Here is a 72,089-nt window from a genome sequence, read left to right on the forward strand (position 1 = left end):
CCAGTTTTAACAGATGCTTCTTCATGAAGATAAATTCATTTTAAATGGTTCCAAACTGAGTAGTCTTTCATAATTCAATCTTTCCTTTCAATTTATCTTTCAACGTGCAACAATGTTATTCTTTTGGCTAGTGTTTTGTCTCTTCAAACAGTACACTGAACTAGTGTAAAGAATCTTAGCAAGCCAGATATACTTTTTCTACATAATTTCTTATGATTCATATTTCTACTTCACTGTGCTAACTGATGTAGGCTTCAGGCTATGAATCAAAGGAGGTGTTGCCATGTTACATTCAGCATTTGCAATGAAAACTGGAAGTGATGCTCTAATATGAATAAGAGCTGTCTACAGTTCTGTAGAATGTCATGTTAGCCCCTACCTGTATAGATATAGATAAACAAGCAAGGTATGGGTAAAAAAACATTTTCACCCAGTTTGGGTCTTCTGAATTTTAGTAGGACGTGGGTTTTTGAGTGTTTTTGTTTGTTTGCTTGTTGTTTTCCATTTATGTTTTGGTTTTTATTTTCATTGGGAAGTTACAAAATTCAATGGAAGCTTAACATTTCCATTTTGTTTAAGGAAAATGAAAAGCTTTCTTATGTACTTCGTCCATAGATTTAGAATTGTACCTTGAATAGACTAGGGTCCACAGGGCATGGGAAATCATTTTGACATCACAAACTGAATGTCTAAGAATGTCTAAGCAAAACTGAGAAATAGGAAGCAACAAAGCAATTGACTTTCTACCAATACTTTTGGCGAAAAGTGTAGGCCTTTGTTGTGTGTTTTTCATTTGTTTGTTTGGCTGATTTAAGTTTGACAAGATTATCACCCCAGAAAAAGTAGCAAATTCTCAATTTTCACTTAAACTTAGTTACTGGGAATATAGGAGAAATTCCTACAAAAGTTAATAGATGAAGTGAAAGAATTCAGTTTGTTGTTGTTGTTGTTTGTTTGTTTGTTTTCTTTATGGTACCTGAACTTAGATTTTTACAGTGTATAGCTGTATTTTCCAGTAGCATTCCCCACTGATGTAAAGGAAAATTGATTCATGGGGTGCACCATGTTTTCAGACTTACAGAGTAGATGTAACAACACATCGTGAAACTCAACAGGTAACTGTTTCCAGTCCCTTGCTGCCCTGAGCAGTTCTGTTGCATGATTTTCTATTTATACATTCACACAACACAAGCTACATGTAAGAAGAGTTGATTGTTCTTTGGAGGAGCAAAGATTCCAAGGGTTTAAAAAGCACAAAGATGGAGGAGGTGTGGGGAGATCAGGGGTGAGAGAGAAGGGAAGAATTCAGTCCACAAGAGCCGTCTGTGTCTGTCAGGGCAAACATCCATCCCCAGCACAGGGTCGAAATTTGAGAACTGCCTTCACTGTGTTGCCATCACCCAAAAGTCACAAATCTCTGTCCTACTACTTTTTAACATTAACAAGGGGGAGAAAACCTACAAAAGTCACAGTTTGCTTTTCCCATTCCACTGCTCTAGAAAGAGCCCAGTCAGACCACCAAGAAAATGAAATGACACAGAATGAATGGGCACAGGTCCATTCAGTTATGCCAACACACTTCACTGGCTTCACTTGGATAGGCTTAGGGGGCAAAAAAGCCTCTGCTAAAATCTTGTGCTTTTGTTTCCTTTGAGTTTCGAATCTTCATCAGTACCCATGGAAATGGGAAGCTCTCACTGATATTTCACTCAAGTCTGCCTCTCTGTCTCACAGAGGATCTTTTCACACCCAGCCTACCATTTTTGTTCAAGGGCTGTCACTGTTTTTCAGTGCCACAGCTGGAAGACTAACACAGCTGAAAATTCACCAGGTAGAGTGAAACTAAAGTCCAAAGTTAATTGCTTATTAGCAAAGATGCTTTTAGTGAAAACTTTGGAGACTATATTATCCAACCATGTGTAAGAGCCTCCCAGATCACATTTCTCAATTAAAGTTATGCTAAAACTAGCTTTGCTGATTGCAGGTTGCTTAAAGGACAGTTAAAGGTTGCTGGGAGGGTGCCAACATGTCTATTGCTGGAATGTATGCATTAAAACACCCATCCAATGGCAGGTAGAAACATCTGAAAGACACCAAATGTGGTAAGTTTTCACCATAAATCCCTGTTGGAAGCCATAGAGAGAACAGGGTTTCAATTTGCCCTCTTACAGCAAGGCACTTGTTACACAGAATGATCCCTGCAAAGTCAGATTTTTCCTTGAGATTTATCAACAGTGTTAACAGAAACCTTGCCAAGGTTGTCTGTTGCTCAGACAGCAATGTCCTCATGAGCAAAAGAAGCAACTTGGTTCTGCTGAACACAAGTGTGTTCCTCATGTGGAGCATGGGTCTTCTTCACATGTTTCACGTTTGTCTTTTAGCAAGAAAAATGGGAAGAGGCTCTGATGAAACTGATGAAACCTCTATGCCTCTGTCTTAAATTCAGAGCAGTCAAGGATTACCCTGGCATTGACCTGTCAAGCACAACTTGGCTTCAGGCTCTATCAGATCCCCAGTACTGAAACTCATGGGGAAAAAATGAAAACAACTTTCTGAAGGGCAAGTAGCAGGGTTTTCATTTTTACTCTTATGCACATGGGCTGATAACTTATCTTCCCAATAAGGAAGCCAATAACTAAACAGCAAAATGTCTTCAACTTTCAAAGGAACAGAAGGGACTCTGAGCTCACCCCATAAAGATTTTCCAGAAAAGGCATGATAGTTCTAAGTCCATGTTATTAGTCTTTTCCTACTGTAAAGAATTAAATCACACATAACTGCATTTAAACAATTAGTTCTGACTAACCAAAATGGCCCATTCATGCACTTGTTCAAATCAAGTGCAGAATTGTCTCTGACTCTGAGATGGGAATTCTCTAACTTAGCAAGCTTAAATATCAGTTTATATATGCAGCTGTAGCATATTGACAATGTCTAGCCTATCTTCTGATACAGAGCAGCCAGATGAGCAATAGGCAGTCCACTGGTATGCTCTGGTTTCAGCTCTTTTTCTGCCTTTAATTCCTTGCCCACCTCAAGGTTCATCTTAGAACGCAAAAGCATCTTGTTTCATAGAATCACAGAATCACAGAATGGTTTGGGTAGGAGGGGACCTTAAAGACCATCCAGTTCCAACCCTCTGCCGTGGGTATGGACACCTCCTACCAGACCACGTTGCTCAAAGCCCCATCCAGCCTGGCCTTGAACACTCCCAGTGATGGGGCATCCACAACTTCTCTGGGCAACCTGTTCCAGTGCCTCGCCACCTTCTGAGTGATGAATTTCCTCCTAATATCTACTCTAAATCTACCCTGTTTTAGTTTAAAGCCATTACACCTTGTCCTATCACTCCACTCCATGCAGAGTCCCTCCCCAGCTTTTCTGTAGGCCCCCTTTAGGTACTAGAAGGTTGCTGTAAGGTCTCCCCCGAGCCTTCTCTTCTCCAGGCTGAACAACCCCAACTCCTTCAGCCAGTCTTCATAGGAGAGGTGCTACAGACCTTTGGTCATCCTTGTGGCCCTCTTCTTTCATTTCTCTGCAAGACTTCATATATGCAATGTAAAGCTTTTCAGGACTAGGACTGTGTCCTTTTCACTGACACATGTACAACTTATTAAGGGAGTCACTGCTGCAATACTAAGCCAGGGTGTTGTGCCTGGACTAGGGATTTGGGGCATGCTGACTAGTCACGTCCTTTGGATTAGACCAAGAACTTTCTCTTGAGTCACAGCACTCCACGGTCATGTGCTTTACAAACACATGAGATGACTGCTCCATACCCTGAAGATCTGACAATTACAGCAGGCTTTACACAGCAAGGATCACAACAGACACTGGCAGAGTTGAAAAGGGTGTAAGAGGACAGAAGTTACAAGCATAGAAGATAATGAGATGCGCTTAATGTTGTGTGTCCACTAGTGTAAGTAAGAGTTTGGGAGAACTTGCAGGCATACTTGTATGAGATTTTTTATTTATTTTTTTTATCATTTTCCAACATGTAAGGGCTGATAGGCTGATTTTGCTGTGTTCTTTATTCAAGGGCAAATTAACATTTTCTTGGTGAAAACTGTAGAGGATTCACACTTAGAAACTTAATTCATTCACTTAAAAGGGTAATTAATTCACAGATACCACCATTTCCTTCAGGCTGCGCTTTAGCATGAAACTACCATTACTGATGCAGTCCAATAAGCAAAGGCATTTCTCTGAACTGTTTTACTTTCAAGGTGGTGATGGGGAAATCAACAAAGACCTGAGTCAGCCCCACACATTCCTTCTGGCTGTTTGGTCAGCCTCCTTTCCTTATTTTGTGTTTGTTCCTGGTTGCTGCAGGATGTAACACCTTGCTTTGTCTAGCAAGTGAGCAACCATTCAGAACAAATTACTCACAGGCTGCAGCTCCTGGCAAAGTCACCTTCATGCCACATAACTACAGGTAGGGAATGCTGCACAGTGGCTGCAGCTTAAGAGGGAACTTTCCAAAACCTCTTGTCCCAACTCCTGCAGTCTCATGTAGATATGCATAGGGTGAGTTTCTACTGGGGCATAAACTGCATAGTGGCTCATGAACTATGCTCTATTCTGTTTAAGAATGAGAAGGACCACTATGGACTTGTGATTTGATTTTGTACATATCACTGAACAGGACAAAAAGCAAGCTTTTCCCTATGGTCTTTCTACAGTAAAGGTAGAGGAAGGCTCCTGTAGATGGCTATAAGTGCAGACTCCTTCTATACCTGATTCATTCAGTCTCCTCTGATTATAATGAAGGTCTAGTGAGATTAGCCCCACAAAGCTAATAGCCTTTGCAAAGATTTCTTACACAAGCTTTGATGCCTATTACTGAGCTCAAGAACTCACTGAACTGAACATTCATTTTAGAAAGGCATCTGTTCTTGGATTAAAGGCACTACAGATAGGATCATCTGATGTCTCTGTCTCATCCTAGTGTCTCTAGGTGAATGAGATATGTGAAACATTTTGGAAAAAAATTTACCCTGAAGTGCTCATATCTCTGCCCAGGCAACAAGAGAAACTTAGGGGACCTTATTCAGAGGTTTGCATGGGATGAGTCCACCTCAAACAATGTTGAATATACCACTGCTTCTCTCCTTTCGCTATAACTTTTTTTTTTTTTTCCCCAGTAGGATTTTTCCTGATTGCCAGAGAATTACAAGAAAGTAAAATCACAGCTTTCAATAAAGCAGACAGACAGAGAGGCTTCTAGACTGTATATGTGTGCAGAGAAGCTCACAAACATAAACAGCATATCCTGTTTCACAGGACGCAGGATATTTCACATTTCATATACGTGAAAGCAAGTTTTAACTGCCTAATTTACTTTTAAAATAAATCTCATGATTTGCAGACCTTTCTAATCTTTGTGCAATTGAGGTTGACAACACTGTAAAGAACAAATTCTGGCCAAAAATGGAAGGCAATTTTTATAATTTTAATGTGGAATTATACAAAAGATAAATAATGATCTGAAAGCTTTATCAAAAAGTTCATAAACAAGATAAGCCAATCAGGAGAAATATAACACATTTGAAATGTCTGTTTACACCACTGAATGATCTTTCAGATCAAGCCTCCAAGGCAAATTAGAAGAGTAGCAAGACATTTCCACCATCTGTCCTGCTGGAAGGAAATGAGAAATACAAGACCGTCAACATTTCCAGAAGCAACTCCAACCTCGCAGTCTTCACATCAGCTGGAAGACAAGAAATTAAGTTTGGGCCGAGCCTTAGACAAAGTCATCAACATCAAGCCATTGTTTAGGTTTAAAAAAAATAATAAATAAATAAATAAATAAATAATCATTTCAGTCAAGCTCTCTCTGTAGCCCAACCTTTCATTGGGCAGCCCCTTTCAAGCCCTGCTCTACCTGGAGCTCTATGCTTTCTGTTTCTCTCAGCACTAATCCTAATGCTGAAATAGGCCTAACTGCAGGCTAAACTTCAGGCAAAGTCACAAAGCCTCTCCCTAGACCAAAAAGGTCTTCCAGACAAAGTGGGGTTTTTTTCAGCCTACTTTTTCTCTTGGCTGCCACTTTGTAGCTTCTCTCTAGCAGGGAGCTGTAGGCTTTTTCTTTTTCTGAATCTGAGCACAACAGCCCTACCTGAAGGCTTAGCTTCACTGGGTTGTGACGCAGATCAAAAAAACTCTCACAGGCAGGTTCATTTTGTAGCCAGTCATTCCCACTGGCAACCTCTTTCCAGACCCACTCTGCCTGGAGCTCTAGGCTTTCTTTCTCTTAACCCAAACACTTGCCCTAACCCAAACCCTAAGACAACCAGGTAGACTGGCCTCCCTCAAACCCACACTTCCACTCCCTATCTCATTTTCACTCTGCCATCTCTGTGCAGACAGGATGAATTACTTCCATGAAGAAGCTGGGAAAGTAAACCAAACCATGTTCAGGTTCAGCTCCATATTTCAACTGCCCCATGATAGTCAACTGTCTTATATTTCTTATTGGACTCCTTGCTGGCACATATATTCAAAAGGAAATACCCAGCTTCAGTAGATCTCCTTGTGTGTCTCCTTCATGGCTTCTTGTGTGAGCTCACCCTGCAAGGTTCAAGCTCCAGGTGTTTAGGGCCAGTTCCAGAAGGTCTCTGCTGTGCGTCCAGGTGATCAGAGTATTCAGAGTGCCTCAGTCCAGGCTTTAAGGCAACTGGACTACTACTCTGTTTCCCACCCTGCCCCACCAAGCAATTTGGATGAACAGCTCATCCAGATTGACCAAAGGGATATTCAATGGCATGTAATGTCATGATCAGATATAAAAACTAATGGGTGGGTAGTTTGAGGAAGGTAGTCATTGGTTTGATGTTGGCTGGAAACTGATCTGCCTGTGGGAGGTTGTGAGCGTCTGCCCTTGCATCCCTCATTTGTTTGATTTTTCTTCTTCTCTCCTTCACTTATTAAACTGTTTTTATCTCAACCCATGAGTTTTCTCCCTTTTGCTCTTCATACTCCCTCCTCTGTCCCACTGTGAGAACAAATGAGTAATGAGCTATGTGGTGCCTAGTAGGGTTAAAGCACCACTAACTGAGATCCCTTTGAGTCACAGAAAAACTCAGTTCCTGCACAATCCACACCTCCAATGACTTTTTATATTTCTTTCTAAATGCCTTCAGAAATTGTCCAAAAGTCAAAAAGTTCTGTTTTGTATCTGTTCACATGTTGCTGTTGAATGCAGGAATATGATCTCCCCCAGCTACAAAACGTGGATGTGTCCACAACATGAATACAGAGCTGTGTAAACAGTGTGCACTGTCTGCTGTTCACAGGCAAATGTTGGTATAGAAAGTTGAAGAAATACTTGCAAAATATGCCAGTTATATCACACGGGCCACTGTCTACACTACATGAATTAATGTTGCAGTAGCAGAACTCTGACATGACTGGATCCAAAGAACATTTGTACTCTAGTTCAGGAGTTAAGTATGACAAAAACTAGACCATGACAATGGCATAGTACTAGTGGAGGCTGCCAGGAAAGTTAATAATATAGGTAGGTAGATGGATGGATAGATGTATAGAAGGATTAAAAGAATGCCATTAGTTCAGGTGCAGAATAGAAACATCAGGCAGGTAAGCCACAAGTCCAAGGAAAGTGCTGCTCTCTGAGACAGGAGGACTGGGCTGCCTGGCCCTACTGAACACTCAGGAACTTGGTGAAAGGAAGATAATCAGTGCATCACTCGGTCCTATACCATTTTGAGAGCAATTTCTCGGCACTCAGGAGTCCATCCTCCAGACAAAGAGAGGAACATTAAGAAGGCCACACGGAGCTGGCAAAGAGTTGTCCTAGTTTATACAAAGTGTGCAGTCCTGGTGTGCTCCTAGCCCCCTAGGGACAAGAAATAAAGACACATACATCTCATTCCGCTGTGCTTTGAGTCTCCCTAGTGACTAGCGTGCGCATGGTCTTGGTGAGGGTGTGTCCTGCTCTTGGCTTCACCCTGGAAGTCACGCAAACCACTTTGCCCATCTTTCCTGCTTACAGCTACAAATGGTGGTCAGTAGTCATACCCTGCTCTGCACCCTGCTTTGAGCCCTTTGCTGAAATGGACACATCCAGGAACAACTTTCGTGCATTTATGGCAGATGACGGGCCCTGGCTAGGGATATTTCTGGCTGAGCAGACCCTGAGGAACATCCAGACATGACAGCAGCCTGAGATGAGGCCATGGTCATGGACAGCATGCAAGGGACTGGACCCCGCCGGAGACATGGGGCAGCAGGCAGCTTGGGAAGCTTGGGCGCTGTATCTGAGGTGCCAGCTCCTGCAGGGAGGCAGCGGAGGCTGTCCTTCATGGGGGATGATGGGGGCATAAAAGGAACAACAGATTCAAGGCATAAAACTCATGGAACATTAAAGACAAGGGTGTGCTCCCTCCTCCTCTACTTCCAGATTTGAGTGCTGCATGATAAAAAAGGTTTCCATTTACTGAGAGCTGAACACAGAGATGCTTCAATCAATTTTATCGTGACGTCCAGCATCTAAACTGTGTAATTTACATGGCATTTTAGCTGTTACCACAAATGACCATACACAATTTTCCACTTTTTTTTTTTTTTTCCCCTTAATAATGGCTGATGCTAACGTAGCAGACAGACACAGCAATATTACCATCTAGTGGCGACTGAGAGAGCGGCACCCACACCGGAGAAGGATCCAACTCCGTTTAATAGCGTATAAACCAGAGACGGATGTACCAACGTAGAAAGCAGTGACTTTTTTTTTTTCCTATAACATTTTGCATTTAAAAAAAAATCTAATGTTTACAAGCATCTAATGTATATGTATCAAATATAAACTACTAATCTTTTCCTTTGCTTTATGACTAATAGCATCATTATTTCAAACACCAGTTGATTTGATGACAATATGTTTCTATCCTATTTCACACTCTTAGATTTTGAATATGCAGAATCATAACTGAGGACCAGAATTTCAAGGGAAATTATACATGCGGTTACGGTTTTCTTTACCACTCAGGTGGTAAACTGTACAATGCTTTAAACATGAAAGAAACAGTAGATGTGGAATAAAATTTTCAGGATCCCTGCTAAGGCAGAAGCGTATGTTGGCTTCTCTAAGAAAGTTTCAAAACAATTCTCTTTTTCCCTTTTGGCACTAGTCGTGTGTTTAGAGTGCCAGACAGACATTTTTCAGGATAGATGACTTTGTAGTTAAAGCATATATCTATCTTACAATTTTTTACTACAGCTCCTCTTTATCATTTTACTGGGTCTGTCTGAGATAGATTTAGCTCTCTTCATTGAAAAGAGTGATATATTTGTCTCCTGGAGCCCTAATCCTTCCAGCTTTCCCCGTGCAGGCACAAGTGTTCACAGCCATAAGTAATAGGTAGAGCTGAGCACTGGCAGAGAACAGCTTTCTTCAAATGCTATGCTAACCTTAGAAAAAAAACACCTAGATAAACAAGTCCCTAGCTAAAGGGAAAACCTGATGGATGTTAACATTGCAGTTTCAAATATTCAGAAGTCTGGAATGTCAAAATTAAGGTAGTTTCTGCTTCGGAGTTTTGGAGACCAGGCCTTAAAATGGAAAAAAAAAATCCTTTCTTCTTATACTAGTTGTACACTGCTTATACTTTGTTACGAAACTACACAACCTGCTGCAACCTCAACTAGTATTCAAGCCACGTGACCAGATACTCATTTCCCACCACTTCTTCCAAATGCTTCCTACACAAGTCATCTGGGTAATCATGGGCTGTACTTCACCAAGTGATTTAAACAAATAGTGGGCAGCAAGTAGCAGAGATCCCTGATGGATAACTAAATCTTCTTCTTGCAGATAACTAGTGATAGAACCAGAGGGAATGGCCTCAAGTTCCAAGCAGGGGAGGTTCAGGTTGGAAATTAGGAGATCTTTCTTCTCAGAAAGAGCAGTCAGTCATTGGGACGGGTTGCCCAGGGAGGTGGTGGAGTCACTGTCCCTGGGGGACAGTTCAAGGAGAGGTTGGACGTGGTGCTTAGGGACATGGTTTAGTGGGTGACGTTGGTAGTAGGGGATGGTTGGACCAGATGATCTTGGAGGTCTTTTCCAACCTTAAGGATTCTATGATCCTCCACCACTACATACTGCCTCACAACTGCTGTTCTCTGGGGTCTCAAAAGTTCAGAAGCATCATTGTTCTCCTGACAGTCATCAGGCTAGGTTGTGAACGTCTCTTCTTCCAAAGTTAATCTGTTTTCTAAGGGAAATCCAACATCAATTTTCATATCAGCTTCCTCTGGACTTTCCTGGTGTCTTGGCTTCTCCATGGACCTACCCACGGAGACTACCTTGCCTTGAGCTTCTCACTTACCACCAGAACTGCCATTCCCCAAAACTGTCACAACAAAAGCCAGGTTGGTCTTGTGGTCTTCAAAGTCTATTTCCTCATCCAAAAGGCTCTTTTATTCATGAAGCACATTTGCCACAGATGAAAAGACCCATAGCCAAGGGTCACAGTGCACTTCTGTGCAACTCCTGGTTAGAAAGAAACTGTTTTTGGAAACAAGCTTTCCACTGAAATATGATATTTGTAGGATAGCCACATACAGAAATTCTGTGCTTAAATCCTAAGGAGGATTTAGAATGAGTGCATTCATTCCTCTAATAACAAACCCTACTTTTGCCCCTGCAAGTATGCAGGCCTTTTGTGATTGCTGCACTATACCCTGAACCAAATGTGTCTCACAGACTGTAACAAAGAAATGAGAAATATTTCATTTGCTAGTATTTTTCACTTCCCACATCAATGGTCACTACCTATCCCTCTTAGGACAAAATTAGAGGTCCAGAAAGAACAAGGAATTAGAATCTACTACATCACTCCACTGGAAACACGAGTACGGAACAGAGCTCAGTGCAGTGATCAGTTTTATTCTGCATGAAGGAAGCAGAGAACAAATTAAAATTTGTGTTTGTCAGGCACTGTGTTACACTTGGAAAAAATAAAAAAAAAAAAAAAAAAAAGTTCACTGCCTTAACTAAAAGAAAGTTAAGTTGGTGGCTTATCACATTTTCCAATTTATGCACATAAGAGGACAGAAGACAGAATATTATTTCCTTCCTAAAACTGCATCATAGAGTTTTCCAGTTCTCTTCACTTGAACCTCTCTGAAGCCAGCTGCTGCAAGAAGCTTGCTGTACTCTGCAGGTATTCGCTCTTTTCCTTCTGTCTGTACCAACATATTCAGTGAATACAGCTGGGTTTCTACAGGTCCACTTCTATCTTCCTTCAGAAGGGACTCAACCAGCAGCACCCCACCACCTGGTTGAATAAAGAAAATTCAGAAAAAAAAAACATGCTGAGCTCTGAGAAGACGCGATATTTCTCAGCTGAGTTGTTAGACCTGATCCCAACATGCAGTTTCGGGAAGCTGCAGCCTCTCAGGTAGTGAGACCTCAGACCTGACAGGCTCAGCTGCTCACCACTGACTCAGGAAAGTGAACGGCTCAACCCAGAAACCTCTGCACTCAAACTCTGCCACCCAAATTGCTCACTGAGAAAAGGGAACATTAGGAAGCTCCATAATGTGGCATGATAGTTGTTAAAAAGCTGTGGCAGCACAACTCCAACCCAACTGCTTCTGGGAGTGCCCAGACATCCTCAAGCTTCTCTGCACACCCATGCTGGCTGTCAATGCTCCTGCATCGCCCAGACAAGCAAATAACTCTCAATCAAAAGGCTGGGAAAGCTGCTCTCCTTCCTCACTGTGGCCTTTTCAAGTGGATGTTTTCCAAGGCAATGCTGTACAAGGGCACTTTCAGTCACTAATCTCCAAGGCGAGTAACCAGGTGGAGGAGGCCTTTGTCTCCTGTGACCCCGCAGGTGTACACCCTACCACTGCCCACCTGCAGCCACCCGTGGAGATGTCCACATTTACCTTTGTGGAAAGCAATCTGGCTGTAATGGGTCTGGCTGGAATGGAGTTAACTTTCCCTGCAGCAGCAGTGCTGTGCTCTGCGCGTGTAGCTAGAACAGTACTGGTATCACTGCTGAGCAGTGCTGGCACAGCATCAGGACTTTCTCCAAACCCCCCAGAGCCGGCAGGCTGGGGGTGGGCAAGAGGTGGGGAGGGGACATCACCAGGGCAGCTGACCTAAACCAGCCAAAGGGATATTTTCCCAGACAATTTAGCAGAAAAAGAAATTTCTAAAACTTCTCACAAAATTCCTGTCTTTTACCTGTTCTGCGTACCCAGTTCTAAGTGCAACTAGTTTGGGTTCACTGCTGCTTCTGATTCTTTATGCAGACTTCTCTGCAATGTGATCAGTCGTGGGCAGCTGTGGTAGTCTGTTACACAAGTATACACGTTCAAATTCTGCTCCAGAATTGTTTCTAACCATCTGTTGAGGCTGCATTTATCAGCAACAGATCATTTGTGATTTCAGTTTATACACCCTGGGCCTCTGGTATAATGCTGTGCTTGTACTGTAGGGGCCTTTGAAAAAATTGGAGGGGCAGAGCTCTGCAACACTCGAGATGTGACTTCCTGATAACTTATGTTTCATTAGCAAAATGCAGTCAAGCATTTACCTCTGGTCTACTGTAGTTGAATAGTTCACTTGAGAAAAATTTTGGTCCATTAACAGACGGATGGACGGAAGCAAAGTTAATATTTTGGTAATCACTTTTAACCAACATTGGTATTGCCCATAATTATTGGGGCATAATGACTTGTGTAGAATCAAAATTGCTTTACTGCAATGGTATGCAGATCAAAGACATCCACAGACCTCGTATTTGAGGGCTTGGCATTGCTATCAGGATAAAAGATGTTTTCTAAGTTAGCTGAATTCAGTATGAATTCGGACTTATGGGACAAGCTTAGTACTTCTGAAGGAATTACTTGCACCGAGGATCTCCTGCATCTTCAAGTTGTTCTTTCTCCATCTTTATCCTGTACGCCTGGGACTGTCATGCCTTCAGTCAGGACAAATGGCAACTCCAGCTTTTCAAATGCCAGATTACCCGAGGGGAGCAAAATGTAGAAGTATGCAGAACACCAAACCTCTTCTGGTAAAGTGTGCTTTTCAACTTAATGTGGCCTTATCATGAAATCACAAGATGCAGTATGCCAGATACATTTTATTTTTCCACAAAGATAAAGGTAATTTTTGCATCAGAGTAATTCGTCAGAGACATGGATAGCTGCAGAACGTTTTCTAGAACAGAAACACGTTTCTGAAACTAATCAGTTTGCTCCATAAAAACAAATTAATTTTTCTATCAAACTGTTTTATGCTTATACACCCACACAGTGTTTTGCTTACTAATATATGCCCACAGCTGAGGAACCTCTGGTTTCCACCAGCTGATATTTCCTGCCTTTCTCAGGATCATTAATTTATAAATGGTTATTTTAAAACACTCACTGCAGAACATTGCAAAGAGTACATTTTTCCCAATCACAATGCTGTTAAGATATGCTTAATTGTATGTGATCTTCTCATTTACAGGTTATCACAGAGGACATTTCCTATACTTAGTTGATTAGCCTTTCCTTCTCGGAAATAATAAAGTCTGCATACAAGCACACTACAAGAAGGAGATAATATTCCAGTCAGGATTTTCCCCTGTTTGCATAAAGTTTGACATTCATGAGGACACAGCTTTTTACAAGCAGCAATAATCCACCACAGTGCTGTACTAAAGCTCGTACAATTTCATATTACTGTATGGAAGCTTTTACCACATCACTGATCACCACTGAGAATTTGTTCCAAACGGGTTCAAGGTCTGCGCTATTCACAGTAAGTCTCACCATCTCGAAATTTCCATGAAAAAAAAAAAAGCCATTTGCTCTCCCTTTATTTCCTCTAAATGTGAAAGACTTTTCATCTCTGTATGGTGGTTTTAAATAGTGGGGAATCTCCCTGCAGAATAAGGCTTCCATCTACAATTGTGATTGATCATTTTATTCCCTGAATTTCACTGAATCTATTAAAAGGTTATGGCTATCATGTGGTTCACATCAAAATTGGCATCCTTGCTGTAACACAGCAAATAAAGAAAATGTATCCAGGGAATGGCTAACTGTGAGTACTCCACTGTCATGAAATTTAGACTGGTAACACCAAAATCGTTCCAATTTATTTTTTATTATATACTGACCACAGTAAAAACTGTCTTCCTTGTAGTTCATTTTACATTTCAGTGGAATTGTTGTTTTGTTGTTTCTTTTTGTTGTTGTTGTTGTTGTTGTTGTTGTTGTTTTATAGTATGTTTGCTACTTTTTACACTCCAGTTAGGACACAGATCTTTACTGTAAAACAATTCAGGACTTTTCCACCCATACAGAGTTTGGGAATCACTTATACGAAGATACTGGTGCGTTTATAATTCCAACACTGTACCTAAACCCCCCAATACTGTCTCTTGTCATTCTTCAATTGCAACCTCTTTAGCTGTAAATACCCACCTTAGATGAAAAGGGTTTTTTGTGGATCTGGTTTTCAGATGGTGTCTGTGCTATAATATGATTATTCCATTGAGCTTCTGTATTTCTTTTCTATCACGCTCTTCTATGCATGAGCAACCCAAATGGGAGAATTCCAGGGCACAACTAGTCCAGAGTTGCTCTCTGATGAAAAGGATTTACAGGTTTTCTCATCCAGACCCTCACTAGTCTGCCATAAGTGTAGAATAAATATATATGAGTTTAATTTCCTGATTGAAAGAGACCTAAACACCATCAGACAAGTAAAATAAATTCAATACAGTAAAAATAATCTATGAACTAGCAAAAGTGGATACTAACTGTGAGGTTATTACTGCATCTAATTACTGAGAATTATGTAGCACAGGTTAAATAGGTAGACACCTGTGCAGATAGTCTAATATTTGGATTCTGACAGCTTGAAAGGCTTGAAATAGAAGTTTGAATAGTAGTATTAGATTTTTTGGTTTCCAACTAAAAATTCAATCTTACCAGCATTTCAGTGTTTCCAAATTCAATGTTTTAAAATGCATTTGTTGTTTGTTTGATTTGGGAGGAAATATGTTTTAATAAGCATTAAGAGGTAAACAGATTTGTCACACTTCAGCATCCATATCACAACCCTAAACTGCAGTCTTCCTTTTGCACACCAAATGCTGAAAGAAGAAATCAGCATCATGGTCTACTGGCACTGCTCCATTTTCCAGGCAAAGGTTTATTGACCAAAAATTGAATTCCATTTCAAAAACCATTGCATCTTTTAAAGCCACAAGATATGATAAAGGATAAAGATTAAATATGTATTTTTTCTAACTATATGACTTTTAATTCATTTTCCAAACCCACTGTGAGATGTTGGAGAGAAATGCTGAGTTTTATGTGCATTTAGTCAGTTCCTGAAAGTCTAATTGCTCTAATGTGTAACAAACAGGAATAGCCAGATAGCCAGATATCTGATTACTTTCAAATTGCCTTTGGTGATTTGAACACAGATTCTACATCCTTTCAGAGGATGCAAAGTGTTAGGACACCCAATTCTCCAGAAACATGCTGGCTTTCTGGAAGCCACTCTACTGACAGCCTTGCAGATGATGTTGTACTCGAGGAGTCAGTGGTTTTGAGCAGGCTGTGCCTGCCGTTCCAGGCCTCGATTTACTATTTACTTGCTGTGTTCTTATTCTGTCTTATTTAAATGACTATTTTATTAACCCATTTGTTGTCAGGCCTTCCTTATTAGATACAGAAAACACCCTGCACCATCTCTCACTCACCTTACCCCCCCACTCCAGTGCAGAATATTATTCTCCATCATCCTGCTGGTGTTTCATTCAAAATGTTCCTTTTCCCCCAGCTAAGATTATTTTAAATAAGGCTTTTTTTTTTTTTTTTTTTTTTTTTTTAAAGGGCAACAGCATTAGTGAGAATAAATGTATAGAATCTGGGGAGAAAAATACATGCATGCTTCTAGCAGCATGGGCAATCCAGGACAAATGTCAGGCAGCTTCAGCTGTGCTTCATCAATGACCAATGGCTATGAGAAAATCCTTTACAATCCAGGGGAATCTGTCTTCAACCTGCTTGAATGCATTTAAGGTCTCTGTTGTGATGTGGAATTTAAATGTGATGATAGACAGCAAGAGAAATCTATCAAGCTCTGATTAACACTGCCATGTCTGAAATATACTGATAACAAGCCCTGCAGCCTTATGAAGTTAACAGGAGGCAAAGTTAGCATAAGACACATGGCCCCTCACCAGCAAAGGCTTTTAGTACTGAGCGTGGTGGTTTAACATTGGCAGGCAGCTAAACTCCACTATGCTGCTTTGTCACTCCCCATCCTCAAAAGAACAGGGGGAGAAAATCTGATGAAAAATACTTGTGGGTTGAGATCACTCACCAATTACCTTCACAGGCATAAGAGACTCAGCATAGAGAGATTAATGCAATTTATTGTCTATTGCTATCAGACTAGAGCAGTCAGAACTGAAAGAAAAAAAAAAAAACACCTTTCCCCCATCCACCCACTTCCACCTCCTCCCCCTGAGCAGTGCAGGGGAACAGGGAATAGGAGCTGTGGTCAGTCCCTGACGCTTCGTCTCCGCCGCTCCTTCACAGTCACTCTCTGCCCCTGCTCCCCGTGGGGTCCCTCCCACGGGATGCCGTCCTTCCCGAACTGAGCCTGCGGGGGCTGCCCACAGGCAGCAGCTCTTCCAGCACTGCTCCCACATGGCTCCGTACCACGGGGTCCATCCCCCAGGAGCAAACTGCTCCAGCACGGGTCCCCCACGGGTGGGCGGCAGCTCCCCCCAGACCCCCTGCTCCTGCGTGGGCTCCTCTCCACGGGCTGCAGCTCCGGCCCGGGGCCTGCTCCTGCGGGGGCTCTCCATGGGCCGCAGCCTCCTCCAGGCCACATCCACCTGCTCCACCTCCACGGGCTGCAGCGTGGAGATCTGCTCCTTGTGGGACCCATGGGCTGCAGGGGGACAGCCTGCTCTGCCAGGGGCCTCTCCACAGGCCGCAGGGGAACTGCTGCTGTGTGCCTGGAGCACCTCCTGCCCTCCTGCTGCACTGACCTTGGGGGCTTCAGGGCTGATTCACTCCAGTTTTGGCCAGGTTTGATTTGTTACTCCTAAGTCATATTGGGAGCTAGAAAATTCCTCTCAACCTATATGGCTAAAAACCTCATGAGAGGAGAAAAGAACACTGTTGGCAAGAGCCAGTCGCATCAGAAAACCTCCTGCCCTAGCACCATGAAGGTGCCTTGAAGGTGGAATTGCTTTTATTGTGTAGACATCAACCAAAGAACATAAGGCAGTTGCTTGGAAAACTTCACCTTATTGCTTTGTTCCTTTATGATCTTTTCCAACATAACAATATCCAACAACACAGAAAAAACACAGCTGAAACACCCCAAATATGACAAGGTGTCACCAGAAATGCCTGTTGGTGCATGGAAGCCATAGAGAACAAAGTTTTTATTTGCCTGCCTGCAATAAAGCAGTTGCTATACATACACACACACACAAAAAAAAAAAAAAAAAAAAAACACCTGCAAAGGTATGTTGTTCTTGATAACTTCCAGGGAGGTAAGCAAGAACTTTTACAACCCCCTCATGAGCAAAAGGAGTAACTTGGTCCTGCTAAGCACATGTGTGTTCCTCACATGAAGAGCAGGTCTTCTTCACAGTGTTTGTCATTTACCACCAGGAGAAACTTTTTACTTCTGGTATACTTCTTTTTTCCTTATCAATACACATTTCAATCTATATTCCAGGTAAGGACGGGTCAATCCTGTTCCTTCAAGATCCGGCATCTTTGCACCTTGATAGGGCTAAAAAGCACTTTAGAATAAGGCGTGCATCTTGCCTCCAAGCCAATAAGTAGTAAGTTCATGACATGCAGAGCATGCCATGAATCAACTCATTACAGAAATACTATGTTTAAATAATTTGTTTTGACAAACCAAAACAGCCTGCTCTTGCTTTTTTTTTCCCCTCAAGTAAAGGGCAGAATTAACACTGATGCCTGCTGACAGGTATTCTCTGAGTCATCAAGGTTGTATGATGCATCATTTTACATATAACAGCACACCAGCCATTACCAACCTGTCTACTGGCTCAACAAACAGCACAGTCACATAAGCAAAAAGCAATACATGGGCATGCAAGTTTTTTTTGGAGAAAAAAAAGTCCAGGAAGGATGTTTCCACCTCCACCTCAGCATACATCACTGGCCATTTTTGCCCTGTTCCACATTCAAGGGTAAATTAACATTTTCTTGGTGAAAACTGTAGAGGATTCACACTTAGACACTTAATTCATTCACTTAAAAGGGTAGTTAATTCACTGATACCACCATTTCCTTCAGGCTGCGCTTTAGCATGAAACTACCATTACTGATGCAGTCCAATAAGCAAAAGCATTTCTCTGAACTGTTTTACTTTCAAGGTGGTGATGGGGAAATCAACAAAGACCTGAGTCAGCCCCACACATTCCTTCTGGCTGTTTGGTCAGCCTCCTTTCCTTATTTTGTGTTTGTTCCTGGTTGCTGCAGGATGTAACACCTTGCTTTGTCTAGCAAGTGAGCAACCATTCAGAACAAATTACTCACAGGCTGCAGCTCCTGGCAAAGTCACCTTCATGCCACATAACTACAGGTAGGGAATGCTGCACAGTGGCTGCAGCTTAAGAGGGAACTTTCCAAAACCTCTTGTCCCAACTCCTGCAGTCTCGGGTAGATATGTATAGGGTGAGATCCCAGTGGGGACAAATGCACTATCTGCACAGCTGTGCCCTATTCTGTTTAAGGATGGGAAGGACCATTATGGCCTTATTTGATTTTGTATGTACCACTGAAGAGGACAAAAGGCCAGCTTTTCCCTACTGAGAGTAACCTCCCTATGCTCTTTCTAGTCAAGGAAGAGGGAGGCTCCTGTAAATGACTACTGAGAAGACTGTCTCAGGCTCCTCTAATCTCCGGCTTAATGTGCAAAAGTAATGAATGCTCATGTCACATCAGCAAAGTGATTTTCTGATACCTTCTCTAAATCCTTCTCACCCCAATAATCTGCATTTCTGCTTTAAAAAATAAAAATAAATAAATAAAAAAGTGGGTTATTGCAGATTGTGCTTGACCAAATGTTTTAAAGAAATAGCAGGGGGCATGCAGTAAAGACTTGTGCTCAGCGCCTAGGCTGCATCATTATCCCTCTCCACTGCCATCTCAGGACCTGTCCTATAAAAAATATCACTGAACTTCAGCTAATCATCAAGCTAGACTACAAAATTCTCTCAATTTAAAGTGAAATCTAAAGGAAATAAAAAAATAAAGTCAGTTTTCATGCCAAATTGCCTAAGGCTCAGACAGATTTTCTCTTGAAACTCAAAGATAAACCACAAGGAGACATATTTTAGTCTGTTTATACTACCTCAGTCCACAGGGAATAAAATAGCAGGTAACAGAGCTCAGTAGAGTGATCAGTTTTATTTTGCAGGAATCCAAGTAAAATTTCAGCTTTGCTTTTGTCAGGTGCTGTGTTAAACTTGAAGCATAAACTTTGGAAAAAAAAAAAGCCACCAGCCACACTGCAAATTTCTATCATGGGTTATTTCTTGTGGAACAGGTTTTGATTTCTTTCTCCCCTATTCAGAGCCGAAGGCAAGTCCTACTCAAACGGCCAGACACACAACCCATGCACACTCAAATTGTATCATTACTGATTCTCCTGACAATATATCAGCTTACAAAAGAGTTGAGGGCCTTCAGTAAAAGCTAAGTTGATAACTGCCCTCTAAGAAAAGAATATTACATTTCTCCACTTCTGTGCTTCACAACATGAAGATACTATTATTTCCTTCCTAAAACTGCATCATAGAGTTTTCCAGTTCTCTTCACTTGAACCTCTCTGAAGCCAGCTGCTGCAAGAAGCTTGCTGTACTCTGCAGGTATTCGCTCTTTTCCTTCTGTCTGTACCAACATATTCAGTGAATACAGCTGGGTTTCTACAGGTCCACTTCTATCTTCCTTCAGAAGGGACTCAACCAGCAGCACCCCACCACCTGGTTGAATAAAGAAAATTCAGAAAAAAAAAACATGCTGAGCTCTGAGAAGACGCGATATTTCTCAGCTGAGTTGTTAGACCTGATCCCAACATGCAGTTTCGGGAAGCTGCAGCCTCTCAGGTAACAAGACCTCAGACCTGACAGGCTCAGCTGCTCACCACTGACTCAGGAAAGTGAACGGCTCAGACAACAAACCGCTGCACTCAAAGCCTGCCACCCAAATTGCCCACTGAAGCTGGTGCGCTCCATGTAACTGAGAGGTGGGAGTCTCCCTGCTCTCCAGGAGCTCACACCTACCGGACCTGCAAGCCTTGTGGACTTTTGCCAGCAGCTGCCCGCATTTGTCATCATCCCAATCATGCAGTATCTTGGATAAAATATAGAGATCAGCTTCTGGGATTGAATCTTTAAAGAAGTCTCCTGAAAAGCAAAAATACATCCTTTGACAAAACCCCCAAGACACAGAGAGGGTTAAGCAACTTGTTTCAGATCTCTTCAGTTATAAAGATTCTGGGCTAGCCAGGGCTGTGATCCGCTTCAGACAGCAACAGAGCTATCCAGGAAAGATGGAGCTGCAGCATAAATCCATATGAAAAAACACACAGTCTCACACCTTCTAGTGCTACCTTCTTAGTCATGCCTTTTGTTCAGCAACTGGTGTACTGCATTCATATTTTGCTCCCTGCATCTTGCTTTCTCATTGCCACTCCCAATGCTTTGCATCACTGGCACACATAACGTTTCCTGTATTTCCCCATCTTTGCTTTTGTGTTCTCCCTCCCTTCCTCAAAGGCTACTTTGTGCTCTCAGCTCTTCTAGCAATATTAAGTCCCCCCAATAAACGCTTTTGAAAACATTAAAAATGAGATCTCTCTGCACTCCTTTTCATCTGAGATGGTACAAAGAGCACTCAATGTCTGAGGACTGTGCAAGAGCAACCTGGGCTAGCTCATCCATGCTCAAAGCCTGAAATATCTCAGGACACACATCTAGCCACCATAGCCTGAGAAGGAAAACCCCTTGCTCAGAGCAGGCCTGGTGTCCCACAAATCTGCCAGGAGCTCTGCACAGGAGAAAAGGGAGAATTAGGAAGCTCTGTGATGTGTCATGGCAGTTGCTTAACAGCAGTGGCAGCACAGCTCCAACACAACTGCTTTTGGGAGTGCCCAAACATCCTCAAGCTGCTCTGCACACCAACACTGGTTGTCAATGCTCCTGCATTGCCCAGATGAGCAAGTAACTCTTGATCAAAAGGCTGGGAAAGCTGCTCTCCTTTCTCACGCCTTTCTAAGCAGACGTTTCCAAAGACAATGCTGTACAAGGGCACTTTTGGTCACTAATCTCCCAGGTGAGTAACCAGGCGGAGGGGGCCTCTGTCACCTGTGACCCCACAGGTGTACACCCCACCATTGCCCACCAGCACCCGCCCACAGAGATGTCTGCACTTACCCTCATGGAAAGCAATCCGGTGCTCCTCGGGGGGTACGAATCGCTCCTTGGCCACTTGCACGACTTTTGGCAGGTCATAAATTGTGACTGTGCAGTTTGGGTACAAAGAAACACACTCCCGGGCCAAAGCTCCTCCACCTCCTTGTGAGGGGGCAAAAGAAGAGCAGTGCTGAAACAAAACCACCCCATTCTTCCATCCCCAACACAAAAGTGATGACAACATAAGTACGTTCAGCCTCTTGACACCTCGCAGGGTACATTTGTCCCCCATGTGACACAGGAGAGGAAGAGAGACACAAGTGGCCACCCAGGCCTAGCAGGGGGAGCCCCAGGCCTTGTTGCTCTTACACAATGCCTCAGCCGGACCCAGTGGTGGGCACTGAAAGGTGGGAAATGAAAACAGAGCTGCTAAAACAGACACTGGGGAAGCAGGGATGGAGCACCGAGGGAGTCTGACAGGTCCCATGAATCTTGGCAGTGTTCAGCAGCACTGGGGTAGGAGGCTGCAGCAGACAGTCTCTCAACCTTCATTGACCGAAGGGGGAAAGAGTTTGTAAGAACATATCAAACAAAGCAAGAAAAAATAAACTGATACATAAAGAAGATGAGCCACTATTCACACATGAGACTCCGTAGGCTAAAGTGTTCATCTTTCTAATGCTTGCACCACTTTGCTATTTCTCATTTTGACTCAAACCAGCTGAGAAAATGTTCCCTTTATTGCTGATGAGATACTGAGATATGTCCTGCTTTTCACCGCTCTGCCCTTCATATAACATGGAAATTATTTTTACTTTCAAAGCTTGCAAAACCAACAATGCAGAAGCTTGTTGAAGATCTACTGATGCTCACCTCCCAAGTCATAAATCCGTGTGAAAGAGGAAAGGTCAAATGCAGCAAGAACATCTCTACCACATATACCCCAGACTGAGTTCTGGCCAGCCAAGAATTTCAGCATTTCTTCTTCTGATCTAGTAATGCAAACAGGTACAGCACACAGAAATGTAACTCACTCACTCTTACCATAGAAGTCTTATTATGATTTTCAGCTTAAACATTAATATCTCATTGTATTTGCAAACTATACATTGTCTTTGCACATAAACCTGGCTCGAGTCTTCCTGTAGCAGAAAGGAACAGCTATACATTGCTGCACTTGAACAGGTAATTAAGACTAAGTTAAGTTCAACAGTGTATCACTGCTAATTCTGAGGCTTCCAATGGATTTTCTCCTTCAGTTGCCACTGCCTCTGTATGTACCAGAGACATGTGATATGTTTTACACAATAGAAGATTTTGCATTTCTATTCAAAATATCAGAGTTCTCCAGTAATGAATATTGCTGGGAAGGGAAAAATCTGCATGATGTTTCTAATGAGTGGAATTCTCACATCATCGTATGTAATAATACTCAGTCATAATTAAAATCATAAAGCTTATCCACAATAATAATGATATTTCTAAAAATATACTAATACCTGTACATTGCTCCAAAAGGGTCTTTAGATGAAATACCAAAAGCTCTTTCATATTGGTTTCTTCCTTCTCTAAAATGCAACCAAAAAAGCATATTAGCATGAATTTCTTTTCCCTTTATTCTAAACATACATAGGGGCTGAAGTTTCAGCTAGCATGCATGATGTTCAACTCTGGACAGACTATACACCTGTATATTTTTCATGGATGTAATGACTTCCTCACCTATCAGTCCCAAAAGATGATGAAATATTTCTCAATTTTCAACAAGACTGTCTGGTTCTTTACAGGATTGCATCTGAGACAGGGGTGTAATATGGCTGTGATCATCACCAATCACCACCTTCATGCATAGCAAGTTTGTTCATCTGCTGCACAGGCTGGATAAAGCAACACGCCAGTCCCATATTAAATTACTTTGACAGGCTTTTGCAACAGAAGTACCCTTAGCCATTGTCACTCATCATTTACTTGGATGCCTCCTAAAATGAGGGTGACTGTAATGAACGAGTCTTTTCCTGGAATCAAAAACACACAGAGGTATGATTCCTAAATCTACTCTAACATTAGAAGAGAAAAGAAAACAAGAACACACACACAGACAGTAGTGACAACAGCAGAGACCAGCAGGTTCTTGTTCTTTCCAAGAACCAGCCAGTGTCTTCCCTTGCGCCCTTTGCAGAAAGGCACCGAATTGAGAGCAGACGTACAGATGCAGCAAAACAGCCTGAAACACGCAGCAGACAACACCCGCCTTCTCCTCCTCACCTCACAGCATCGGTCAGGTAGTGCCAGCACAAGTAGACGGTATTGGAGTAGTACATCATAATATGGTACTGAGACTTGGGGCTTGACTTTGTAAGGTAGATGTTGGAAATTTCTGTGTTTCTGTAGAGGGCTAAGGGGTGAAATAAGTATGTTTACTAACATGTATGATATCATCTTGCAAGCCTATTGTACAGCATGGTATCCATCATCAGCACACATCTATATAACCCAAAAGAGAGAAAGGTTATTTCTACAATCACTCCTTCCAACTGTAATGTGCAGCACAGTATTCCAGGGTAGGTGAGGGCTGGTGAAATCTGTGCTGTCCCATTCAATTTGGGTCAACCCTTCCTCCAGCACCTAACATTTCTTTCAGGAATGGCAAGAGGAATGTCTTACAAGACTTGTCGTTCATCTATATGCTTCTGCTGTCAGATAAAGCTCCCTGAACTCACTGGGCACCTGCTGTAAGCCCCGAAACAGGGCAAGGGAACACAAGCTGCAGCAGGACTCAAAACTTTCAAAGCTAATCCTCACCAGCTGTCTGATTGGCATAGTCCCTTCTGGCCACATGGACTCAAGTCTCCAGATCAAGGTGGAATTCACATCACATTTCAGTTCAGACCAGAAACCTAACAAACTCCTTCATGGTAAAACCCACAAAGGAATAAATAAATAAATAAAAATAAAACATGTTTTTAAGTCATGCTGTTGCCCATCCACCTTTGCATATTGTTCTAAGGTTTAAAATCATGCCTATACATCAGAGTTTTCTTGAGACAAGCTTTGCAGAGGCAGTGAGAATCTTGTACAACATCATCTAAGGCTCTTGCATAAAGAAGTTTAGGGGTAGAGAGCCCTTCACCTGGGGGTTTCTTTATGTCTTCAATCATGCTGAAATTTGATGCGTCTCTTTTAGCTGAAGAGGGTTTGGTGCTCCCAAGGGATGGTCTTTTCTTCTAACTATGGTAACTGGTGTAACACTAGATATCACCTTTTCCCACAAACCTCACATCTCTTTCAAAACCATGAGACCTTTGAGAGTTTGATTTCTTCTTTCCACCCTTTAGATGGCGCAAAGAGAATGAAGCCACGCTATTTTCAGTGGTGCTCAGTGCCAGGGTGATAGGCAATGAGCACCAACCAGAACATAAGAGTTTCCATCTAAACATCAGGAAGAACTCTTTTACTGTGCAGGTACTGAGCATAGACATAGTCTGCCCAGAGTGGTTGTGGACTCTACCTCCTTGGAGATTTTCAGCAGCTGTCTGGCCATGGTCCCAGACAACCTGCTCTGGGTGACTTGAGCAGGGGGTTGGACCAGATGGCTTCCAGAGGTCCCCTCCAACCTCAATCATTCTACAATTCTGTGATTCCCCTTCTTCTGCCTTTATTACCTCCTTCTTGTGTCAGCTCTACTGCTAAGAGCTTCAATCCCACGCAGGCATCCAGAAGTCTTTCCATTCCTGTGGTGCTGGTACCCAACCGAGCAGCAATGACATCTAAAGACAGAGGGTCTCCTGACTCCAGCAGAAGATCAAAAACTCCCAGCTCACAGGCAGTGAACATAACCTGGGAGTGAGGGGAAGGGGATCAGGTGAAATCACCATAGCTTACTGCATTTCAAAATTTACTGCATTTCAAAAGCTGCTGTGTTGGAGCAAATATACATATAATAAATCATTTTATATTAAAAAAATATTATTTCAAATACACAAGTCCAATGATTAAGCTAAAGTTCTCTGAGCCCTGAATACACCATAGATTGCTTGCAGTGCACCCTTTTTTATTTATTTTCCTTTGGCCAAGCCATACAGTGTTTTAGTCTCTCTAAGTTCATATTTAGAGGCCAGGTTTCATCTGTGAATGTTTTTGCCTGTACCTTAGTTTCAGATCACATTCACAACAGTCTCACTTTTTGCCCGAAGAGCTCAAGCAAAGACAAGACTGAATTCATTGTCATTTAAAAGCTAATTATCTAACATATGCTACAGTGAACCCTGGAGACTCTCCCGTGGTCTCCAGCAGGGGTAGGTATCCCACTCCGTAGACCCTCTTGGGGGAAATGTCCACACACACAATTGATTTATCTTCAGAGACCAATGTCCATGGCTACAGCAATCTCCCTGATGAAATGAGGCTTATCTCAGCCAAAAGGGCCAACAGAAACCTGCTGTCTTTTCAATGAGAAGGAAGGCACATGTACCAACTCCAGGAACAAGCCTGCAACCTTCAGACAGACATACACAACCACACAAGAAAAATATCCTTCTCTAGCTGTATGCAGTCAAGTAACGGATAACCTATTTCACTGGCTATATGAATACTCCAAAACCATTAAGAAAGTCATCAACTCATTTGACTGTCTGTATGATAAAGTCCACAATTTGATTTAATAAAGTCCATTGGAAGCTACTTTTACCTTCAGTAAGAGTATATGTTGTGGCTTAACCTCATGGCAGCATGGTTTAACTGAAATTGAGATCATTTCTCAATAATAAAATATCGTTGCTAGTTTTGAAAGTATTTAGCACTCTTCTTTCTCAGCAAGCAAAAATGTCTGTCATTATTCTTTTTTTTCCTCTCTTTACTAAATACTCTGTTTTTCAGGAGCCTTTGGATGCAGCAGTATTTGCAGACCTCTGAAGTGCATTCCTTCCTTTAACAGGTTGGCTACAGATGCAGCAGAGGACAGTAAGAAAGAAAAAAATTCCCCTGCATTGGAACACAGGAATTTTCTGCCTGTGTGCTCATGCACACATGCAAAGGCAAGCAACATCAGCAAACATTAAGAAAATTGGAAAAAAATAGTTCTACCCTGTGCCTTAATCAGTTGTTGTCTGGAAAAAAAAAATTCACTTTTTTTTTTAAACTCTGAAAAGTCATTATATCAGACTATTTTGTCCACCTGAAAAGTAATACACAGGAGCTACCAAGATCTGCCTAGTGCATAATACACACACAAAAAGACACGCAAGAAAGAAAGAAATCATCTCAGAATGTACTTGAATAATCTTGCTGTTTGGGTGGTACAAAAAGGGAAAAGAAGGCAATGTAAGTCAGTCCTCTGGTTTCTAAACTTCAAACATGAAAAGCAGGAAGAAATCCCAGGACCTACAGAGCTTTGCATGTTGGAGGCAGTCAAACAACAAACCCTCAGCTATAAATCCCTGTGTTTTTTAAGTCTCACACAGAGACAAGATCTGCTCACCCAAGCTTCCGAGGGTCAGAGGGATCTCAATAAATGTTAAGTCTAACCTGAGGAGGGGGGACTTCTTTTCAAATTTCCTTCATGGCTAGATGAGTAGATAGTATGCTTTCCTAAGAAACTGTTTTATTTCTAAATATTTACATTGAAGAACTAAGGTGATATCCTTGAATATTTCTGCCAGCATACTTTTAAGACTTTTATCCAAGACTGATTTGTAGTTCTTACCTTTGAGACTAAAAATCCGTTGTTGTATTGCAAGATGATTTGAGGATAGTCAAGGTCTTCTGTGGAGCCCATCTTCCTTCTATAGTGTGGCTGAGATCCTCTGCCTGTCTTAATTTAAGTAAGCTTCTTTCTACCGGGCACGGAGCACACCAGCTGATCCACTTAATCGTATTGTTTCTGAGAAACACTTTGGTTACAAAACGAATGAGCTAAGTTATTTGGCTTCAACAGGCTTTTCTACTAGCTTCAACTGTTTCTTTGTATCTTCTTCCATCATCAAGCATAAGGCTAAAGAAGCAGCGAAGATTAAAGTGGTACTGTCAGCTCAGTGGTCAATTAACAGGCTGGTATTTAAGAAACAATTGAAAGCTGAAGACATCTGAAGAAAGCTGAACTCTGAAGAACTTGCTATGGAGCAACATGAAGAACCTGAACTCAATGAGATGCACCAGAAGTTCATAAACCAAAGCAGAGCCTTATTCTGGGCCTGTTCAAAAGGAGCCATATTCCATCGCACTGGCATCTTGACGCTGGGACACATCCCTGGAATAGGAAACCCCTTATATAAATCTGCCAGCCTAATGAAATGGGACCTGAAGGAAAGACGACAACTTGGTGATATGTTTCTTCAAGTGAAAATGGGACATTCTCAGCAGCTCAGAGTGGAGGAATATCCACTCAGAGCAAAGCTGTCAGGGCATACTGCTGGCCAAGCCTGGCATCTCAGACCACCCCAGCTCCACTCACCCCTCTCTCACCACAAACTACAAGCACGTGCACAGCACTTACCTCGACCCTGCTGACACAGGGACTTGCTCCAATCTGGACTGCATGCCCAGACCTCAAACCTTACCCATGCAGAAACAAGACTGGCATTACTATGGAGCAGGCAAGGGCTGCTGTAGAAATAGTCTGAGGGAAAAGCCCATGCAAGGAACTGAAGAAGAAGAAAACATCCCACCAGAGTCAAGGTCTGGAAGAATTTCCACTGAGGCATGGAAAGCCTGGCTCTGCTCCCTGGCCTGGTTTGCAAGGTGTGCTCACAGAAAGGACAAAGGGAACACAGGGACATAGCCAGAACTTGATGTAATGTGCACAGGTCTACAGGTTGCCATGACATATATCCGACTAGTGTGAGCAGAGGCTACAAGAGTCCATCTGCTGTGCTGCTTTGTCACAGTGACTAATTTGCCCTGACAATGATCGCTTAGATGACGTCTACAAGGAATTAAGTCTACGCTTGTTCCTTTTCTGTATTTTACAGGTGTCTGCCCACATAAAGGCTTGGAAGGCAGTGCCTGTTTGATAACTGTCAGTGATGGTGGTGGGGGGTCCTACTCGTGATTTGCCACATTTTGGCAGAGCAGGGTGCTGAGGAAAGACGAGATATTCTATATCTTTCAAATGGCTGCCATGGTCTTCCTCCCCTTCTTTGTAAAACTAGCCATGGACATCCAGAAAACACTTAGGAGGAAGGAATTAACTTTATTTCAATGCCAGATGTGAGATGGATTTCATCTTCATCAATTGCCCCACTATTCATTGCACTAGCTTGTAAATGCTGGTCATCCTGTCCTCAGCATTTGTGGGCAACCCTCAGGTGAGAACAGGCCCTTTCCATTAAGGAAAGAATTGTAGTTTTACATCACACATTTAGTGAGCCTTCAGGCAACAACATTAAATCAGACCATGACTTGGGTGATACAGTGATGGCAATGTGTTATAAAATAGCACTTTTTCAGTTGTAGTATGTTTTACCATGATTCAGCAGTAAAGTTAACATGCAAAACTACAATGATCCACATGCAGCTCAACATTTTTTGTACTTTAGCTTGGTGCATCTTTAAAGACATGCACTTTACAGCATTGTTCCCATACAACATTTTGATGGTGTCCTCCTTTCCTAGGAAGTAGGGTTGTATTTATCTGCTACTGCAGAAGATTAGTTCTGTGCTTTTCTTTTGATTTTTAGAGGAAATAAACCAGTTCTGAGTTTTCTGTGTTCCTTTCACTGCATCCACAGAGTGATCGAAACATTCTCAACTGAAAGTTTCCACTACACTATCCTTTTGAGAACCCTTATTTTCTATTCTGATCCTTATATTTCAGCCAAGAGACGTATTTGTTTTAGCCATCAAAGAAATAAGTGACATCTAATTAGCTAACTGGAACAACTAACTCTTAAAGTAGGTTATCAGCCTTTTTCCCCCTCTGTATACAACTCAGACTAATTTCCTGTGTTCTAAGAACACAAGGTGTCCTGCATTACCAAAATACTTAAACTGAACATAAAAAAGCTGAAGCAAACCCCAAACAGTAGAAACACTTTGAGCTCATCAGCCAGGACAGCACAGCCTGTAACTACAGTGCCTTGCTAGTGCAACACACTTACCATTTCTGTACAGGTTAGATTCTATTTATTTTGTACTGCCAATGCTGGAGATCACAACATACTTTTCTGCCAGAGTGATGGTGGTATCCGTGCAGCTTGCACTTAACAAGGTGTGGTTCCTTTGAGAAAGTAACAAGGAAAACCTGCTGACTTGCATAACCATGTCACCTGCTTTCTCTTGATACCTTTTCCTCTCCTCCAAATAAAAATAGAGAAATAAATTGTACTTAGAGAGTATCATTAGCCCAAAGCTTAGGAGGGTGTAGGAGAATGAAAAAATTCTCTGCCAAAGGTCAGTTCTTCAACTCTGCCTGCTACTGAGAATCACTGCAAATTGGTGCAATTTTGCCCAAGCATAGAGATTTCCCACTCCCAGTACAACTGATTTCATAACAGCTATTTGGATTCAGGCCATCAGCCATACTGAAAGGAAATACTCCCCATACTGTAGTTTTGGCTTGACTTCCAGCTTACAGCCTGTTTTCCTCAAATGATTCAACCACAGATCGGTTATCAGATATTAGTGACATTTAGTACAGATGCATTAAAGATTCATGACCATGAAAATGCTCAACCCTTGATTCGTGTAGTTTTGACTAAATAACCAGATAGTTGTGTGCACAACCAATAGCCTAGCATGTTGTAATGGACCATAAATTCACTGCACTGAGGGCAAAGTTATAGAGTACAAGAAGCTCTGGTAACAAAATGACCACACAGTTGATTAAACCCAATTGAAGTACTTTTTCAATTATGACTACGTCTGTCTGTTGAGGACACCAGATGTAATCATCTAATGGGATTACTACCAGTAGCGAGACATAGGGGAGGAGGGTTACAGATAACCCACATCAGATTGATGCAAAGCCACACACACTGTGTTGCTGTTTCCAAGTAAATCGTTACTGAGGCTTAAAGCCTAAGCTCCTTTTAAGCTAGAAATGCATTCATGAAGATGAAATTGCAATGGCTTTCTTTCTCTGGAAACCCCATCAAGGTTTTTGTCATAGTGCTTAGATCACACGCAGGCTAATGCTGTTACTCTATCTCCAAGTTTCTGTTTTGGTGATGAATTTATCTTTGCCTCAGTGACTCACTACAAATAAATACTACACACACAAAAAAAGTTGTTTTTGTATAATATTTTAAATTGTGAAATGATTAATGAGCAAATCAGATTTATTTAACGTGAAATTAATGTCCCTGCTGGTGAGAAATGACAGATTACATTATTTGCATAGTGCAACCTTCCTTATAAGCTATAAGGATAGATCTCGGGGACATGACTACAATAATGAGCTTTGGTAATGTCAGTATGGAAACAACTGTGCTCACTATCATTATTAAGCCTCTAAGTATGCCCAGCTTATATCAGATATCAGTTGGCCTGGACATTCATTAATATCATTGTTTAAACTTTTTTTTTTTATAAGGATTCTAACATGCCAAGACACCCAGTATCACACTTTGTCTTTGAAACAGAACATACATTTCCAATTAAACATTCATTTTCTTCTTTATAACTTCTAATTCTTCTCATGTTTTATAATAGATGCTTTTCCCTAGGCACCTCACTGTTGGTTCTGTCAGTTCTGAGACCAACTAATTTTAGTTTCTCCTGTTTACAACACATACATTACTAGCAGACATACGGAGCAGGCAGGAAATCCTGTACACCCAGCTCACTTTCTGAGCAAACCCTCCCTTTTCTCAGTTTTTCTTATAGCAAAGACTCCGAGAATGTCTTCTAAAGACTATTGCAAAAAAAAAAAAAAAGAAAGAAATCCAGAGTTGTTCTTGGTCTAACTTCCTAGCCTGCAAAGAACCTCTCAACAAGTAACTTAACCAAGTAGATATCGAGATCCCTATCAAGGGAAGGTCCCAGCAGATAAGAAACATGGTCTCTGAGGACAGACAGGCTCACTAGCTAAAACTGGTAGAGACTGAAACAAAAAAAAAAAAAGCAGCAGCTGAAGGCAGGAAGGATTTCATGGCAGAAATAACTTGTGCTCTGTCCGACATCACAGAGGCTATTGGTGGACATACAACAGCCTTGGCATAGGCCACTTCACACTAATCTGTCATTTTTCTTTCTTCCAAAGCGAGCAGAGACAAGGCTCCATGAGGCTTGGCATAAGCAAGCACCCTTGAAGTCCCTTCACTTGGTAGTATGCCCCCAATATTTCTTACAGCCTTACGCTGTTTGTGATCGATGTCTGGTGCAGAGAGCAGAAATGTCCAGGACCGTGAACAGAGCTGCAGGGAAGACCTAGTCTGAGGGTGATAAATCCTTGCTCAGACACTTGGTTTGCACATTGGCAGATTGCTGGCTGGGACTGACTGTGGTGACCCCACACAATTAACTCTTCACATTGACCCACAAATAGCCCAGCTTCAAGGACAGCACTCCCGACCATCCCATCCAGACCAGGTGGAGCTCATTTCACAGCTGCCACAGTGCACACGACTGGATTAGTTATCAGTTAAAAATCAGTTCCAAACAGCCTTAGCCCTTCAAAAGTTGTATAACCTTCAAAACATTTAGTGGAGCTAATCCACAAATTTATTGTGAGGCAGCAGGAGACACATTTAGAGGATGCAGCACGTGAGGGGGCAACTGGTACAGTGTGTTTTCTGTACAACAGTTAGAAGAAAGGATGGCAGTGCATACAGTTTAACACAGGCCTTGAGCCTGGTATCAGATTAAGTACAACAAAAAATATAGGCACACTACTTTTAAACACCAGTAAAATAATACTTGCACGCGTAGGAACTTAATACAGCAGTAGGATCCATTCTGCATACCCAGTACCGAAGGATCAACCACAACTTGATTGCTGCTTTAACAGGCACCCTAAAGACAGCTCTGCAAATTTTTTGTGAGGTAGCAAGAGAAACATTCAGCAAGTAAAACATTCCTTGGGCTGGAGAAGGGCCAGGTCAACAGAACGCAACTGAATTAAGGCACATACCAAGCTAGTTGGTTTAATTGCTGCCTTACCTAATAGTGTCTCTACCTTTGCTATCAAACAGGAGCAGCTGAAAATCTTACATAACCCTATACATGTTCAAGCACTGCCCTAAAGCTGACACTGGTGTGACGTCCACGTAGCATTGGTCAGTGATTGACTGCACAATCCTGTGCTTGCAGTTTTGGAAGCCACTCCTGAAAACAACATTTTCTCTAAACAGCTTTCAAGATGACACTTCCAGATAACATATTAAATGCTTTATTAGCACAACTTAATCATGCATATGCCCTTATTCTAAATCACTGAGTAGCTTACTCTACAAAGGTAGAGTCAATTAGAAAAAACATGGATTTGGTCATGGCTTTGGTAGCCACTTATTAGTATCAATTATTCTGGCAATGTGACTCATACATTATAAAAATTACTTCACCACAGTAAGCAGATAAAAAGCACTACAACAATGATATGAAGGGTTTGGACTTGCCCTTGTGGAGAAACTACAGTTTCTGTCGAATAAATTGCTCTTCCACTCACCTAGTGCAGGTTGAGGACAAGATGAAAAAGACTGAGGGGCTGGCAAGTGCAGACTCATTGAGAGTGAAAATTCTTTCCAAAAAAAAAAAAAATCTTTGTTTCTTCTCCATCTTGCTCACCCAGTCCCTTGACATTCTGATAAAACAGTTAATAAATCTATATTTCTAGTTAGTCTCACAAGGATATAAATAGCATAAATAATAGACAAGAACACTGAGAAATGGAATAATATATATAACTGATGCAATGGGACAGAAGTAACACGCAACTCATGGCAAGTCTAGGCAAAGAGTGAGAGTCAGGTTAGTACTGGTACATAATCCTCATGGACCAGTTTTAGAGACTAAATATGCAGACATTATCACGGTTGTATTTCTAGCAGCTAGGTGCCTGAGAGTAAAGGTAGCACAGCAGCCATGCATTCATCAGTATCTGCCCAGTATTCAATCATACTGACATAAATTCAGTATTTCAAAAGTATTTGTTATTTTGGTATGTCTTCGATAAGTATTTGTTAACTCTTATGAACATTAAGGAAGCTTAAGAGTGTATCAGAATCTGTGACTGTGATGTGATTTAAGCACTACAAATGTAATTAAAAAATAAAAAAACAACCATAACCAAAACCAGTAGTGTGGATTATTGGAACTCCATTAATTAAGACCAAAAGTTTGCTGATCAAAATCTGAAGTCCATTTCAAAAGGACACTGACTTAAAGCAACTAAAATGACAAAGGGTAGACATTACTCGTCTTTCAATATAAACTCAAGGACAATCACAGTACATACTCTGAAATGCAAGAAAAAACAACTAATTTTTATCAGCTTTTAGTCAGCTCCTGAAAGTCAGTCTTGCAAATACAAGCAATCAGGCAAGCTTTAAGTAGTCAGCATCACAATACTCTCCTAGAAGAGGAGAAAATAACGGTGACTGCAGTATTGAGGCTTCTAGAAGCCACTATAGAGTCTGCTGGTGTCCTAGATTCTCATCTGAAACACAAAGACCCCGAGAATATAATTGGTAGAGGTATATTCATGTACAGTGAATACAGATCAGTTGATTTAGGTTGGAAGTTAGGAGACATTTCTTCTCAGAAAGAGCAGTGAGTCATTGGGACGGGTTGCCCAGGGAGGTGGTGGAGTCATCGTCCCTGGGGGTATTTAAGGAAAGGTTGGATGTGGTGCTTAGGGACATGGTTTAGTGGGTGACAGTGGTGGTAGGGTGATGGTTGGACTAGATCTTGGAAGTCTTTTCCAACCTTAATGATTCTGTGATTCTGTAATTACTATAAAAGTGACGTTCTTTAGGTTATCACATCAGCAGGGTTTTTGTAGTATTACCTCAGCCACAATAAAAAAACTTTAATAACAGTATTGGGCATGGCATAATTTATATTTGTGACCATCTTAAAATATTAGTTTCAACTCTTTTCAAGTTTCCTTGTAATCCCAAGGCCATCGTCAATAAAGGCTTAGAAAAGCAACAACAGAGGACATGGTGACACCCACTACAGTCCCCAAGTACATCCACACTACCATCATCAAGTTGACTTGAGCTACAGAAAAATTTCTGAATGGGTTTTAAAACTCAAGTGTGCTGTAGCAGGCTACTTGCAGCAGGACAGTGTTCACCTAAAGGCATCACTATCGAGCCCACAGACAGTCAAATGGACTGGAACACGTACAGCCCCAGGTTACCAATAGAAAGAAAAGATCAAGTATATCTACTGACTAGACAAAGGACTTTTTTTTTTTTTACTAGCATCCATGTCACCATGCATCTCACTGTGTAACTGATCAACAGCAACCAAGCCCCACCCAACCGCTCGCTCACACTCCAGGAGAGAATCAGAAGAGCAAAAGTGAAAAGCTGTGGGTTGAGGTAGATAGTTAACTAAGTGAAGGGTGTGGGGTGCATCAAAGACGGTCACACACCACATCCCACAAGCAGACCAATGCCCCAACAGTCTCAGAGCAGCAGCTACCTCAGAAAGATGAAAGTCCCATGATCTACTGTTACGCATGATGTTACATGACATGGAGCACCCCTTTGGTCAGCTGGGGCAGCAGTGCTCCCTCCCAGCCTCTTGCTTACCCCCAGCTTACTCCTGGAGCAGGTCAGTGTGAGAAACAGAGAAGGCCTTGAGACTGTGCAGGCACTGACCAGCAACAACTAAAACATCGGTGTGTTATCACTACTGTTTTAGTCACAAATCCAAAACATAGCACTCCATGGCTGCTACAAGGAAGGTTAACTCCATCCCAGCCAGACCCAGGTACAAGGACACACGATGCAGTATTTATTTCAAGGGATTCAGAACTGTAAAGATTTTGGAGAGCTTTGATGCAAAACCAAAACATATCTGAAACAATACTGCAAAGTGTCAAGGCTAGATAAAATTGCACTGAGCATTTATTTACTGGGCAACTGTAAGTACTAGTAGTTTTAAGAAATTGTGATTGGGTTCAGCTGGCTAGCTGAAAGACTTGTTTCACATTCCCTCCCCACGTTGTGGAAAGTAAGCATTTGCAAGTAGCTTCAAAGAATTTTTAGGCTTTGAATCAACTAATTATGTTACTGCACTTTTATGATGTTGTACGAAGACAGTGCTGGATACGGTGTGTTAGGCTAAATGATCAAAGCCTGACAGACGAGCAGGGCTTTGGGGGAAGGACGCTTATCTCCTCTGACCTCAGAAATTGCCCTAGACATCAGGGGAGCTTATAGAATTTAATCGCCTCAGGCTGGGATATCAAACCTGGTCTTGCTGCCTTCTTTGGAGTGAAAAAAAAAATATTCAGCACTCCTTCCCCTTCCCATATCAACTAACAATAGCTGTTGGATTTTTCTAGTAGGAACGCTTTTTGATGACCGCCACTGCCTTAACTGCTTCCACACATGGCAATGACACACTGCATTCCTAGCATGATAACTTCCTCAGAGTAGCATTACAAACTAGCATTTCCCCAGTTACATATATTAATCATCAAGACCTTCCCACATCAACCCCAGCGGAAATCCACAGGATATGTTGTGGAAATACCATACTAGTAAGAACCTTCATCCCGAGCTCAAAGACATTGGTATTGACAGCCATTAGTTCAACTCCTTGCAGGACTGCAGATGGAATCACACGCTTTTTTTTCTTCCTTCCTTAAACATGGTGTTATCATGGACAATGCATCAGTATTTGAGAGCAGGCTAAGAAAACACACGTTTATGAATAGGCATCCCACCAGACTTATCAAATACTTGCCATCAACATTATAGCGGATTTTAGTCAAATCATTACTGAAGATAAGTTTATCTTCAACAGATCGGTTTCTAACACTCCAGCAAAGACTGTAGAAAAATTAACTCACCAACAAAAGCAACTGCTCAGAATTCAAGAGACTGGTGGTGTTGAGATGATTAGACAAATCAGCTGAGATTTCAGCCTCAAAAACAGTTGTGAAACTCACAAGAAAAATCACAAACTTGAAAAGTAACAATCTTTAAAAACACGAATTGCCAGGAAGAACCTCTCTTTTCCTTCCACATCTAGAAACAAAGATTTCAGCAGTGTGGTCTAGCAAGAAACATCTTCCATGGAAACACGGATGCACTCAGCCAGCTGGGGATCCAGCTGAGCTGCAGCACCAATATTCTTCTGAAGCACTCCAGGAAAGGGATGCGATTTGATTTGAGGCATCAGTGCGGGGAAAACTGCATCTGAAGGCTATAGATAAAGAGCACATACCCTGCTGAATTAACAGTGGACATAGCTGTACATCAAAGACTGTCAAGATGAGTGGCTGAGCCTCATTATTCAAATGCGTTTTTCAACAAACAGATTCTCATAGAACACTTCCATAGATTTTAATATACTGACATATGAAAACAGCAACTTCAGTTCACTGGAAACAGGTTTTTTTTAATTTTACCATAAAAAGGCAAAATAAACTCTTTCACTGTAATGTTATAGCTTTTAATATTCCTGAGCTGCATTTTAGAAGCAAAAGTATTCTTAAATGGATTTAACAAGAGACACTGCAGCCTTACTTTTCAACACCGCAAGTAAAAATAATTTAGCAAGAAGGCCCCTTTTCCAAAAGACAATGGCTAGCTCTGTACGTACCTGAAAAAATGCTTCCAGTGGCTCTTTGCCACCTGGAGTAATTCCAAAGCCAAATATGTTGACAAAACAACAGAACAACTTTTCAACCTTTTTACCACTGCTTCTTACCTCCTACATCAGTGTGCCTTTCTTACATGGAAAGTATTACTATACAAATGGCAGTACATGCCAGAATAATTTGGGCCACGCAGCTTGGCACTATACAGACATATGAAGGAATCATAGCAGTTAAAAAGATATCCTGTGTATCTTTATAGTCGGCTTTAAGAACCGTACGAAAGTCTTGCTATCTGGCTCAATCAACAAAAACTCTACTTTGTTAAATGCAATTTCATTAAGTGCACCAGAAAGCGTTTTAAATCAAATCTGTATGTGATAGCTTGTAATGTCCGGAGTTCCTACAACTGGCACCCATGTACTTCTCAAACCAAATTAGGTGATGAAGAGATGAAAAACTAAACTGGCTAAAATTAAGGTTTAGAAAACTGAAAATTGAGGATACAAGTTGGCTTTTAGCACTGTAGGAACTTGAGCATAAGCACAGGTGATTACACCTACATTGCGGTAGAAACCTAGAAAGAGACAACAGAGCACGAAGGAACTTAAAAAAATCAGGTATCTATTTTCTTGATTTCAGGGACTATATGTAAATTAGGCATTGGTTGAAACAGAAGCGTTTTCTTACAGCAGTCACACCAATGAGGTCTCATTTACAACTTTCTGGCCCTTGTGTCCAACCACCGCCTTTCCAAACAGTCCAGGCCTCCGCTACCCACTCCAGGTACTCCGTTGCTTACTCAGTGATCTCCTCCTGTACCTTCGCTTCCTGCTCAAGCTTCTGCGACTACGACTTCTCTCTCTTCTGTCTCGTTTACGTTCACTACTGCGAATTCTTCTGTAACGTGAACGCCTGGGGCTTACGCTTCTTCGACGAGGACTGTGACTTCGTCGAGGACTGTAACTTCTGCTAGAGCGTCTGTAATACCTCCTCTCCTTCCTGCGCTTTTCATCCTGGTAACTGCCCCCATCTCTTCTGTGCCTGCTCCTCTCTCGTTTACCCTTACTGTCATCAGTGTTTATGCTGCTACACGAACGGCTTTTCCTTCTCCTTGCCTCTGTGCTACGTTTGCCCTGCTCACCATGTGAGTCCTTCCTGCAGCTATTCTGGTCGTAGCTAGAGAGGCTCTTCTGCTGCTGGTTACTGGCAGGAACACATGAGAGTACTCCTGAACTTCTTTTCTCAGAACACCTCTCTGAGTTTGTGGTATGAAGTTTCTGACCTTCTTTGACGTGAGCTCTGTCATGAATATTGCCATTCAAATACTTGCACTGACTCTCAGGGGATGCTACTTCTCTTTGAGAGCTTGACACCAGTTTGCCTGTAGCAGCCTGTCCTGAGGTAGAAGTGATGCAGCTGGATGACACAGTGTGGGGAACACCGCTAGCAGTTTTCAGCAAGTCAGACTGAGAGGGCTCCGTTTCTTCTTTGCTTTGATGAACTGCATCCATTTTCTTGCTCAGAAGATTGTTCAGTAGTTTCTCCCTTAGTTCCTTTTCTTTTCTCTGCAGACCCAGTGCTCTCTCTTTTTCTTCTTCCACCCGTCTGAGCTCAGCTTCCTGAAGCTTTCTTCTTTCCTCTAGTTGCTGAAGACGGATCTTTTCTTCATTTTGTTCTTGCTCCAAAAGCTTTACAGTCTGAAAGATAGTCACAGGGAAAGCAAGAGTAAAGAGGAAAATATTTATAGACTCACTCATGCTTCCAAGTTGTACCGTAACACAAAAGCAGCAATCTGGCAAGAAAATAAGATGTCTTACAAACAGAATGTAACCCTCCCATTTTTCTCTCTCAGATAAAGTTCAGTCATTACGGATCCTTACAAGAATAACACAGAAGCTATCAAAACATACAATTTGAAATATTAAATTTCTCAAGGTTGATACTTGAAGGTTTCGGTCTAACTGAAAACATTGATTTCTCTAAGAGGTTTGCAACCTGCAACTCATAGCCCACTTCACAATGGGTCCTTAAAAAAAATAAATACTCATTATGTAGAAACCGATTCTCATGCTGTCAACCACTTTACAAACTCATGATACTAAAAAAAAAAAAGGTTCAAACCGATTTTTTTAAACATCTGTTCAGCTTAGTGCACTCCTCAGAGTTACTGACTGAAAAACTATTTTATCTATTTCAGAGAAACAAAGCTACACAGTCTGCAAAAAGTATTTCTCCCTTCTCCTAGCATATAGCTAACCACTTAGCACTGTATGAGCTCTAATTCAAAAACAATCCTGAGGTACACCGGCATCAAGGAATAAAAGTGTATTTTGCCACACAGTTTTTCACTGCTGCAGAAAATACTTAACAAGCATTACGTTACGCCCTAGCACAACTTTATCCGTATCTTAAGCAAACTCCGCCCTGTTTTAGTGAAAAAAATAGTTGTTAGAGAGACGGGATCTAACACTCGAAATTTCGACTACTTTTCCTGTAGAGAAGCCTCTCTGCACATTTTCAAACATCAAATAATGAAACCCCTTTTTAAAACTGGAAAGAATAGTCAAAAACTGCTGAAGGCCAGAAGGGAACAAGTACCAAAATCCGTATTAGAAATAAGAAGTCTTGCATCTTACCTTCTGTGTTTTGTTCACTTTATCATGCTTACACATTCTTTTCCTTGACTTGAGAGCAAGGCTGCCAATTAGTTTACTTGCTAAAAGAATGTTATTTGGGACTTAAGGTTCAAGTTCACTTTTCCATTTACCTATACATGCATATTTTACCAAGGGAGAAATACTGTTTCATTAGACTTTTTTTAATTTTTGATCTAAGGAATAGCAGCTAGAGAACTATTAAATCTGTTGTTTAATGAACAGCAATCCCCACCCCCCTCCCACGTCAGTAAAAGGCTTTGTTCTGATGGGCTCTTCGTTAGCTGCTGAAATAAATATTGAAGTTACCTTTGCCCTGCTTAGCAGTTCTGCAATTAGTCTAATGGACTGAAGATTTCTCTGAGCTAGCAGGAGCTTCCTTTCTTCTAGCTTTATCTTCTCTTGGAGTTTTTTCTGCTCTTCAGCTTGAAGTTTTTCAAGTTGCTTTTTGTTTCGTCGGAGTTCACGATCCTTCTGTTTCTGTTCTCTTCTGCGCAACTTCTCTTCTCTTTTTCTTTCTCTCTCATATTCTTCAAGCTCTCTCTGCTTCCTAAAAAGAGATTAGTATTTTTACCTTGTCTAGAGCAGGTACAATTTTAGACTCCTGACTATATTACAAAGTATATTTTGTACTTTAAGTGCATTTGTGTCTTCATAAGTCTTGGTGGCTACTGAAAAACTGAAGTAAAAATCAAAGTGAATTTTTTATTCCTTACTTGTGATAGGAAAGTAAAAACAATTTGGTATCCAAACAAAATATGGCTACAGATTTTTTTTCACCACAGTGAGAAGAAAATTACCAATCCAACTGACACGTGCATGGTTGATGGATTTCAGCTCAGTCATTAAGACAAAATGGTGGCTTATGCAAAAGAATGTGGGTTTCTGAGATCACACGTCTAATGTCATGATTATTAAGAAATTGAGTAATTTGCAGTTTTAGTATTTTGAACTGAATTCAAGTATTAGTGATAATCTACATAACCTTACTGATGAAATTAACGGTTTTGTTCAGTAAGATGTTTTACCTCACACTTAAAATAAAAATTAAGCAGTAACAAGTTATGCCTATCAAGGCAACCGTACACCATACAATCTGAAAAAAACCTGCATTAACATTTATAATATTCTGAATAGCTGTTGTACGATATTTGTACCTACATTCATTTTCTTAAAATAACACTAAAACGTGCTTGTATCCCATTCCTTTACTGCAAAAACACCAATGTTCAGGGCAAATGAGCTCTGTTATATCAGTTACTTACTAGTAGAACAAGTGCATGTGTTTCAAGATCTTAGAATTATATATTTACCAAAAAAATTTAAACTATTCTTCCTCACATCCAAGTCTCAACCCCTGAACCCTATTTCAACAAAAGGGCTACAATACTCCCACTCAGTTTTAAATGAGTAACTTCAACTACGTGATCAGAACTTTGAAAGGAAACTTGTATTTAGTTTTGTGGGTGTTTTTTTTTTTTTTAATCTGCTGATGCAAATAGGAAGGAGTTTTGCCATGCTGTACTGGTGAAAACATAAAGAAGAGCCATAAACAAGAAGTACCTTTCTTCCTCTTTTTGTTTTTCTTCAGCTTCTTTCTCTTTGCGTTTTTGTTCTTCTCTCTGCTTTTCAAGCTCTTGAAGTTTTTGCCTTTCAAGCTGACGCTTCTTAATTGATGCATCACTGAGGTGTTTTGTTGAGTCAAAAGAAACCTTTACAGAATACAATTGAAAAGATTTTTAAGTAAACAAACAAAAGAAAAATCCCCAGCAACCAAGTTTTGACCTAGCACAAAGGCATTCAAAACATGAGTACAAGCATAAATATAAAACCTTTTTTCAAAAGCAAAGGGACCTTCTCTTCTGTATGTTTCCAGAACAAACACCAGAGTACTATAAACATATTACTAGGAATTGTCCCCTTAATTTCACTGCCTACATGCTAGCACAGCTGCGTACCAGTTTACACTTCTGTATGTTTCTGACATCCAAATGTAAACCTGATGTGGTTTAGGCCCCGGCTGTCCAACGTTTTCCACCAGTGTCAGAAGACGAAAGCGAAGAACTCTTTCATCTCATGGATGCCACTGGGGACTGTACACTATTAGGTAAAAGTGGGCCTTAGTCAGGCCTCCCTTTCTGTGTAACACTGTGATCTGTAAATTCACCAGGAGAAAAAGCACCAGTTTTGTAACATTTAGCACCTGGCTTAAGCTAATGCCTCCTCACCAATTCCAACACAAAAATTCCCAATTTCAGATACACACGCCTCAGCTTGTTCCACTAACAGGCTAAAAGGCCTGGAGAAGCAGAGCTGGACAGTGCCGTGACCTCGTGTGAAAGAGATCTGTCTTGACAGCACAGTTGTGAGCACAGCCCTCCTTCTTTCCTATCAGCCCCAGGGCAGCTGCCAGGAAGGCATGCACAGGGGACCTAAATTTGGGAGCCCTAACCTAGAGCATGTAAGCGACAGTTTGAATTTCAGATCCCTTGAAAACGGGAGGGTCAAGGTACAACTATTTCTATGGTCCTGCTGACCTTCTTTGAAGAGGTTACAGTATTTTACTGACTAAACCGAAATTTAAACTAATCTTTGCATGCTCCTAAACTACATAAATGAGTACTCAAGCTTTTTCCTGAAATACAAGCAAATATTTCACTCAACTGCTATGCAAATGCATGGACAGTCCCCAAACTTATCACAATTTTTCTTCAGGCCATACTCTCACAGATAAAACATCTGAACAGACTCGGCCATGATCATCTCCTGTCACTAGTTTCACTTCTTAAGACAACGGGGTTACAGAGAAAAGATCTGGAAAACTCTGTATGCAAATAATATGAATTAAACACACTGGATTCGCAGGGAACTGTGACACAGGTTAGTAAGTTGCTTCACTTTTGAAGCCTTTCTGTACCTTTCTGTGGCCTTTCTGTACATGAAGTATGCTGAGCATGATGACCTCTGTATTCCATACAGACCACATGGTATTTACTTCACAATCCTAACACCCGATGGGTAAACCTCATTATCAACACACAGATCAAAAATGAAGGCTGTCCCTCTCCCCAAAATTTCTAACCGTCAGCTTGTACAAAAGAGAACAATGCACTGTAAAGGCAGCCCTCCCATGACAGTGAAATATGTCTGGACTTACTAAGGATTAGATATTTTATGTGAAATGACAAGATTTGCAGATACATGTTACTTTATAAAAACCACTTAACAGGTAATGTTCATATACTTGGCCGTTCCTTAACTGTTCGCATTTCGAGAGCTGTCTTGTTAAAAAAAAAAAAAGAGAGCAAAACCTCACATTCAGAGTCTAACAGGACATGTTTACTCTTCCCATCACTCTCCTTCTAAAACTAAGTGCTGGTCCCCAGAACCACATCAACGTCAGCTGTTGTCACCACTACAACAAACTGTAGGTTTTAAGTGCTTCAGAATTAACATTTATCCGTTCGCATTTTCACATGGCTTCCCATGAAAAAATCCCCCCGTTTCTCACCTTTATATTGCAAGCCACAGCTTTGCCATCATCGCCTTTGAACATCAGCTTCATCCCTCGCAGAGCGTTCATGGCCATAATGAAACCTGCATACTCCTGATATTGCACATAGGCTTCAAAATTCAAATGGCCTCCAAAACTGAAGGTGTGGAAATTTCTGCCAGTCATTTCTTCTCTGTAAGGGTCCAGCATGGGTATGTCCACATTACGTATTTCTCCAAATTTTCTGAAAACCTTTATAAGGACTTCTTCACTTGGTTTTTCTGAGCCAGAGTCCTTTGCTGCAAACCACTTACAGGGCAAGCCTTCCAGATGGATGGTATCTGGCCTTTCGCCCGGCAAAGTTTCATTCATATCTTTTGCATCACGGAAAAACGAATCCCAGTCATGCCTGGTAGGAAAGTCAATCTTGTATTCTGCAGCGCGGACTTTCAGGATGTCAGAGAAGCCGCTCAGCTTTATTGTTTTGCCATCGAGGCACGCCAGAAAAGACTTGACCAAACTTTTGTTTTCGACCTCTCCTTCAAACCGGATGAAATCCATCGTGCTTTTAGATATCCGCAGAGTGGAAAACTGATGGGTTTGCACCATCCCTTTCAGTCTTTCCATCACTTCCCAGTTCGAAATAGATTTTCCCGGTTGTTTCAGCTGAGGAAGTGCCACACTGATGGTCATTTTTGTAATGGGCTTAAGGTACAACCCACAGGGAGCACAGAGCTCTACAGCTTCTGATGTATCATGAACTATTGTTGCAGCAGCCATAACACAGAAAAAGCATAAAGGATAAAAAAAATAAAGATGCAAGTTTAAGTTGTAGGCCAACAGTAGTCAAACAAAACAGCCCTTATCCGTAAACAATCGAATTCTTTGGACATTTAACCACTCCCACGTAAAACCAAGGTCTCTTAATACAGGAGTCAATTAGAGAGTTAAAACCGAGCAGTACAAACATGTTAAATTACTTTATAACCACCAGAACCTATAAATGATTAAACCTCAGTAAGGTCTCAGAAAAAAAAAATAAAAAGGAGCTGATGACAATCTTAGGGGTAAATGAGGTTGGTATGTGATGGCTCACAGAGCAGCTACCCTTGTTTCTCAGGAGGGAGGGGAGGAAGAGGCGCGACGCCACACGGCTCCGCGGACTACTTAACAACAAGCAAACCCCGCCGGGGCCGCGCCGACGCAGGGGCTCTCCACACAGAAGCGCTCGGGTGCCGGCCACCTGCAACGACACAAACGCACAGCTTTTAGCGAGGGGCCCGGGGGGCGCAAGGGGACCCCTCCGGCACCGACCGGCACCGGGGCCGTGCCCGAGGGCCCACCCGCCCGGCCGCGACCCACCGCAAACAGCCGCCGGCCCCGCGCGCAGCCCCCACCGCTTCCGCTTCCTGCCGGGCTCGCCGGCTACCTCCGACCGCCTCCTGTAGCTGCCTCCGGAGGGCTTCTCTAGCTCTCGGCGGACTTCCTTCTCTATGGCAGCGCCGGGAGGGGCGGCGGGGCGGGGGAGGGCTGGCGGCGGCGCGGCGCGGCGCATGCGCAGTTGCCGGCGGTCGGTGGCCGTCGGGCTGAGGGCTGAGGATCCAGCAATTAATTAATTAATTAATTAATTATGGTTAAAAAGTAGGCAGTATCACATTCACTCTTTCTGTGTTCCCTCTCAGATTTCACCGCCAAGGCCCACATACGTTATTTGTACCACACGATTCTGGTAGCTTGAGCTCTCTGCGTACACAGACCCAGGCTCTGTGAGGGAATCACCCGACAAACCAGCAGGGGGAATGGCCCAAACGAAGAGGCGCAGCTTGGCTGCACGAACATGGGGGGGCCGGTGCTGCTTACGGTGCTGCAGCACGTCCAGGCTGTAAACACGGGGCTGGGAAGTCTGCCACAGGACCTAGATGGTCAGCTGGAGGCTGTGCTGGATAACCTGCAGCACCCCAAGCAGCAAAAGGCACGCGAGTTAAAACCCAATCTAGCATTCAGTGTTACCTCAGGTTTGGGTCCTGCAAGGTTTTGAACTGCTTCTTCACGAGGGTCTGAGTCTTGCCGAATCCTGGGCTGAACATACTGCGCCTTTGCTTGCATCTCAGATACCCTCAGTATGTCTCAGTAGGGCCAAACCCCTATGCCGGGGAAAGCATTTGATAGGCCAGCAGATCCTCAAGTACAGTTTTTATATGATCATATGCTGTTTTTCAGATAATGCGACATACCAGAGCTTCTCACCATAGCTTTACCTTTGGCGGATAGCTCATACTTGTGTTCAGCGCAACCAAAGGATGCAGAATTTGCCATCTCTGTGCCAAGCACCATATAGGCATGGGAGAAGACTTGCCACCATTCCCTGTGTCACTGCCCTGCAGATTTAGGCTCCCGTATTCTCAGAGAACCCCAGTCTCAACACTGGGACCGTAACTGCTTGCCCTCGACTCCCTCTCTCAATTTCCTGCAGCAGGTGCCTATCCCACAGGCTGCTCCCGCTGCCCGCCTCCTGCTCTTACCCAGTGCCTTAACCAGTACAGCACCTTCACAGAATCACGGAATCATCTAGGTTGGAAGAGACCTCCAAGATCACCTAGTCCAACCTCTGACCTAACACTAACAAGTCCTCCACTAAACCATATCACTAAGCTCTACACCTAAACATCTTTTAAAGACCTCCAGGGATGGTGACTCAACCACTTTCCCGGGCAGCCCATTCCAATGCCTAACAACCCTTTCAGTAAAGAAGTTCCTCCTAATATCCAACCTAAACCTCCCCTGGTGCAACTTTAGCCCATTCCCCCTCATCCTGTCACCTTCTTGCACCCGCTCCAGTATTTCAAAATACCGGATCCCACCTTGGCTAAACTCCCACCTGCTGAGAAACCAAGAGTGCAGTCACCTTCAGCATCAGACTGGTGTTAACCACTGTGTGGAAATAATGACTTCTAAGCATACATGAAAACACTCAACACAGGAGGTTGCTGTCAGTCCAGCGGTCACAGCAAGACCGCAGCTGTTGTGCAGATGTGCTGTTTCATGTCATGGATGCTGATAACTGCTGGTCCTGTTCTGTATCTTGCATGGAAGTATTCAATCCATGGTTCAGTTAAGTACCAATGCAAAGGCAGAATTGGGAACTGCTGCTACTATCCAGCGCTTGGAAATAGTTCATGTATTATAGCTTGAGAGCACTGGCATGGGCCATCACATCTTCTCCCACAGACTTTGACGTGGGTGAGCGCAAAGCAGATCCAGTTACACTCCAGGGAGTTTCAATAGCAGCACAGTCAGACACTGAACATGGCAAAGGTTTTTAATCCTGTGTGTAACCACAGCCCTACCTCCCGGGACTATGCCAGAAATAAATATTGTGCGTTTTTAAAATGAGAGAGTAAATCAATGCCAGAACTGAGGTTACCAAGCTGTGACATCAACTATAACCATAACAGTTACTTTCATAGACTTAACATAAACATAAACATAGACAAACTTTCATGGACTGATTTTCAGATACACTCAAAGCTGAAAGAGATGTTACAAACATCACGTTTAAAGATACTAAAAAACATGGGGAAGAAGTAGCCATAATGCAGGTGACTTTCGAAAGCTGTAATCCATGCACCAATACCGTAGCCCAGTGAGGGTAAACAGTGTGTCTACTAAATTGCAGTTGCCCGTGTTGCGCAGGGCAGATGGGTAATTTTTATTTTTATTTTTCACTCTATTAAGATGCCTAAATGAGTAAATGAAATGACTCCCTTTGGGTTTCAGAGTCTGAAGTGAAGGTCAGGAAAAAGAAGTTGTGATACATGCCAGGAAGAGGAAGGATGAACAGGCAAAGTAAACATCAGTAAGGGACAATATCCAAGTGCCACAGTGTCTGCAGATCTGTTTGTTGCTGTAACACGTTGCCTCTCCCCAGCTCTGACATTGTTTTGGGTTCACCTGGCAAGACTTCGGTAGTGGAGGGGTGTGGGGGTGGCAGAGGGTGGATGGGGGGAAGGTGTTTTCAGTCTGCTTTAGTTCTCACTGCTCTCATCTGTTAGCAGTAGGCAATAAATTACATTAATCTCCCTTTGCTGTCTGTTTTACCCATGACGGTAATTGTTGAGTGATCTCCATGTCCTTATCTCAATCCAAGCTTTTTTCATCATATTTTCTTGCCCTGTTCTCTTGAGGAGGGAGAGTTGAGAGAGCGGTGTGTTGGAGATGAGCTACCTACCGGTGTGAAACTGCCACAGACAGACATTGTGATACAGATGTTAAAAATATCTAGTGTGTCTAAAAGCTTGTTTTTTTTTTTTTTCTTTGTTAGTTTGTTTTTCTGACTTGAAGGTATGGTCTCACAGAATATATCCCTTCTGCTTATAAACTTTTTCTCATTTGCATCTTTAGTAGTTACACTTTGAATTCCACAAAAGTTCACCAGAGGGAGCCCTTGTTATTCACATATCTGTAATACATCTATATACTCATAAACACAATTAAAATAGGTTATAAACAGCAGATTCTAGGTTTTGTATTCTTGCCTTAATATAGACCATTCTTCCTTTCTTGAAAGAGGATATAATTCTCCTGGATATACGTGGTCTTATCTGTGTACTTCTGCGCTTCCTGAAATGCACCATTTTCTTGACCTTAATGGTCACATATGGTAGTGCATGCACTATGTTACGTGGGTGTTTATATAAAATAAAACAACAACACAGTATAATTCCATTTCCTTTCCATCTTCCTTCCTCTCAAAAAAAAAAAAAAACAAGCAAAAAAAAAAAAACACTTTCTAGTTTAAAATTTAGTCGTATCTGTTGGAGAATGATTCATGTCCCATGCTCACCTAAATCTTTCTCTTTTTTAATGTCCGGAACTACTCCTAGCATGTATCTTTTTAAAAACAGAGAGAACACCTGGCACCCCTTGGTTGCTTTCAATGTGATTTCTGATTTCTGTTGTCACTGAACAGAGAACATCTTTTTGTTCTCTCTCCCACTGAAGGGAAAGCAGCAGGATTCACTGTGCAATTGAGCAGTTTATGAGTGCATTTGAAGGTAGAGGCAGCAGCACAGAAGACTTGGATTAAGAGACTGCATAACTGCTGAAGAGCCATTGCAATGTTTTCAGGCTCTAAATAGCCTCTACCCACAAAGCAAAATTAAGCCCTGAAGTGGGTGGGAACAGAGAAAAGCGTGTATAATATATTGTTTTATTTCCTACAATCAGAAAGTGTTCCATAAATAGTTCCATTTCCTTTAATTAACTCTATTCTTTCTTTTTCTTTTTCTCTCTTTCTTTCTTTCTCTTTCTTTTTCTTTCTTTCTTTCTTTCTCTTTCTTTTTCTTTCTTTCTTTCTTTCTTTCTCTTTCTTTCTTTCTTTCCTCCCTTTCTCCCTTTCTCCCTTTCTCCCTCTTTCTTTCTCTTTCTTTCTTTCTTTCTCTTTCTCTCTTTCTCTCTTTCTTTCTTTCTCTCTCTCTTTCTCTCTTTCTTTCTTTCTTTCATCTATCTCATTGCTTTGTGTCAGTGCAAGGTGTGAGTATGATGGATTATCTGCTTTGGAAAGAACATGTATCATTAGAAGTAATACATGTGCTGATGCAGGGCAATTTCAGTTAAGTGAAATTGATCATTACTTCCTGTGGCTGGTTCTCCACAGGCCTAATTGGTGTATTCTGTTTATATCAGCAGAATACAACAATATGTGGAGACAGTTTTAGTGTCTCTAACTCATCCTTACAGCAGAGGATTGCTCTTGTTAGCACAAATTAGGAGTCTGTGATACAGAGCAGGCCAGTTCTACTAATGCATCTCAGTGCACCATGCCTACTGCTATCTATGTCACACTAAATATCAGTGACAAAAATACCTGCTTTTTGCTTTTGCTGAGGAGGAATTAGCATCTGTAGTGGTACTGATTCGTGGTCTGGTTGAGCCAATAGTGCACTGTAGCCTAATCAACTTAAAAAACAGATTCAAAGTGCAAAGACATTCCTTTACACTCACTAGCAGATTTATGTTTTAAATAGTTGTGGTGCTATGATGTCAGATGCATTACTGATTATTTCAGTTTTCATAAAGCCACTCGTGAGATAGTTTCAAATGATCTCACTCTTCAATAGCTATCACCTAAAATAAGTACAAATCTAAAAGATTAGGATTTTTTTCTATGTTTTTCCATTCCCTATTTAAGGGAAAATACATGAATGTGATTCAAATTAACATTGGCAAATTAAGTATTTCCTCCACAATATTATATGTTACATGTTGATGTCACTAAGAAAATAATCTGATCTCTTTATGCACCCTTTTAAGTCCAAAATTTCTTAGTAATTTATGAAGTAAAATGCAAGAGCTGTTGGCCTATCTCTCCATCTATTTCTGAAGCAGAGAATGGCAATGAGTTAATACTGGTAGTCTTCCTCAGCAGTACATTTGCATTTGACAAAGGGAAGAATGCTGTAAGATTCAGTACCAATGCATCCCAAACATTATTTATTTTATTTATTTAGACAAAACTAAGTTAGCACAACTGCAGAACTGTGAATTTTTGAAGAGTTTTTAAGCAGACAAGATTCCCTCTGTACATTCAGCCTGCCCTCCCCAGCTGTGTTTCACCTAGTTCAGACAGGCCAGAGTCATTTTGATTGCTCTGGCATAAGTCTGCCTTAACTATCTGGAGACTATCAATTCTGTGCTTCAGCAGTAATGCCCATGCGCCAGCCTTGCTTCCCAACACACACATCAAGGGAAGTCAGATGAATAGATGGCAGAAGGCCGGGCTGAGTTTTTGTCATCATTGCTTTTTGCTCCTGGCAATCTTTCTTCCTCATTTTCCAGGGACTGTGAAATCTGAAAAGATAAACAAAGGGAGGATGACCGAGCCAGATCACATTTGATTTGCTCATAACACTACTTTTTTCTTACTGCCAGATACTTTCAATATATCTCAGAATGAGCTTCCAGGGCTTGGTACCTCGTAAAAAGTGCCTTATAGTCATTTCTGTTGACCACATACCCTGTTTATATGAAGATCCACTTTAAGACAGCTTCATAAAATGAGTAATCATCAGGCAGCCCAGACCACTGACCAAGTCTTATCAAAGGTTGTTTCTGGCCCATAATATGTGTAAACTTTATATATATATATCCATATCTGTATCTATCCATACCTATATCTAAACAAGCATACATGTTTACACACTATGCTATACATACTGATTGCCCTGAGTTCCATCTGCAGCCAGCAGAGACACACAGGTTTATGTAGGAAAAGTCCACAGTGGCTAGATCACCCTCGGGTCTTCTCATGATTCTGTGCTAGAGCATGGTGAGCCGCCCTAGGATGAATTGGTATATACTCTCTTCCCTTCTTTCCCCTGATGTATCTGTAGGTAGAGAGACAATTCTGAAGTATGAAGATTAGAAAAAAGCCCTCCTAGTCAGAAACAAACTATGAGGTTATGTAGGCTGATATTGATAGCGATCAACTTCCAGCCAGAGGCTGAAAGCTCCTCAAGAGATAAAGTTGTTGAACTTAATGCAGATGAGCAGCACTGGTTAAGCAGCACTGGTTAAGCAGCAGCGTTCTAACTGTGAGTTAATTGGTTAATTTGGGAAAATCATTCCATGATAACTATTTGATACAGTTTCCTATATCAAGCTCTTTTGAATTTAGCTACTGTCAGGTCAGGCTGGTAAATGTAATGCTAGAAATGGGGAGGTACACTGGACAACAGTCAAAGCAGCATGACAGTTCAATTTGTTACCAGAATATGAAAAACAGGTATTTAACATTTAAACAAACAAAACAAAACAAAACACACACAAGAAAAACATGCCCTGGGGCAAGCAAATGAAACCATTTTTGCAAGGTTCATATGATAGAGCAAGAGAAACCAGCTGTTATATGTCCAAGCAACAATTCCTGCAGCAGTCGGTAATATATCAAAACTTATCAATCATTAATTGTGAACCAACTTTATCATAACTGAAAGAACTATGAAGAATGATGAGTGCTGTAAAAAATAAATTGAATAAAAAAAATGATGTTATATGAAAGTGGCAAAAATCTAAAAATGATAGGAAATAGGGCTTTGTTCTATTGACTTCAGCTTCTTCAGATTAAGTGTAGCCTTTCTTTACCTGCACCACAGGAAAATCTGACACATCATCTCCATGTAGGATTTACATATCCTGTTAGTGCCTAGGTACTCAGCTGAATCCTGGGAGCATAAAGTATTCTGGCTGCAAGACTCACAACATCACTGTAGGTAAGCTGTATTTCTTAGCTGGTGTTTCTGCAGCAACTGAATGAATTAAAACTTTTTTTTTTTCATTAGTTTTCTATTTAACCTGTACTTTCTTGTTCTGTTTGCAGTAATATTATAGGTGTGTTGGGAAGAGAGGACAAAAGGAGAAGGAATTTATTATAGCTTGCCTTATATTTCATACCTTTGGGCAGTAGTAACCTCTGATATAATGACAGCTCCATTAGAAGGATAAAGAAACAGTTTTCTGGAAGGGTTGAAGAAAATTAAAGAATTCTTATCAAGTAATCTTAATTATAAAGGAAGCAATGAAATCTAACTTAACAGTGTATTTTCATCTACATATGCTACAGTCTGATTGCTGTCTCTTTCCTAATTTGCTATGAAATAACCCCTGAAGCACCCTTTGAACCAAATGAAGAAAAAAATATATTTAGGTTAGTGTAAGGAGACATAGTTATGAGTTACAGGACATGGTGTAGAAAATGAAAATGTCACTATGATGAGATCCTTTGACGTATAAAAAGGGGAAATCACAATGGCAGCCAGATTGTTTTGTTCAAAAGACTGTGTAGGAAAAAAATATTGTCTGGGCAAAGCTGCAAAACCTAAGAAATTTTTGTCTGTAGCTTCAATTGCCTATTTTAGCCTGTGTTGCTAAATTTATAGGTGGTAAAATAAATAAGTATCTCTACTATATTTCAGTGAAATCTCCCTGGCTTCACAAGCTTGTAGCATTGTAGAATAAAACAGTGTCCTTGTAAGAATAAGCTCTTGAGGCCTGCTAAGTCCAGGAGTGTGACAGCTGATAGTAACTCTCCACAGTACACAAAGGAAAGCAATTTAATAGTTGAAAAGCCTGTCAAAAAGACTAAAAATGAATTTGCTTTCCTGACAAAACTTCTGCATAAAGCCATCCTGGCTAAAGGAATTAAGCACAGCATTACTTAAATTTGGAGTGTGAAGCCATTGCTTTGTATGGGCACACCTACATACAGTACATGGTGGGAGTAAAACACCATAGGTGAGGTTCAAAAATCCACTCTGAAGGAGTCTAAACTAGTCAAAATAGAATTCAGATATAGGTTCTGGGTCTTTGTGTCGGCTCTCTGCAGGAGACAAGCACTGAAGCTCCTTCCCCCAAGGGTCAAACAGTTGCTGATTTCCTTTGAGCATTCCAGCAGGAGGATCACAGGACCTTCAGGATTCATAGGTTCCCTTGGCTGAGGTGGAAAACTTGAGCTCATTTCCCATCTCAGCCCGAAGGGAATTAAGCCCACAGCCAAAATTATCAGGGTGCATTTCTACAATGCAGTTAAAACAGAATATTCTTAACATAAGAGCAACTGTTCACTGGTTACCAACCTGAGGTCTTTGGTTTCCAGCACATTCAGCCTTTCAGTCCAGGCTCTGTGCACCTGAAATGTGGTAGTGTTTACTGCTGTTAAAAGTGATGTGTTTGAAAATCGAAGGAAATTGGTTTTAGCACCTATATTGCCCAATATGCAAAATGTGTTCTGAAGTAAGATACCATCTGTTACCCACATATCTAAAAAGTGAAACATATTCATCAACTCTAGTTGAATATGTAGCTAAGGAACATGCAGATTTCTTACAAATGCCTTGTTTTATATTAATTTTCTCTTGCCTTTTTTCATTAGTAAGAGTTCAGCCTTTATCACATATTACTTGTGTGACTTTGGCAGAATGTACAGTCCAGAGTCTCTGTCCCAGAAACCCTGAATTACTCAGCTTTGTGGTGTAAGGTTGCTGGACTCTAGAAGGACTATCTACTGGACCTAGAAGGCTGTGATGTTGAATCCAGCAAGGAAAAATTTAATTGTGAAGGTCTTTCTCAAAGGTCTGGTCTCCAGGCATGAGACAGTAGGTGATATTCTACAGCCCACATGATGCTGAGGTCCAAGTCCTTGTGACACTACCTGTAAGAAATACTTAGAGAAATTTGCAGCTGTGTAAATGGTGTTTTTCAATCATTTCCACCTCAGCTTCATCTTTTCTTCAGGTACTTTATTTTAGATCAAGTACAGGCATCCTCTGCTGAATTCAGTGGTGATGATCAAAGACGACCATGTTTGCGGATCTGTCACAGAAGCAGTTCCTATGAATGCCCCCCCTGGCAGAAGGTCAAAACTGACCTGTTTGATTTTACCCATGGTAGACGGGGATTACAACACCGAGTTGGGGGGAAGTGTCAATCTGACAGAGGGTAGGGAAACCCTGCAGAGGGACCTGGACAGGTTAGATCAATGGGCACAGGTCAATGGGATGAGGTTCAACATGGCTAAGTGCCAGGTCCTGCACTTTGGCCACAACAACCCCATGCAGTGCTACAGGAGTGGGGCAGAGTGGCTGGAAAGCTGTGCAGAGGAAAAGGATCTGGGGGTGTTGGTCGATGCTTGCCTGAACATGAGCCGGCAGTGTGCCCAGGTGGCCAAGAAGGCCTATGGCATCCTGGCTTGTATCAGGAATAGTGTAGCCAGCAGGACCAGGGAGGTGATCGTCCCCATGTACTCTGCTCTGGTGAGGCCACACCTCGAGTACTGTGTTCAGTTTTGGGCCCCTCAGCACAAGAAAGACATCGAGGCCCTGGAATGTGTCCAGAGAAGGGCTACAAAGCTGGCGAAGGGCCTGGAACACAGGTCCTGTGAGGAGCAGCTGAGGGAACTGGGGTTGTTTAGTCTGGAGGAAAGGAGGCTCAGGGGAGACCTTATTGCTCTCTACAACTGCCTGAAAGGAAGGTGTGGGGAGCTGGGGGTCGGCCTCTTCTCACAGATAACTAGTGATAGGACTAGAGGGAATGGCTTCAAGTTGTGCCAGGGGAGGTTCAGGTTGGAAATTAGGAGACATTTCTTCTCAGAAAGAGCAGTCAAGCACTGGGACGGGTTGCCCAGGGAGGCGGTGTCATCACCATCCCTGGGGGTGTTTAAGGAAAGGTTGGACGTGGTGCTTAGGGACATGGTTTAGTGGGTGACATTGCTAGTAGGGGGATGGTTGGACCAGATGATCTTGGAGGTCTTTTCCAACCTTAATGATTGTATGATTCTCCTCCCAGGCCCTCTCCTTCCCACAGCTGCTGGCTGACCGTGGGCAGGTGGTAACTAATTCTCCAGCCAGAGTTAGAAGATTAATTTCAATCAGTGAAGTTTTTCAGAAGATGTGAAAGAAGTTGTGACCTCAGTTGAAGACGTTATCAGGTGCACTTATCTGTTTTACTTCTCTCCTAGAGACTAAATAGCACACAGCAGAGACAGGAAAAATTGTTCACACCTCTGCTGCCCCCTTTCACAGCCCAACTTACTTAACTATGGAAGCGCTGGTTCTTTCTCCACCTCTTTTTAAGCACTTATGTGTGCAGGAAATTGGCTGTGATTTTTAATTTTGCACTAAAGCAAAGAAAATTGCTTGTATAGATGCGTCTTTTAGGAAAGTATCTGTACATAGGATGTGTTGCTCTCTGTTTACCTCCATTTGTAAGCTAAAGGCACAAGAGTTCAAGCAGTGTGCCCCAGAATAACTAGGCTCTAACAGCAACGGGTGAAAAGAATTTATTCTGACATGATACAATAGGAAATTGAAGACCAATCAAATACAGACAATGCACAAAGAATTCATGGATGTGAATATTATGAAATTTAGCATATATGAATAATGACCAAGAAAGAAAATGGATATTAGGAAAAAGTTCTTCACTGAGAGGATGGCTGAGCATGGGAAAAGGCTCCCCAGGGAAGTAGTCACAACACTGAGCCTGCCAGAGTTCAAGAAGTGTTTGGACAACGCTCTCAGATATGGGGTTTAATTTCTAGGTGGTTCTGAGTGGAGCCAGGAGTTGGACTAGATGAACCTTGTGGATCCATTCCAAATCAGGATATTCTGTGATTCTAATATTCAAAATCCAAGTTTCACCTTCAAGATCCCTATGAGGAGAGCAGACTAATAGAGAAAAAGAAATCTAATATAACTTAAACTAATTTCAATGGGGGTTTCTTGAGGAGTGCTATGCATGAGCACTGTAACATAAACAATGGCCCAATGAAAGTCAGAGAGGGGAGTATCTCCAAGTAAGACACCTCTTTTATATTTTTAATTGCTTGTATATTTTATACTTTTAATTAAATAATTTGTATTAATTAGAGAAAATTATTACTATTACTATCTTCATCAGTATTTTTGCCAAATGTTTCTAATTGTTATCAGGATCAATACACCTAAAACTAATACAGAGTTATTCTCTGTAAAGAATTCTGAATATGGACTGTTTTCAATCATCACACTTTCTTACTTCTACTTCGCGGAAAGCCCCAGCATACTTCTCACTTCTGAATCTTCTCAACTCTGACACTTTCAGGTTGTTGTATTTCCTATTAGCGTGACCAAAGCCAAGCTGGATGTATATGTTTTTTCATTTTTACTAATGTGGTAAGTTGCTGTGTATCTTATTATCCCAATCTAATTTGCTGCTACGTTCTATAGCTTAATAGATGAAGCACTCTTAGAGGAGTTCATGTTAAACAATAGTTCGGCTAAGGAGTGAATGAGTAGCTGAAGTAATAATTTTTTTCAATATCCCACGTAGACCTTGAAGTGGTCATTCTGTTCCCAGTATCAGAAGTTTGCACCAGACAAGAGAAATTCTTACTTGATGTGATTAGCATGGGACACTATATCTAATGCAGACAATTTCTCTGGTTTAACAGAAAACAAATGCAAAATTTCAGGAAGAAACCCTAACATAGGAATTTTGACAGATGGACCACTCGGGTAAGGAGTTGGCTGGATGGTTGCACTCAAAGAGTTGCAGTCAATGGCTCAATGTCCAAGTGGAGATCAGTAATGAGTGCTGTTCTTCAGGGGTCAATATTGGGACTGGTACCATTTAACATCTTTGTCAGTGACATGGACAGTGGGATTGAGCGCACCTTCAGCAGTTTTGCCAATGACACCAAGGTATGCAGGTGACGTGCTGGAGGGAAGGGATGCCATCCGGAGGGACCTGGACTGGCTTGAGAGATGGACCTGTGTGCAAACCTCATGAAGTTCAGCAAAGCCAAGTACAAGGTCTTGCATCAGGGCCAGGGCAATCCCAAGCACAAATAAAGGCTGGGTAGAGAATGGATTGAGAGCAGCCCTGAGGAGGAGGACCTGGGGGTGTTTGTTGATGAGAAGCTTGACATGATCCAGCAATATGCGCTTGCAGCCCGGAAAGCCAACTGTATCCTGGGCTGCATGAAAAGAAGCGTAGCCAGCAGGGTGAGGGAGGGGATTGTCCCCCTCTGCTCTGCTGTCATGAGACCCACACGGAGTGCTGCTTTCAGGTCTTGGGCCCCTAGCACAGGAAGGACATGGAAATATTAGAAAGTCCAGAGGAACACCACAAAGATGATCAAGGAGCTGGAGCATCTCTCCTGTGAAGACAGGCTGAGAGAGTTGGGGTTGTTCAGCCTGGAGAAGAGAAGGCTCTGGGGAGACCTTACAGTGTCCTTCCAGTATCTAAGAGGGGCCTACAGGAAAGCTGGGGAGGGACTCTTTGTCAGGGGGTGTAGTGACAGGACAAGGGGTAATAGCTTTAAACTAAAAGAAGGTAGATTTAGCTTAGATATTAGGAAGAAATTTTTTATTCAGAAGGTGGTGAGGCCCTGGAACAGGTTGCCCAGAGAAGCTGTGAATGCCCCATCCCTGGAGGTGTTCAAGGCCAGGCTGGATGGGGCTTTGAGCAACCTGGTCTAGTGGGAGGTGTCTCTGCCCATGCCAGGGGGGTTGGAACTGATGATCTTTAAGGTCCCTTCCAACCCAAACCATTTTGTGATTCTATGATTATGATTCTATGATTTTATGATTCTGTGAATTGATTTTTTTTTTTCATCATATTTTCTCCCCCTATTTTTTGGAAGAGGGGGAGTGAGAGAGCAGCATGGTGGAGCTTAGATGCCTGTCAGTGTGAAACCACCACACAGGCACAATAGGAGTCAGTTAAAGGATCTTTTAGCCACCATTGACATTACCTAATCATAAACTAGTAGGTTGGAAAAGACCTTCAAGATTATCAAGTCCAACCATTCACCTGACATACCGAGTCCCATCATTAAACTGTCTCCTTAGTGCCATGTCCATGCATCTCTTAAATACCTCTAGAGATTGGGACTCTACCACTTCCCTGTGCAGCCCATTCCAATGCTTGACCACGCTCTCCATAAAGAAATTCTTCCTGATTACCAGTCTAAACCTCCTCTGCCTGCAACTTGAGATCCTTTCCTTGCTTTCTAGCACTTGCCACTGGAGAAAAGAGACCAGCACCCTCCTTACTGCAACCTCCTAATGTGATGTCTACATCAGTTGTCTCCAAAACAAGATGCAAGACAATCCACTGGGGTACAGGAAGAAAATATTTTTGTACTACTAACAACATAAAAAATATATACTTTAAAATAGTGTTTATTTGATCTTTTTCTCATCCATTTTATTTTCTATTTTCGTGAATGTTTTATAATGTACGTAACATTAATACATTAGTACATGTACACAATTTATTATACATATATGGTGAGGGGGTCTGGTTTTTTTTACTGGTAACTGTACACAATCAGAAAAGTTTGCAGACCACTGCTCTATGTCATATCGGAGCCTTCTTGCACCAGATATCCATCTGACCAGCTGCAGAGTATGAGTCCCAGTAGAACTATTGGGTTCATTTCATTAGTCTCAAATAAGTAGCATTATTGATACAGGTTACCTATATTTTCCACTAAGGAGAATGAATCTTTTGGAGGAATGACAGAGATATGTCAGGCTGATAACTTGGAGACAAGCATATTGCTTCCCTCATATTTGTGTTTGTCTTCTACTTGGATTGCACTTAATATTTTAAGAAATTCTTTGTAGCTTTCCATGTTTTAGACAGAAGGTGAATATATGTTAGAATGTCAGCATTGCAAAACCATGTGTCTGTTCTGGAAAAATATCTCTGATGACTGCAGTATTTGTGATGAAAGGTGAGTGAAACAGCCATACGGTGCTCCATGAGTAATGGATGCATTTTCCAAAAATGGAATTTTAAAGTGGGAAAAAAATATGTATCCTTTTAGTGATTATTCTAAAATAGTTTTGTCAGTTATTAAAAGATATGAAAAAGGGAAGTAGGTGTTATAGTAAAACACTAGTTTTTATTCTCATCCTCCAGCAGAAATAGACTCAGTTTGAAGAGACTGAAGAAATTCAATGTGTGTTAAAAAGTCAGGTAAGAAAATAATTTATTTGTTAAGAATTTATAAAGTAATTGGGAGCAGAAGCAATTCTCTTCAGAGCTTGTTTGAGTGACAGGAGTGTATGATGTGTGGTAGAATTTGTTCAGTCTTCATAGCTTGAAGAGATTGAATTTGCCTAGCCTGGAGAAGAAAGGTTAGAGGAGGGCTTATTAAATAATGACAAGGAAGGAAGGGAGTTGTTTTCTGTGTCCAGTATGGGTAAGACAAGGAGTCCTAGGCTCCAGACTGAATAAAGAAGGTTCACATCAGGATTTTTTATTTTTTTTTCTAATTATAAGGTGGCACTTGAACAAATTGCCTGAGAAAATTATGCTCCCCATCATTCTAAGCATATATTAGAAAAACATTTTATGTCAGAAATTCAGCTGATCCTTCCAATGGGAAAGAATGTGACAAATGAGACCCATCCAACACTATTTGTTCTGTGAAGCTGTAATTGCTATATCTTATATTGCATTTTGAGTTATGCAAACCTAAATCCAGTTTTTGGTTTGCTCTTCTTTGTCAGTCAGTGAGTCAAATTCTTCTTAAAATCCAGAATAGTAAAACCCTTCTGATGAATATTTGATTTATGGATTCCCCAAAGTCCTATGGATTGGAAGTGACATGCATCTATTTTTTTTCTGTATCGTACAATTAGTTAGAACTGTATTGAACTGAGTACAGCATCAAGACACAATTTATTGAAAGTGTCTGTATGGAATTCTCATCTGACCATGGTTAAATAAAGGTATGAAGAACTTCACTGTTTAAGGAAATTGCACTGCTTTGAAAACAAGCTTTCAGTGTTTTTATTATTTAGTCAACTATATGTTTAGCTCTTGCTCAGTTATGCATTTCCACTCCTTGTATTTTATTATGCCAAGTACTTTACGTACATGTATCCATACCAGGGAAAGGGTAACATTTTCAGAACTGCTTAACTAATTTATGAACCCAAATCAGATTTTACATTCTGAAATCACGTAGGCATAAAGAAACATTTTACTCAGCACCTCTTTCCAATGATGTAGTAGTGTGTAATTCAGATAAGGTGCCCACAACATCAGAAATGAGAAACAGAATGAGAAATGGTTAACAACTAAAACCAAAAAGGCAGATAGTTGCTTAGTTTATTTTACTTGTGCTTCATGGGTTTGCTGCTGGAGAGGGAGTATTGCTGTCATCTGCGTGCACATGTGTTCAACGAGCTGCTGAGAGGGGAAATGAAACCAGAATGGTGAGAGTTGAGGGAAGGTGGGTGAGCAGTGGATACTAGTGGGACAGTGGAGCAGAGGAAGGTGACCTGTGCTGGTACCGAGGCACCAGGGCCAACTGGTAAGCATAGGGAGAAAATGGACACCTTTGCAGAAGGCTTTCACTGTCCTGAACAGACATCTGTGACCTTAGACATTGTGAAGTGTCTCCTGTGCATTTGTGCAAAACTGGTCGACGTGTTACTGGATTAATACTTTGTCTTTTAGGGTTTACTGCATTCGGAGTTTATGAACACTCAGGTTGGCAATATAGAGAGCTTTTCAAATAGTTCAGGTAAAGCCAATCCATTATAGTCAAGCAAAGGATTCTTTCTCTCTCTCCAGAGAGAAAGGATACTACACAAATGTTTGGGTGTTTTTTTTTGTTGTTGTTGTTGTTCGTTTGTTTTTTGTTTGTTTGTTTTGTTTTGTTGACATTGTTGGTGTGGTGAGATTTTTTCTTTTCTTTTCTTTTCTTTTCTTTTCTTTTCTTTTCTTTTCTTTTCTTTTCTTTTCTGTGGAAGAGTTACTGTGAAAAAATCTGGTTTCTGTCTTCCCTCCACTGTTTTCCTCAGGACAATTACTTGACAGCTTAGAATAAACCCTAGCAAACTACTAGAAAATTACAGTGTTTTCCACCAGTTTCTGTATGACTGTTTTAAGAAGGGTGACATGTTATACAACAGAATTCATATCTTCTGTAGAAAGTCCCACTAGAGGATTAAAGCAGAGCCTGAAGTCTTACAGCTTTTCCTCTGTGCTGGTTTGATGTGATGCCATAGCCATGAAGTTCAGCATCAGTCTGATATCTGTGCCTCCCTACTGAAAGGAAAACTCCTAATGGAAAATGTTCCAAATACCGCCTTTTTTGGTCAGCTGAGCTCTTTTGATTAAGTGCTTGCATCTTCACACATGCACACAAAGTGGCTATAATCTGTTTTTTTGTTTGTTTGTTTTTTTCTTTGTTTGTTTTTTTCTTTTTCTTTTTTCTTTCTCTGTTTTGTACCTCAATTTCCCAAGAAAATGGAAGACATAGGGCTATCCCAGTGAATGTCCTGGCTCTTTCTATCCCACCTCTGTCCCAGTGGTGTGTTCCCAGGTTACCCATCTGGATGCAGCAGAGTTGGTCTGAACACAGGCACCAGAGGGTGGCAGGGCTGATCTGATTTTTTTCTGTGACTGTCACAAAGAAATATGGTTGTTTTACCTAAATTGTTTTCTTGGAAATATACTGCATTATAAACAATGTTGCTGGGATCCATTCACGGCTCTCAGAGTTCTTGAGCACAGTGCCAGCAATATGAAAAAGCTTTGGAGTCTGGCAGGGACCAGTGTGGCCATGGCCTGACGAGCCCATGCTGGGGAATGGAGGCTTTGAGGTACCTGGCATGATGGGTCTGTGCAGCAGGCGACAGGCACGCTCAGTCGATACAGTCCTCGAGGGTTTGCTGCACCAGATAAACACATAACTGTCAGGAACACCAACCTCCTGGAGCAGGGGCAACATGCAAGGCCTGCTTCATCTGAAGAAACATCATAGTTTCTTGGAAAAACCTTTGGTTTGTGTGAAATTAAAAAAAAAAAAAAAAAAAAGTGTGCCTGTGTGTGTAGGTTTGTTCTGACTCAGACCAAAACCAAAACTCAACAGTGCCTGAACTTCCCAGAAATCTCAGAATTCTTTCTAATCTGCTCTGGAAGGAGACTCTGCCACTTGCTGTTCTGTTTCCTATCACAACATCAACAAAAAAATGACTTCTGTAAAACTATTTAGGAAGACCATTATTTTCTTGTGGCTGATATGCTTGAAATGATGTAGAATAGGTCAAAACAATGAACATTGAGAACGTCATCTTTGCATTTACTTCATACACCCATGAAGTTAATTAGTTTTTGTAGTATAACGTGGACACACTGTTCTCAGAAGGAGACATAGGCAACCAAATTTTATTTTATTTTTTTTATTATTATTTTTTTAAGAGCAGCGGCTACACCCTAACCAAAATGTTAGTTGATAATACTTGGGGTGTTTGTATTTCAGTACAAAGTTTCAGTGAGCTACTTGGTAATTTAGTGCACTAAAAATATTGCTAAAGATATTACTGACACAAATATGCAAATAAACTTCATGTCATTTGTTTTAGATACTGAAATGTCTTTCCAGGCAATGATATGTCTGATGTTAAATACAGGCAAAAAGGTGTAATTTGAATAATGTAGAGCTTTTCCACTTTTCATATGCATCAGAGGAAGTTTTTTTTTTCTGTTTGTTTGTTTTTGATATATATTTTTTAATTTATCACTACCTCACCATTCACAGGCAAGTGTAGGGATGTGGCTTGGATTAAATCTTCTGTGCAATAACAACTGTCTTTCCAAAACCATCTTAATATGAAAGTCTTAATTGTGTTGAGGATCCTGTGTGTATACTCTGCCTGATTCCATTTAAATGGCTCTTAGGTTTGTCTGTTCCACACAGAGAGATGAGTGCGGTGTCAGCTTCATAAAACAAAGTAAAAGTTAAGAGTGTCTTGTTACTGGTAAGATCCTGTGAGAAGAAAACATAACTTTGCTGGCAGCGTAGGTGCAGTCTCATTTATGGATAGAGAATGTGACCAAGCCATGCCGTAAAACGAAAGCCAGAAGGCTTTTTTTTCTGTTCTCCTGTATGTACGTACAGTGGAAATTGCCTTTTCTATCTGCACAGCTCAATTATGGTAGGAAGTAAGTCCTGCCTTAAATAAGTTGCTTGAACACTGAGCTTGTCAAATTTTAATCTTAAAACAGACTGAAATGGGTTCCGTGCCAGTGGAGCTCTTTAGAGATAGGGATGCTTGCCATTTTTAACTGATGGATGTTAAACTGACTTGGTAGAAAATCAAAGTCCTGGCTGTAATTTATGGACAAGTCATATGAGCTAGCTGCAGAAGTCGACGACCCCATTGCTGAAGCACAAGGAAGGAAAAAGGAAAGTGTATTCCTGCAATGAACAAATTGCAATTCATTGCTTCCTTTCTTCAACCTTCTTGTGCAGGTGATGCAAAGTCTATTTTTCAAAATGTGTTTAAAACAGCTGAAAAAACATTCATGGTCCTTGCTAGTGAGGAACACCAAGCAAAAAGAAATACAAAGTCTACTTCTTGCCTTGCATTGTATTTATAAGGTTAAAGTTCAGCATAAAATCAGCATGAAGCCATGCCATTAAGATGAAAAGACTTACGGCACCTGGTGTGAGTCAGAAAAAAACAGTCTCTTTCTTCAGAGTTGTTTCAGGTGTTTTGTTACAGACACAAGAACAGTAGTATGGGAATGTGCTTCCAGTTCCCTGGAAATGAACAACTGGGGTTTTCAACAGGTTCTGCTTCTTCAGCATCAAGAATCCAAAAGTGACTCACCACTGTTTCTCTTGCTATGACCCCACTCAACCCAAGGCAGTTCTCCTTTTGTCCTCAAGCATCTCTGTCAAAGGATCTTCTCTCACATGAAGCCAAGTGGTCTGCACTGAGCTCCAGGACTGCGAGCTCATCCCAGGAGCTTAGAGGGAGGTTCAGGTATTTTGCTTCCAGCATCAGGAGACTGCCACCCTTTATCCTTCAGAAACCGAGTCTTTTCTTCTCTCTTGGGTTCCCCTTAACAAAGGAAATTTAGTGGTAATTCCTTGGAAATTTCTTGTAGGGCTTTCAAGCTTTGGTTCTTTAATAACTGGGTATTTTAAGATCCTACTTTGTAATGGCTATAGTCATATTATCCCATTGGCTTGCATGAGGACTGATTCTTTGTAGTTTTTGTAAACCGGGCTAGCTCACTTCGAAGGTTTTCATTAGACAGTAATGACCTTTGACATTGTGGATCATTGATTGGTTGGGCTTTGGTATTTTTCATTTAATTTTTTAAGCCTTTTAAACTGTACTTTAAGGCTAGCTGGGTAAGGCTATCAAGACTCAAGAATTATTTCCCAACCCTCTTCCTCTCAAGTACATCAAGAAAAAACACCAAACAGCCCCAAAACCCCCAAAAGTGGGATATACAGAGAATCCTTTCTCGCTTTCTCCCTGTACTATGCTATGTATCTCCTGTTTCCAAAAGTGCTAGATTTTGTGTCTGCTCATGGCTCCTCAGCACTGTGGATGATCTCTGTCTGAAGGTGAAGAATCAGATACATTAGATGTCTTGGCAGGAATGACTCGAATGGAAAAGGAACAAAAGGAAGTCAAATGCTTGGCATACATGAGTAAACTGACCTTAGGGAGTACAGGATAGAGATGGAAGGCTGAAGAATGATGATAACCTTCTCTTCAGTTTCTGGTAAACTAAAAAGATAGTTAAGATATGGGGGCAAGGGGGTGGGGGAAAGGCATATTAGTAAAAGTAAATGTGCGGCCAAGTGGAAGAAAGAGAGAATATTACTAGGTTTCAGAGCTCACATGCCTCTCTAGAAAATCAGATACATACGTTTCTATTCCAGGCAGTGTGCTGTCAGTCTTGGCATCCACTGGCCAAAACCTGAAACCTTTTTCATTATTATAACACCATTCTTCCAGCTCATTGCCAATAAATACAGTCCTTTCAACAATGAAACATCAACTGAAACTTTTGCCTCAGGACTCAATACATGCTCTTCGGCACTGAGGGAAAGAAAAGTCAATGGAGAGAGACAATGTCAGAAATGTATGAAATATATTAATATTACATTAATATTTTCCTTCATGTTCTTTCCTTCATGTTTATCTTACATTATTTCTTGTATATTAGAATACTGCTCCAAAGAGTATGGTAGCAAAAGAGTTGCAAGAATTACCTCCCAGTGTTGATTTCTATTACTATGCAGTAAATAAATAAATGGAAATTGAAATGAAATGAAATGAAATGAAATGAAATGAAATGAAATGAAATGAAATGAAATGAATGGGGTTATATCTGGAGTAACTCAGATTTCTACAGAGCTAGGAGGAGCACAAGTTACTTGCAGGAGGTATCACTATCACCATAAACCACTGACAGTAACTCCTGTGCTTGCATGGCTCCACCTGGTGGGTAGCTGCACATCAGTATAACTTCCAAATCCTATACACGATGGCAACTCCTGGCAAAGATTTTTACATTTTGTCTATGCTGGGACTTGCTCTTCATCTCAGGCACACCTACACAACAGCTCCACGGTCAGGCACAAGCAGAGCTGACTCCCCAAGCTGTGGATGCCCCATCCCTGGAGGTGTTCAAGGCCAGGCTGGATGTGGCTTTGAACAACCTGGTCTGGTGGGAGGTGTCCCTGCCCATGGCAGGGTGGTTGGAATTAGATGACATTTAAGGTGTGTTCCAACCCAAACCATCCTGTGATTCTATGAAGATAATGATTCTACGAAGTTTTATGATTCTAAGAAGATAAAAATGGAATGGGTTTGTGGGGCTGAGAGAGCATAAACCCAACTCATGCTCCAATGAGCAATATAAACAAAACCTGTTTGTTTGTTTGTTTTGCATGGATGATTCATATTAGTAGTCTTTTACATCCATACAGGCAAGTACAGCCAAGCTAGTGTAGCAACAGCCTTTCTCTGAGTGAGAGAGATACACAAAGGAAAGGGAGGATATGGTTAGGTAGTCAAACAGACTTTCTCACAGGGCTTGTGCAGAGGGACAGTGATTTTAGTGGTATTATCTCCCAGCTTCCATAAATTTGATAGTCCAAACTACTTCTTAAAATGTAATTTCATGTTTAATAAATGTTCATCTTCCATTTGTCTTTTCCTGTTGATCTGGAAACATTCAGCTAGCGACTTATATCTCCATGTTGCAAATGCAACATCCTTCAGAAAAGGATTCACCTGCATCTTGCATCAGCAGCATGGCTCCTCCCATATTCATGCAGCTGTCTGGGGTTCCTGCACTTCATCAAATGTTAAATAGCTGACAATGCTGGATGAGTCTTTTCCTTAGGTATATTTTTTGGATAAACAGAATTGGTTTAGTTCAACTCCAGGTCACCTAGGATCCTTTTTTAAATTGGAATAATTAGTTCCTTTTAATTACAATTTCAACATTCTAATTCCTCTTTTTTTTTTTTTTTCTTAAGAAAAAGTTTCTCATCCTCATAGTTGCAGAAAAAAAGTTGAGTCCTAGTGAATGACAAAGTACAGAAAGTACTTAAGAAATAAACATATTTTTCAAACAATCTCTTAGTATTTGTCCCAGTTCGGATTTCTAGATGCTTGGGACTGACAGTAGTAAATTCAACTAATTAAGGAATAAAACTAAAATGTTTCTTTTTGGCTCTGTGTTACTCTATTGATGCTGTATTTCTGCCACATTTAATTCAAAAGATTTACATGTATAGCTAAGAATATCCCACACTTATCTGCTAGAGAATCAGCTGCTGCAAGTACTACTAACTTGTACTCATGTTTTCAGCCGTTCTAACCTGTACACCCACAGAAATGAAATAGTTATCTCTCTTTAGGAGAAATGAAAAAAAAGGGGGGGTGGGGGGGAAGGCACGTCTTTTTACTCTTCTGTTATCAGGTTTCATCTCAGCTTTGTTCTGAAATAATTTAGTTTCATATCACAAGTACACCAAGGACAGTTTTGGGAAGTTGCATGCAGAATATATGCTTAAGAAAGGCAGTAATAAGTTTTACCGATTAAAATACCAGTAAGTTAAACACATCTTTCTACAGTAAGTCACAGAAGATAGGATTCAGCTCACGTAAACTGAACCATCTAAAATGTAGATGTCCAGACTAGTCTTGTTAACTGGGCACTTCTAGAAAAAGATTCCATTTTATTCCAGTACAGCTATATAAAACATAGGATGGGCTGTGTTACTGGCCATGCCTCTCTTCAGTGACACGAATCTAGCCTACAATGTTGGACAACTTGTACAAAGCTAACGTGATTCTTATCCACAAAGCTGTTGTAGCACCAGTTGATTATCACTTGAGCTTTAAACTCAGACTTTTCTGGCCTTCATCTACATCTACAGTGTAGATGAAGATGAAAAGGAAATTCTATTTTAGCCAAAAATACAAGGGTGAAGGTAGCCGTGAGTCATAGCTGTGACTAAGAGAAATTGTTCATTGCTGATCTGACCAATTTGTAGAAGTAGCCAAGCCTCAGTCAAGCCAAGTAACTGCTGCAGGGAGGAGGAGGCTGAGGGAGGAGCTTTGGGTGGCAATGCTCCCGCGCAGCTGTAGCTCAGTGCTGGCCTCTGACTGGGCTTTGGTCAAGAAGTGCCCAGGTCCCTACATGCGGTCAAAGCTCCCTCCTTTCTGTCGTCTCTGGCAGTCAAAGCGAAGGCCAGATGGGTCCTTAAGGATCCCTCGTGCTTCCTGAGTCACAGCCTCAGCTAAACCTAACAGCATGCTTCCGTTCTGCATCGGTTACACGGGGAGGCACACGCACTGCAGTGTTTTGAAAAGACATTTCACAGGACAGAATTCTCCACTGCACCTAGCCAGAGCCTGGAAGTGGGGAAGAAGCTGGGGGAATGGGGGTTAAGGAGAAAGATTTTAAAATCAGAAAATTTGATTTTCCTGAATCTGACCTGGCACAAGTTACAACAACAGAGAAGCTCTCATAGCTCTTGGAATAGAGGCCGGGTCGGTAATCCCTCCCACTGCTTCCCTTCCCTTCTCTGGGACAGGAATTGTCTTGTTTTGGCAGAAGCAGGAGGATGTTTTTGATGCCAGCCGTAGCTGTTGGGAAAGGACAGCACAGCTGATCTCGAAAGTGGGGTAGCCGGTGGTGTTTGCAGGGAAGGAGAATCCTGCTGCACGTGGAAGTAAGGTTTTGGGGTTTCAGGCTCACAAAAGTGCATGCCTTCACACGAGGGAGGAAGGTGCCATCAATCAAGGTTTCTATGTGTGTGATGAAGAAAATCAGCCTTCAATAGAATTAAATTTAAATGCATTAATTGTAGCCCAATGAGCTGAAATTACTAACATACTGGTGGTAATGTTTATCCTGTTTTCTCAAATTCTTTCTCATTTATAAGTTTTGATATTCCCTAATGGTTCCTTGCTAGGGAACGCAAACTAACTGTGTCATAAAATTGCTGATTTAGAAAACACATTTCATTTTTTCCCATTGTTACAAAAAACAATACGTGAGGCTGAAACCTACAGGAAGCATCTCTTATCATTTCCAGCCACAGGCTCATTAAAGACTCAGTGCCTTGCATTTGCGGCTATGTTTCTCGAACCAGAAATTACAAACAAGTCATTGCACTTTAATAAACGGTGAGGTTGCCCCTCATCTATCTGTGTGGGAGTCAACATGGAAGGCGAATAATAACCCCCATATCTGAGGTGGACCAGGAGCAATATGCAGGGTAGGAAGACTGGTAGAAATCAGTTCGTACTGTGGGAGCTGGGGAAGCACAAAATATTTTGATCTTGTGGAGTCTTATGGGCGCTCAGACACTTGGAAACACACCTGCCACCTACCTGCCACTGGAGCTCAAAGTCCTTAAATTTCCCACCAAGGCCTTAAGATTAAAAATACTTCAACATCAGGTGGGGAAAAGAAATCAAGCACAGAGAAAAGTCTCCTTCAGGTTCTAGTGGAGTTATTTTACTTTCACAAAGCCATAGGGTTGGACTGAACAGGAAACAAAGAACTCTCAAAAATGAATGTGTGTTTTGTTTTGGTTTAATCTGCTCTTTTTTCATTTGTCTGCTAGCTGATTCTTAGGCATTTCTTCAGCGCTTAATTGCTCAGTAAAGACCAAGGAAAATGCTGCTGCAGATGCTTTTGGACTGAATTTTACTCACTGTCAGCCAGATAGGCTTGTTGTTTCTCTGCCGCTGGTTTTTTTTGTTTGTTTGTTTGTTGTTGTTGTTGTTTTTTTTTTAAGGAATCTAAGTCATGTAGGAGAAGTAGCAGCTCAGAGAGGTCCAACAGTGTGGTCATCTCAACTGGGATGTTTATTTGTGTTCTCAGCATCTTCATTGGTGCCACACAAATATACTGGGGCATCCCCCAAAAGGTCTTCAGATTCATATTCACACACCTGGGTGTATTTTACTGCAGTGATTGCTCCCACACCTGCTGCCAGTGAAAGAGCTGGGAGCCTGCTCAGTGACCTGCTCCATTGACCTCAGTGTAGGGTGAATAGGTTCAAGCTGGCATTTGGCTGCTGTTCTCAGGACTGTAATATTTGTGGGTAACAGCACACAGCTTGTGGGAGAGTTTCAGTGGCCCTCAAGTGCTTGAGAACATCTGCATTTTTCACTGCAGGAGCTTCATGTTATTGCAGAAGTCACCAGGAGGCACTGTTACCTCTGCCCTCACAAGGCCGCGCATCTGGCTGGAGGCACACTTCACACCTCGCTAACTTTGTAATAGCAGGAGGTGTGGCAGATGTAAAAACAGATCTCCTGGGATGTGGGGTGGGTCCTTTTGGGGGACAGGAGAAAAAAGGGAAATTCCACATTACTCATGGGGAGGAAGGGTAGGACATTCACCACTTTTGCTCAGGGAAGGTGTGCTTCTTACCCTCAGTTCCTCCCACCCTTCCCCTCCTCTTGCTGCAGTGGGGTGGTGAGCAGCAGGCAAGTTACCCCCACCTTCGGGCTGGCAACAGGAGGCAACAGGGCAGAGCCGTCCTGCAAAAACAGGAGCTGAATGTTAGCCTGGGTGGTCTAAAGAGCAGAGATGGTCATTAGCAGGTTGTCCACCTTGGGTCTTGAGAATGACAGCTCCAGCACAAAGCAAGAGAGGCACTGCAAAAACATTCTAGTAGCGACCAAGTGCTTCCCCAGCGGGACCCCAGAGCTGGCTGGTGCTGGGGCTGCCCTCTTCCCCCTCCACCACTTTTGCAGGTTGCAAAGCCATGTGCTCTTTGGTTGCAGGTGTGATAGAGAGGAGAAAGGCATGCTGCAGTGCTGGCCAGAGGTGCTCTGATAAAGAGTACAGAGACCCCCTTCCTGAGTAAGTAAGCAGGTTTTTACCCCCTTTTAGGAAAACGTGCTTTATCCAGAAAAGCATAATTTTAAATCCCACTAAATTTAAGCAATTTAAACTTTGTGACCAGAATCCTGCTGGCAAGAACCTGACTGAGAAGATGGAATTGGGAGAAGAGAGAGGAATAATTGAGTGGGGATAAAAACATATATTAATGTAAAAATTTATTTAATGGAACAGATATTCTAAGTACCTAAGAGAGCACCTTATGTACCTTATGCATTATGTACATATTGCTATTACAGCTGGGAACACTGCAGAAAATAACAAAAACAAATAAAAAGATTTATGGATGAAATGAAAAGGTTTCAGGTAACATGCTGCTTAAAATTATAATTAAGCTTAAAATTATTCACGTAATATGTCAGATAACTTGCTGCTTAAAAGCATACAGTTTTTTTCTTGTTATTATTATTTATTTATTTATTTAATAAAAAAGGTTTATTCTTTACCCATTCAGCCTTCTTTCTTCAAAAAGACCTTCTTACTTAAAGGAGCAATTTCAGGAGAGGTCACCAACCCCATCCGTGGCAGCAGCATTACGTCACAGGACAGGGAGCACATGCTGGGCACTGCAACTCCCCATCAGCCCCGTCTACCAGTGGGCCTTCATAGCAGCCCCCTGCCTTGGACTCCCCTGTGAAATTCTCCCTTCACCTGAACAGCTCGACCCTACCTTTTCATCTTGTCTGCTGCCTCCACAACATAACCAGTTCTTTAGCAGCACTCTTTGTCACCCTGTGGCTGCTGTCTTCTGCGGAAACCAGCCGTGCTCCATTTTAGGCCTCAGGCAGCAGCCTCCAGCACTGGTGACAGCTGGGGTTTGCCACCAAATTCTGCAAGCCTATGAGATGTTTAGCACAGCTCTGCTGAGGCACGTCTTCAAATTTTGGCTTCCACTTATGGAAATGCACCTCACTTTTCAGCGCACAAATGGCGAGCAGCAACTGGCTTAGAGGTGTTACCCCAAACTGTGTCTTCCTCGAGAAATGCTGCTTGCCCTAGAGGTGCTGCAGTGGCTCACAGGTCTTTTTGTGATTTCTCCCCCCAACTATCAGTGGCATCACAACTATTCAAAAACTTCTGACTGAAAACTTCTTACTTCCCCCCTCATTTGGCGAAACCAAGCAGAGCTCTTGTGCTTTCAAACTGGTTTTCTGTAAGATTTTTATGGTGTGCTATGTGCATGATATAGTGGTAACAGTAATCCAGTTAGCCTATAGGGCCAAACTGAAGAGTTTGTTTGGGGTTATATAGGCTTTTGTTGGCATCAGTCTCCACTGTGGCTTTGATCCCATTTTTATTATTGTGTTGCAAAGAGTTTCAACAAAAGGCACAAATGAAGATCTGCAGATGCATTCCTGAGACATGCAATGGAAATGAAGATATGCCAGGAACTTCCTGAGAGAACTGCAGAACTGAAAATACACTTAATGTGGAATAGATACACATTGCAGTTTTATTTGGGACCTGAAAAGACTGCTATTTTAGAGCTCAGATTGCAAAAACCACAGAAAAGTGTATGCTGCACTTTGCCAGAACATGATTGCAACTTCTTCAGGAGACAATTTTTGTCACTAAAAACAGCTCAGTGTGGACAGCAAAAAAAGCTGACCTGATGGGGAATCAGAACGTTATATCATAGGAATGGCTCTGACTTAGAAAAGCAAGATGTACATCAGTGCAGGGGCCCTGCACTCTGCTCTGTACCACACCGCTTGGGCTTAAAGAAATTCTTCTAAAGCTTCTTTCCTGTTTGCACCATTAAAGGAAATGACAGAAGACAATACAATAAGCATTCGGTCATGCAGCAAAGGAATATCTGGACTGAGATCAATGTGCATTTTTGCCTGGGTCAAGGATAAGTACAGATGAGTTGACAGAGTCCGCAGTTAAAAAAACGGAATGGCAAGAAGGCCCACAGATTAGCTTTAAACTGTCTACGTATGCTTGGTTTCCTCTTTGCGATTAGTATTTGCATTGTTGGTACATTTGGTGTTAGCACGTTACATGTACATTGT

General features: G+C 41.5%; 2 protein-coding genes across 4 annotated transcripts; both read right to left on the bottom strand.

The window, feature by feature from the left end:
• Positions 1-19,821: 19,821 nt before the first annotated feature.
• ASMT (acetylserotonin O-methyltransferase) lies at positions 19,822-27,237 on the bottom strand. The gene is made up of 8 exons (XM_035542222.1): positions 27,166-27,237; positions 25,127-25,301; positions 23,730-23,859; positions 22,964-23,032; positions 22,338-22,456; positions 21,486-21,626; positions 20,334-20,456; positions 19,822-20,033 (listed from the first exon to the last, which is right to left on the bottom strand). The coding sequence occupies exons 1-8, from the start codon at positions 27,235-27,237 to the stop codon at positions 19,822-19,824; spliced, it is 1,041 nt and encodes a 346-aa protein (XP_035398115.1).
• Positions 27,238-36,903: 9,666 nt separating this feature from the next.
• Positions 36,904-44,827, bottom strand: AKAP17A (A-kinase anchoring protein 17A). 3 transcript variants are annotated; one of them, XM_035542220.1, is made up of 6 exons: positions 44,689-44,810; positions 44,434-44,569; positions 43,345-44,087; positions 41,397-41,545; positions 40,143-40,383; positions 36,904-38,876 (listed from the first exon to the last, which is right to left on the bottom strand). In XM_035542220.1, exons 3-6 carry the CDS (start codon positions 44,017-44,019, stop codon positions 37,950-37,952), a joined length of 1,992 nt encoding a protein of 663 aa, XP_035398113.1. In that variant the 5' UTR covers positions 44,020-44,087; positions 44,434-44,569; positions 44,689-44,810; the 3' UTR covers positions 36,904-37,949. The 3 variants fall into 3 exon arrangements, with proteins under 3 accessions (XP_035398113.1, XP_035398114.1, XP_035398112.1); XM_035542221.1 differs by having other exon boundaries at positions 44,423-44,569; positions 44,689-44,808; XM_035542219.1 differs by having other exon boundaries at positions 43,345-44,569; positions 44,689-44,827.
• Between the last annotated feature and the right edge of the window lie 27,262 nt (positions 44,828-72,089).

The sequence above is a fragment of the Cygnus atratus genome, chromosome 1 (genome assembly GCF_013377495.2).
Source record: "Cygnus atratus isolate AKBS03 ecotype Queensland, Australia chromosome 1, CAtr_DNAZoo_HiC_assembly, whole genome shotgun sequence".
Classification (NCBI taxonomy): Eukaryota; Metazoa; Chordata; class Aves; order Anseriformes; family Anatidae; genus Cygnus; species Cygnus atratus.

Coding starts and splice junctions, on each gene's coding strand:
- ASMT (XM_035542222.1), bottom strand. CDS start 27,237: ATGGGCTCCACAGAAGACCTTGACTATCCTCAAATCATCTTGCAATAC. Junction 23,860..25,126: donor AGAGCTGACACAAGAAGGAG/GTAATAAAGGCA, acceptor TTCACCCCTTAG/CCCTCTACAGAAACACAGAA. Junction 21,627..22,337: donor ACGGATTTATGACTTGGGAG/GTGAGCATCAGT, acceptor CCCCCTCACAAG/GAGGTGGAGGAGCTTTGGCC.
- AKAP17A (XM_035542219.1), bottom strand. CDS start 44,106: ATGGCTGCTGCAACAATAGTTCATGATACATCAGAAGCTGTAGAGCTC. Junction 40,384..41,396: donor AAACAAAAAGAGGAAGAAAG/GTACTTCTTGTT, acceptor ATCTCTTTTTAG/GAAGCAGAGAGAGCTTGAAG. Junction 38,877..40,142: donor AACTGCTAAGCAGGGCAAAG/GTAACTTCAATA, acceptor ACTATCTTTCAG/ACTGTAAAGCTTTTGGAGCA.